The 72,089-nt window shown below is 38.0% G+C and overlaps 1 protein-coding gene across 2 annotated transcripts; it reads right to left on the bottom strand.

Moving 5' to 3' along the window:
• Positions 1-31,419: 31,419 nt before the first annotated feature.
• On the bottom strand, positions 31,420-59,606 carry LOC308691467 (patched domain-containing protein 3-like). Of its 2 annotated transcripts, XM_081366733.1 has the most exons (6): positions 59,547-59,606; positions 59,148-59,176; positions 58,274-59,058; positions 43,704-43,831; positions 33,460-33,605; positions 31,420-33,387 (listed from the first exon to the last, which is right to left on the bottom strand). In XM_081366733.1, exons 3-6 carry the CDS (start codon positions 58,967-58,969, stop codon positions 31,778-31,780), a joined length of 2,580 nt encoding a protein of 859 aa, XP_081222859.1. In that variant the 5' UTR covers positions 58,970-59,058; positions 59,148-59,176; positions 59,547-59,606; the 3' UTR covers positions 31,420-31,777. The 2 variants fall into 2 exon arrangements, with proteins under 2 accessions (XP_081222859.1, XP_081222858.1); XM_081366732.1 differs by lacking the exon at positions 59,148-59,176 and having other exon boundaries at positions 31,427-33,387.
• Positions 59,607-72,089: the final 12,483 nt, after the last annotated feature.

The following is a 72,089-nucleotide window of genomic DNA, read 5'->3' as shown; positions in this document are numbered from 1 at the left end:
AAAGAAAGAAAGAAAGAAAGAAAGAAAGAAAGAAAGAAAAAGATTAGGTAGAAAGAAAGAATGAAAGAAAAAAAAGAAAGATTAGCTAGAAAGAAAGAAAGAAAGAAAGAATAGGTATAAAGAAAGAAAGAAAAAGATTAGGTATAAAGAAAGAAAGAAAGAAAGAAAGAAAGATTAGGTAGAAAGAAAGAAAGAAAGAAAGAAAGAAAGAAAGAAAGAAAGAAAGAAAGAAAGAAAAAGATTAGGTAGAAAGAAAGAATGAAAGAAAAAAGAAAGAAACATTAGCTAGAAAGAAAGAAAGATTAGGTAGAAAGAAAGAAAGAAAGAAAGAAAGAAAGAAAGAAAGAAAGAAAGATTAGGTAGAAAGAAAGAAAGACAGATTAGTTAGAAAGAAAGAAAAGTTAGAAAGAAAGAAAGAAAGAAAGATTAGGTAGAAAGAAAGAAAGAAAGAGAAAAAGATTAGGTAGAAAGAAAGAAAGAAAAAAGAAAGAAAGATTAGCTAGAAAGAAAGAGAAAGAAAGAAAGAAAGAAAGAAAGATTAGGTATAAAGAAAGAAAGAAAAAGATTAGGTAGAAAGAAAGATTAGGTAGAAAAAAAGAAAGAAAGAAAGATTAGGTAGAAAGAAAGAATGAAAGAAAAAAGAAAGAAACATTAGCTAGAAATAAAGAAAGATTAGGTAGAAAGAAAGAATGAAAGAAAAATAAAGAAAGATTAGGTATAAAGAAAGAAAAAAGATTAGGTAGAAAGAAAGAAAGAAAGAAAGAAAGAAAGAAAGAAAGAAAGAAAGAAAGAAAGAAAGATTAGGTAGAAAGAAAGAAAGAAAGAAAGAGGGAAAGAAAGAAAGAAAGAAAGAAAGAAAGAAAGAAAGAAAGAAAGAAAAAGATTAGGTAGAAAGAAAGAATGAAAGAAAAAAGAAAGAAAGATTAGTTAGAAAGAAAGAAAGAAAGATTAGGTAGAAAGAAAGAAAGAAAGAAAGAAAGAAAGAAAGAAAGAAAGAAAAAGATTAGGTAGAAAGAAAGAATGAAAGAAAAAAGAAAGAAAGATTAGCTAGAAAGAAAGAAAGAAAGAAAGATTAGGTAGAAAGAAAGAAAGAAAGATTAGGTATAAAGAAAGAAAGAAAGAAAGAAAGAAAGAAAGAAAGAAAGAAAGAAAGAAAGAAAGATTAGATAGAAAGAAAGAAAGAAAGAAAGAAAGAAAGAAAGAAAGAAAGAAAGGAAAAGATTAGGTAGAAAGAAAGAATGAAAGAAAAAAGAAAGAAACATTAGCTAGAAAGAAAGAAAGATTAGGTAGAAAGAAAGAAAGAAAGAAAGAAAGAAAGAAAGAAAGAAAGAAAGAAAGAAAGAAAGAAAGAAAGAAAGAAAGAAAGAAAAAGATTAGGTAGAAAGAAAGAATGAAAGAAAAAAGAAAGAAAGATTAGCTAGAAAGAAAGAAAGAAAGAAAGAATAGGTATAAAGAAAGAAAGAAAAAGATTAGGTAGAAAGAAAGAAAGAAAGAAAGAAAGAAAGAAAGAAAGAAAGAAAGAACGAAAGAAAGAAAGAAAGAAAGAAAGAAAGAAAGAAAGAAAGAAAGAAAGAAAGAAAAAGGTTAGGTAGAAAGAAAGAATGAAAGAAAAAAGAAAGAAACATTAGCTAGAAAGAAAGAAAGATTAGGTAGAAAGAAAGAAAGATTAGGTAGAAAGAAAGAAAGAAAGAAAGAAAGAAAGAAAGAAAGAAAGAAAGAAAGAAAGATTAGGTAGAAAGAAAGAAAGACAGACAGATTAGTTAGAAAGAAAGAAAAGTTAGAAAGAAAGAAAGAAAGAAAGATTAGGTAGAAAGAAAGAAAGAAAGAGAAAAAGATTAGATAGAAAGAAAGAAAGAAAGAAAAAAGAAAGAAAGATTAGCTAGAAAGAAAGAGAAAGAAAGAAAGAAAGATTAGGTATAAAGAAAGAAAGAAAAAGATTAGGTAGAAAGAAAGATTAGGTAGAAAGAAAGAAAGAAAGAAAGAAAGAAAGAAAGAAAGAAAGAAAGAAAGAAAGAAAGAAAGAAAGAGAAAAAGATTAGGTAGAAAGAAAGAATGAAAGAAAAAAGAAAGAAAGATTAGCTAGAAAGAAAGAAAGAAAGAAAGATTAGGTAGAAAGAAAGAAAGAAAGAAAGAAAGAAAGAAAGAAAGAAAGAAAGAAAGAAAAAGATTAGGTAGAAAGAAAGAATGAAAGAAAAAAAAGAAAGATTAGCTAGAAAGAAAGAAAGAAAGAAAGAATAGGTATAAAGAAAGAAAGAAAAAGATTAGGTATAAAGAAAGAAAGAAAGAAAGAAAGAAAGAAAGAAAGAAAGATTAGGTAGAAAGAAAGAAAGAAAGAAAGAAAGAAAGAAAGAAAGAAAGAAAGAAAGAAAGAAAGAAAAAGATTAGGTAGAAAGAAAGAATGAAAGAAAAAAGAAAGAAACATTAGCTAGAAAGAAAGAAAGATTAGGTAGAAAGAAAGAAAGAAAGAAAGAAAGAAAGAAAGAAAGAAAGAAAGAAAGATTAGGTAGAAAGAAAGAAAGACAGATTAGTTAGAAAGAAAGAAAAGTTAGAAAGAAAGAAAGAAAGAAAGATTAGGTAGAAAGAAAGAAAGAAAGAGAAAAAGATTAGGTAGAAAGAAAGAAAGAAAAAAGAAAGAAAGATTAGCTAGAAAGAAAGAGAAAGAAAGAAAGAAAGAAAGAAAGATTAGGTATAAAGAAAGAAAGAAAAAGATTAGGTAGAAAGAAAGATTAGGTAGAAAAAAAGAAAGAAAGAAAGATTAGGTAGAAAGAAAGAATGAAAGAAAAAAGAAAGAAACATTAGCTAGAAATAAAGAAAGATTAGGTAGAAAGAAAGAATGAAAGAAAAATAAAGAAAGATTAGGTATAAAGAAAGAAAAAAGATTAGGTAGAAAGAAAGAAAGAAAGAAAGAAAGAAAGAAAGAAAGAAAGAAAGAAAGAAAGAAAGAAAGAAAGAAAGAAAGAAAGAAAGATTAGGTAGAAAGAAAGAAAGAAAGAAAGAGGGAAAGAAAGAAAGAAAGAAAGAAAGAAAGAAAGAAAGAAAGAAAAAGATTAGGTAGAAAGAAAGAATGAAAGAAAAAAGAAAGAAAGATTAGTTAGAAAGAAAGAAAGAAAGATTAGGTAGAAAGAAAGAAAGAAAGAAAGAAAGAAAGAAAGAAAGAAAGAAAGAAAGAAAGAAAAAGATTAGGTAGAAAGAAAGAATGAAAGAAAAAAGAAAGAAAGATTAGCTAGAAAGAAAGAAAGAAAGAAAGATTAGGTAGAAAGAAAGAAAGAAAGATTAGGTATAAAGAAAGAAAGAAAGAAAGAAAGAAAGAAAGAAAGAAAGAAAGAAAGAAAGAAAGAAAGAAAGAAAGATTAGATAGAAAGAAAGAAAGAAAGAAAGAAAGAAAGAAAGAAAGATTAGATAGAAAGAAAGAAAGAAAGAAAGAAAGAAAGAAAGAAAGAAAAAGATTAGGTAGAAAGAAAGAATGAAAGAAAAAAGAAAGAAACATTAGCTAGAAAGAAAGAAAGATTAGGTAGAAAGAAAGAAAGAAAGAAAGAAAGAAAGATTAGGTAGAAAGAAAGAAAGAAAGAAAGAAAGAAAGAAAGAAAGAAAGAAAGAAAGAAAGAAAGAAAGAAAAAGATTAGGTAGAAAGAAAGAATGAAAGAAAAAAGAAAGATTAGCTAGAAAGAAAGAAAGAAAGAAAGAATAGGTATAAAGAAAGAAAGAAAAAGATTAGGTAGAAAGAAAGAAAGAAAGAAAGAAAGAAAGAAAGAAAGAAAGAAAGAACGAAAGAAAGAAAGAAAGAAAGAAAGAAAGAAAAAGATTAGGTAGAAAGAAAGAATGAAAGAAAAAAGAAAGAAACATTAGCTAGAAAGAAAGAAAGATTAGGTAGAAAGAAAGAAAGATTAGGTAGAAAGAAAGAAAGAAAGAAAGAAAGAAAGAAAGAAAGAAAGAAAGAAAGAAAGAAAGAAAGAAAGAAAGAAAGAAAGAAAGAAAGATTAGGTAGAAAGAAAGAAAGACAGACAGATTAGTTAGAAAGAAAGAAAAGTTAGAAAGAAAGAAAGAAAGAAAGATTAGGTAGAAAGAAAGAAAGAAAGAGAAAAAGATTAGATAGAAAGAAAGAAAGAAAGAAAGAAAAAAGAAAGAAAGATTAGCTAGAAAGAAAGAGAAAGAAAGAAAGAAAGATTAGGTATAAAGAAAGAAAGAAAAAGATTAGGTAGAAAGAAAGATTAGGTAGAAAGAAAGAAAGAAAGAAAGATTAGGTAGAAAGAAAGAATGAAAGAAAAAAGAAAGAAACATTAGCTAGAAATAAAGAAAGATTAGGTAGAAAGAAAGAATGAAAGAAAAATAAAGAAAGATTAGGTATAAAGAAAGAAAAAAGATTAGGTAGAAAGAAAGAAAGAAAGAAAGAAAGAAAGAAAGAAAGAAAGAAAGAAAGAAAGAAAGATTAGGTAGAAAGAAAGAAAGAAAGAAAGAAAGAAAGAAAGAAAGAAAGAAAGAAATAAAGAAAGAAAGAAAGATTAGGTAGAAAGAAAGAAAGACAGATTAGTTAGAAAGAAAGAAAAGTTAGAAAGAAAGAAAGAAAGAAAGATTAGGTAGAAAGAAAGAAAGAAAGAGAAAAAGATTAGGTAGAAAGAAAGAAAGAAAAAAGAAAGAAAGATTAGCTAGAAAGAAAGAAAGAAAGATTAGGTAGAAAGAAAGAAAGAAAGAAAGAAAGAAAGAAAGAAAGAAAGAAAGAAAGAAAGAAAGAAAGAAAGAAAAAGATTAGGTAGAAAGAAAGAATGAAAGAAAAAAGAAAGAAAGATTAGCTAGAAAGAAAGAAAGAAAGAAAGATTAGGTAGAAAGAAAGAAAGTAAGATTAGGTAGAAAGAAAGAAAGAAAGAAAGAAAGAAAGAAAGAAAGATTAGGTAGAAAGAAAGAAAGACAGATTAGTTAGAAAGAAAGAAAAGTTAGAAAGAAAGAAAGAAAGAAAGATTAGGTAGAAAGAAAGAAAGAAAGAGAAAAAGATTAGATAGAAAGAAAGAAAGAAAGAAAAAAGAAAGAAAGATTAGCTAGAAAGAAAGAGAAAGAAAGAAAGAAAGATTAGGTATAAAGAAAGAAAGAAAAAGATTAGGTAGAAAGAAAGATTAGGTAGAAAAAAAGAAAGAAAGAAAGATTAGGTAGAAAGAAAGAATGAAAGAAAAAAGAAAGAAACATTAGCTAGAAATAAAGAAAGATTAGGTAGAAAGAAAGAAAGAAAGAAAGACTAGGTAGAAAGAAAGAAAGAAAGAAAGAAAGAAAGAAAGAAAGAAAGAAAGAAAGATAAAGAAAGAAAGATTAGGTAGAAAGAAAGAAAGACAGATTAGTTAGAAAGAAAGAAAAGTTAGAAAGAAAGAAAGAAAGATTAGGTAGAAAGAAAGAAAGAAAGAAAGAAAGAGAAAAAGATTAGGTAGAAAGAAAGAATGAAAGAAAAAAGAAAGAAAGATTAGCTAGAAAGAAAGAAAGAAAGAAAGATTAGGTAGAAAGAAAGAAAGAAAGAAAGAAAGAAAGAAAGAAAGAAAGAAAGAAAGAAAGAAAGAAAGAAAAAGATTAGGTAGAAAGAAAGAATGAAAGAAAAAAGAAAGAAAGATTAGCTAGAAAGAAAGAAAGAAAGAAAGAAAGAAAGAAAGAAAGAATAGGTATAAAGAAAGAAAGAAAAAGATTAGGTATAAAGAAAGAAAGAAAGAAAGAAAGAAAGATTAGGTAGAAAGAAAGAAAGAAAGAAAGAAAGAAAGAAAGAAAGAAAGAAAGAAAAAGATTAGGTAGAAAGAAAGAATGAAAGAAAAAAGAAAGAAAGATTAGGTAGAAAGAAAGAAAGATTAGGTAGAAAGAAAGAAAGAAAGAAAGAAAGAAAGAAAGAAAGAAAGAAAGAAAGATTAGGTAGAAAGAAAGAAAGATAGATTAGTTAGAAAGAAAGAAAAATTAGAAAGAAAGAAAGAGAAAAAGATTAGGTAGAAAGAAAGAAAGAAAAAAGAAAGAAAGATTAGCTAGAAAGAAAGAGAAAGAAACAAAGAAAGATTAGGTATAAAGAAAGAAAGAAAAAGATTAGGTAGAAAGAAAGATTAGGTAGAAAAAAAGAAAGAAAGAAAGAAAGATTAGGTAGAAAGAAAGAATGAAAGAAAAAAGAAAGAAACATTAGCTAGAAATAAAGAAAGATTAGGTAGAAAGAAAGAATGAAAGAAAAAGATTAGGTAGAAAGAAAGAATGAAAGAAAAAAGAAAGAAACATTAGCTAGAAAGAAAGAAAGATTAGGTAGAAAGAAAGAAAGAAAGAAAGAAAGAAAGAAAGATTAGGTAGAAAGAAAGAAAGAAAGAAAGAAAGAAAGAAAGAAAGAAAGAAAGAAAGAAAGAAAGAAAGAAAAAGAAAGAAAGAAAGATTAGGTAGGAAGAAAGAAAGACAGATTAGTTAGAAAGAAAGAAAAGTTAGAAAGAAAGAAAGAAAGATTAGGTAGAAAGAAAGAAAGAAAGAAAGAAAGAAAGAAAGAAAGAAAGAAAGAAAGAAAGAAAGAAAGAAAGAAAGAGAAAAAGATTAGGTAGAAAGAAAGAATGAAAGAAAAAAGAAAGAAAGATTAGCTAGAAAGAAAGAAAGAAAGAAAGATTAGGTAGAAAGAAAGAAAGAAAGAAAGAAAGAAAGAAAGAAAGAAAGAAAGAAAGAAAGAAAGAAAGAAAGAAAGAAAAAGATTAGGTAGAAAGAAAGAATGAAAGAAAAAAAAGAAAGATTAGCTAGAAAGAAAGAAGGAAAGAAAGAAAGAAAGAATAGGTATAAAGAAAGAAAGAAAAAGATTAGGTATAAAGAAAGAAAGAAAGAAAGAAAGAAAGATTAGGTAGAAAGAAAGAAAGAAAGAAAGAAAGAAAGAAAGAAAGAAAGAAAGAAAGAAAAAGATTAGGTAGAAAGAAAGAATGAAAGAAAAAAGAAAGAAACATTAGCTAGAAAGAAAGAAAGATTAGGTAGAAAGAAAGAAAGAAAGAAAGAAAGAAAGAAAGAAAGATTAGGTAGAAAGAAAGAAAGACAGATTAGTTAGAAAGAAAGAAAGACAGATTAGTTAGAAAGAAAGAAAAGTTAGAAAGAAAGAAAGAAAGAAAGAAAGATTAGGTAGAAAGAAAGAAAGAAAGAGAAAAAGATTAGGTAGAAAGAAAGAAAGTAAAAAGAAAGAAAGATTAGCTAGAAAGAAAGAAAGAAAGATTAGGTAGAAAGAAAGAAAGAAAGAAAGAAAGAAAGAAAGAAAGAAAGAAAGAAAGAAAGAAAGAAAGAAAGAAAGAAAGAAAGAAAAAGATTAGGTAGAAAGAAAGAATGAAAGAAAAAAGAAAGAAAGATTAGCTAGAAAGAAAGAAAGAAAGAAAGATTAGGTAGAAAGAAAGAAAGAAAGATTAGGTATAAAGAAAGAAAGAAAAAGATTAGGTAGAAAGAAAGAAAGAAAGAAAGAAAGAAAGAAAGAAAGATTAGATAGAAAGAAAGAAAGAAAGAAAGAAAGAAAGAAAAAGATTAGGTAGAAAGAAAGAATGAAAGAAAAAAGAAAGAAACATTAGCTAGAAAGAAAGAAAGAAAGATTAGGTAGAAAGAAAGAAAGAAAGAAAGAAAGAAAGAAAGAAAGAAAGAAAGAAAGAAAGAAAGAAAGAAAGAAAGAAAGAAAAAGATTAGGTAGAAAGAAAGAATGAAAGAAAAAAGAAAGAAAGATTAGCTAGAAAGAAAGAAAGAAAGAAAGAATAGGTATAAAGAAAGAAAGAAAAAGATTAGGTATAAAGAAAGAAAGAAAGAAAGAAAGAAAGAAAGAAAGAAAGAAAGATTAGGTAGAAAGAAAGAAAGAAAGAAAGAAAGAAAGAAAGAAAGAAAGAAAGAAAGAAAAAGATTAGGTAGAAAGAAAGAAAGAAAGAAAGAAAGAAAGAAAGAAAGAAAGATTAGGTATAAAGAAAGAAAGAAAGAAAGAAAGAAAGAAAGAAAGAAAGAAAGAAAGAAAGAAAGAAAGAAAGAAAGAAAGATTAGGTAGAAAGAAAGAATGAAAGAAAGATTAGGTAGAAAGAAAGAAAGAAAAAGATTAGGTAGAAAGAAAGAAAGAAAGAAAGAAAGAAAGAAAGATTAGTTAGAAAGAAAGAAAGAAAGATTAGGTATAAAGAAAGAAAGAAAGAAAGAAAGAAAGAAAGAAAGAAAGAAAGAAAGAAAGAAAGAAAGAAAGATTAGTTAGAAAGAAAGAAAAAAGCAAGATTAGTAAGAAAGAAATTAAAGTAAGAAAGAAAAAAGAAAGAAAGATTAGTTAGAACGAAAGAAGAAAGAAAAAAAGAAAGATTAGTTAGAAAGAAAGAAAAGTAAGAAAGGAAGAAAAAAGAAAGATTAGTTAGAAAGAAAGAAAGAAAAGTAAGCAAGAAAGAAAAGAAAGATTAGTTAGAAAGAAAGAAAAAGAAAAAAGAAAGATTAGCTAGAAAGAAAGAAAGAAAGAAAGAAAGATTAGCTAGAAAGAAAGAAAGTAAGATTAGGTAGAAAGAAAGAAAGAAAAAGATTAGGTAGAAAGAAAGAAAGACAGATTAGTTAGAAAGAAAGATAGAAAGAAAGATTAGTTAGAAAGAAAGAAAAGTTAGAAAGAAAGAAAGAAAGAAAGAAAGAAAGAAAGAAAGAAAGAAAGAAAGAAAGAAAGAAAGAAAGAAAAAAGAAAGAAAGATTAGTTAGAAAGAAAAAGATTAGGTATAAAGAAAGAAAGAAAGAAAGAAAGAAAGAAAGAAAAGTAAGAAAGAAAGAAAAGTTAAAAAGAAAAAAGAAAGAAAGATTAGTTAGAACAAAAGAAGAAAAAAATAAATATTAGTTAGAAAGAAAGAAAAGTAAGAAAGAAAAAAGAAAGATTAGTTAGAAAGAAAGAAAGAAAAGTAAGCAAGAAAGAAAAGAAAGATTAGTTAGAAAGAAAGAAAAAGAAAAAAGAAAGATTAGCTAGAAAGAAAGAAGAAAGATTGGCTAGAGAGAAAGAAAAAAGAAAGAAAGATTAGTTAGAAAGAAAGAAAAAAGAAAGATTTGTTAGAAAGGAAGGAAAGATTAGTTAGAAAGATTAGATAGAAAGATCAGTTAGAAGGAAGAAAGATTAGTTAGAAAAAGAAAGAAAGAAAGACAAAGATTAGTTAGAAAGAAAGATAGATTGATTAGTTAGAAAGAAATAAGAAATATTAGTTAGAAAGAAAGAATGATGAATGGTGGATTAGAAAGAATGGTGGATTAGAAAGAAAGAAAGAAAGAAAGAAAGAAAGAAAGAAAGAAAGAAAGAAAGAAAGAAAGAAAGAAAGAAAGAAAGAAAGACTAATTAGTTAGAAAGATAGATTAGTGAGAAAGAAAAAAGATTGATTAGTTAGAAAGAAAGAAAGATGGATTAGTTAGAAAGAAAGATTAGATAGAAAGATAGATTTGTTAGAAAGAAAGATAGATAGATTAGTTAGAATGAAAGAAAGAAAGATATATTAGTTAGAAAGAAAGATGGATTAGTTCGTTAAAAAGAAAGAAAGATGGATTATTTAGTTAAAAAGAAAGATAGATTAGTTAGTTAAAAAGATAGATAGATAGATAGATAGATAGATAGATAGATAGATAGATAGATAGATAGATAGATAGATAGATAGATAGATAGATAGATAGATAGATAGATAGAGAGAGAGAGATAGACAGATAGATAGAGAGCTAGATAGATAGATAGATAGATAGATAGATAGATAGATAGATAGATAGATAGATAGATAGATAGATAGATAGATAGATAGATAGATAGATAGATTAGTTAAAAAGATAGATAGATAGATAGATAGATAGATAGATAGATAGATAGATAGATAGATAGATAAGTTAAAAAGATAGATAGATAGATAGATAGATAGATAGATAGATAGATAGATAAAGGTTTGAAGATAGATTGATGATAGATAAGGTTTGAAGATAGATAGATAGATAGATAGATAGATAGATAGATAGATAGATAGATAGATAGATAGATAGATAGATAGATAGATAGATTAGTTAAAAAGATAGTTAGATAGATAGATAGATAGATAGATAGATAGATAGATTAGTTAAAAGATAGATAGATAGATAGATAGATAGATAGATAGATAGATAGATAGATAGATAGATAGATAGATAGATAGATAGATAGATAAATAGATAAAGGTTTGAAGATAGATTGATGGATAGATAAGGTTTGAAGATAGATAGATAGATAGATAGATAGATAGATAGATAGATAGATAGATAGATAGATAGATAGATAGATAGATAGATAGATTTAGAATGGTAGTTTAATTGAGTCTAGGGCTTTAGAGAATTTAGATTTGAGTTTTTGGGTTGTGCATTATTGGGCCACCGTAGTCTTGGCTCAATTTGAGCAGTCTGCAATGAAAGTCAATGGGGTTTTTATGATTTTTAATATTAATTTTTAAGAAAACCATAACTCAAATCAGTCTGAAAAGATATAGCAACTCAAGTCAGAACAGTATGAAGGTCTGACCCGAGTTTGAAGTATGTAGCTTGAACGGTCTAGGAGGAGTTAGTGTCTAAAATTTTTCGGTCAGAAAAATAAGAAGAATAATAATAACTAGAATGTACATTTCCTGAAGAAAATGTGAAGTGGTGCTTGCAGTGGCAAAATTCGCCACTGGGCAGATGCTAACACAATTGACATGTTGTGATACCATGATATACCACGTTTTAGCATCATTTACCACGATTTACCATGATTCTAAGATGATTTACTACGATTTACCACATTCCAGCATGATTTACTAAGATTAACATGTTGTTAGAATGATGCTAGCATGATTAGCATGTTGTTAACATGATTAGCATATTGGTAGCATGATGCTAGCATGTTTAGCATGTTGCTAGCATGTTTTTAGCTAGATGCTAACATGATTAGCATGTTGCTAGCATTATGCTAGCTTGATTAGCATGATGTTAGCCTGATTAGCATGTTGGTAGCATGATGCTAGCATGATTAGCATGTTGCTAGCATACTTTTAACAAGATGCTAGCATGATTAACATTTTGCTAGCATGTTTTTAGTTAGATGCTAACATGATTAGCATGTTGTTTGCAATATGCTAGCTTAATTAACATTTTGCTAGCATGATGCTAGCTTGATAAGCATGTTGGTAGCATAATGATAGCATGATTAGCATGTTGCTAGCATGATGCTAGCTTGATTAGCATGATGTTAACATGATGCTAGCTTGATTAGCATGTTGGTAGCATGATGCTAGCTTGATTAGCATGTTGGTAGCATAATGCTAGCATGATTAGCATGTTGCTAGCATGATGCTAGCTTGATTAGCATGATGTTAGCATGATGCTAGCTTGATTAGCATGATGCTAGCATGATGTTAGCTTGATTAGCATGTTGGTAGCATAATGCTAGCATGATTAGCATGTTGGTAGCATAATGCTAGCATGATTAGCATGCTGCTAGCATGATGCTAGCTTGATTAGCATGATGTTAGCATGATGCTAGCTTGATTAGCATGTTGCTAGCATGATGCTAGCTTGATTAGCATGTTGGTAGCATAATGCTAGCATGATTAGCATGTTGCTAGCATGATGCTAGCTTGATTAGCATGATGTTAGCATGATGCTAGCTTGATTAGCATGTTGCTAGCATGATGTTAGCTTGATTAGCATGTTGGTAGCATAATGCTAGCATGATTAGCATGTTGCTAGCATGATGCTAGCTTGATTAGCATGATGTTAGCATGATGCAAGCTTGATTAGCATGTTGATAGCATGATGTTAGCTTGATTAACATGTTGGTAGCATAATGCTAGCATGATTATAATGTTGCTGCATGATGCTAGCTTGATTAGCATGATGTTAGCATGATGCTAGCTTGATTAGCATGTTGCTAGGATGTTTTTAGCAAGATGCTGTTGCCAGGTGGTTGCTAGGGTGTTCTGGGTGGTTGCTAAGGTGTTCTGGGTGGTTGCTAGGCAGTTGCTAGGGTATTCTTGGTGGTTGCTAGGCAGTTGCTAGGTTATTCTTGGTGGTTGCTATGGTATTCTGGGTGGATGCTAGGGCGTTGCTAGGCAGTTGCTAGAGTGTTCTGGGTGGTTGCTAGGCAGTTGCTAGGTGTTCTGGGTGGTTGCTAGGCAGTTGCTAGGGTGTTCAGGGTGGTTGCGAGTGCCTTATGTACGGCACTCGGCCTGCGGCCTCGTGCCTATGGCCGAATAGGCACAAGCATGGAGCAATATCGCAAGGCCACGAGTGTAATATTGCGTTAAAAAATACAAAAAAAATAAAAAATATTTTTTTTTTGGTTTAGGGTGGTTGCTAGGGAGCTCTTAGTGGTTGCTAGGGTGCTGAAACTGGTTGCAAGGGTGTGGCTATGAAGATTTTAGGCCATTACTTATTGGTTGCTTGATAATATAAATCCTCTGAGGGAGAGAGAGAAGGAGAGACGCAGGGGTGTCAGGCCCTTTGGAGTCTGTGTGTGTGAAAACGTCGGTTTGGATTTGAATTTTTTGGAATGCCCAATGTTAAGTCAATGGGACTTTTTTGGCCACTTTTTCGTCCGCTGTGTGAACATCGTACACCCGATCGCTTAGAAAAGATATAGCACACCTCTCCTAAATGAGCCGGTCGATTTGACACCTCACTCAGGGGTCTGAGACAAACGGTGTGGGGCGAGTTACGCGCCAAACTTTTGTCCAGAATAAGTATGAGCAATAACAATAGTGATGCCTTGCTTTCAGCAAGCACCACTAACTAGAATGTACATTTCCTGAAGAAAATGTGAAATGGTGCTTGCAGTGGCAAAACTCTCCACTCGGTTGCTAGGGTGTTGTACATGATTGCATACGAGCCAACAACCATGTCTGTACGATGTTGTGGAGCTGAAATATAGCTTCTATATGTTGCAATATGGTTTATATGTGGCTCTAAACGGTTGCTAGGGCGTTCTGGGTGGTTGCTATGGTGTTGCTAGGTGGTTGCTAGGGTATACTGGGTGGTTGCTAGGCGGTTGCTAGGGTATTCTTGGTGGTTGCTATGGTGTTGCTAGGCGGTTGCTAGGGTATTCTGGGTGGTTGCTAGGCGGTTGCTAGGGTATTCTTGGTGGTTGCTAGGGTGTTGCTAGGTGTTTGCTAGGCTGTTCTGGGTGGTTGCTATGGTGTTGCTAGGGTATTCTGGGTGGTTGCTATAGTGTTGCTAGGCGGTTGCTATGGTGTTCTGGGTGGTTGCTATGGTGTTGTTAGCTGGTTGCTAGGGTATTCTGGGTGGTTGCTAGGGCGTTGCTAGGCGGTTGCTAGGGTATTCTGGGTGGTTGCTAGGGCGTTGCTAGGCAGTTGCTAGGGTATTCTGGGTGGTTGCTATGGTGTTGCTAGGTGGTTGCTAGGGTATTCTGGGTGGTTGCTAGGGCGTTGCTAGGGTATTCTTGGTGGTTGCTAGGGTGTTCTGGGTGGTTGCTATGGTGTTGCTAGGCAGTTGCTATGGTATTTTGGGTGGATGCTAGGGCGTTGCTAGGCAGTTGCTAGGGTGTTCTGGGTGGTTGCTAGGCAGTTGCTAGGTGTTCTGGGGGGTTGCTAGACAGTTGCTAGGGTGTTCTGGGTGGTTGCTACGGTATTTTTGGTGGTTACTAGAGCGTTTCTAGACGTTGCTAGGGTGTTCAGGATGGTTGCTAAGGTATTTTTTTAGTTGCTATGGTGTTACTAGGTGGTTGGTAGTTGTCAAAGATGGTTGCTATGGAGTTTTTATAGAGTTATTAAAATCTTTAATAACGAGTGCCTTCAGTACGGCACTCGGCCTGCGGCCTCGTGCCTATGGCCGAATAGGCACAAGCATGGACCAATATCGCAAGGCCACGAGTGTAATATTGCGTTAAAAAATACAAAAAAATTTAAAAAACATTTTTTTTTGGTTTAGGGTGGTTGCTAGGGAGGTCTTAGTGGTTGCTAGGGTGCTGAAACTGTTTGCTAGGGTGTGGCTATGAAGATTTTAGGCCATTACTTATTGGCTGCTTGATAATATAAATCCTCTGAGGGAGAGAGAGAGGGAGAGACGCAGGGGTGTCAGGCCCTTTGGAGTCTGTGTGTGTGAAAACGTCGGTTGGGATTCAAATATTTTTAGAACTCCCAATGTAAAGTCAATGGGACTTTTTTGGCCGCTTTTTTGCCCGCTGTGCGAACATCGTACACCCGATCGCTTAGAAAAGTCATAGCACACCTCTCCTTAATGAGCCGGTCGATTTGATGCCTCACTCAGTGGTCTGAGACAAACGGTGCGGGGCGAGTTTCGCGCCAAACTTTGTCCAGAATAAAAATAAGAATAATAATAATAAGTATGCAAGAGAACACTAATGATGCCTTGCTTTCAGCAAGCACCATTAACTAGAATGTACATTTCCTGAAGAAAATGTGAAGTGGTGCTTGCAGTGGCAAAACTCGCCACTCGGTTGCTAGAGTGTGGTACATGATTGCATACAAGTCAACAAACATGTCTGTATGATGTACTGGTGCTGAGATATGGCTTATTCATGTTGTTCAGGTGGTTGCTAGGGTGTTCTGGGTGGTTGCTAGGCCGTTGCTAGGCAGTTGCTAGGGTGTTCTGGGTGGTTGCTAGGGCGTTGCTAGGCAGTTGCTAGGGTGTTCTGGGTGGTTGCTATGGAGTTGCTAGGTGGTTGCTAGGGTATTCTGGGTGGTTGCTATGATGTTGCTAGGCGGTTGCTAGGGTATTCTGGGTGGTTGCTAGGATGTTGCTAGGCAGTTGCTAGGGTTTTCTGGGTGGTTGCTATGGTGTTGCTAGGTGGTTGCTAGGGTATTCTGGGTGGTTGCTATGGTGTTGCTAGGTGGTTGCTAGTCATTCTGGGTAGTTGCTAGGCGGTTGCTAAGGTATTCTTGGTGGTTGCTAGGGCGTTGCTAGGCAGTTGCTAGGGTATTCTGGGTGGTTGCTAGGGCGTTGCTAGGCAGTTGCTAGGGTATTCTGGGTGGTTGCTAGGGCGTTGCTAGGGCATTGCTAGGTGGTTGCTAGGCTGTTCTGGGTGGTTGCTATGGTGTTGCTAGGCGGTTGCTAGGGTATTATGGGTGGTTGCTAGGGCGTTGCTAGGCAGTTGCTAGGGTATTCTGTGTGGTTGCTATGGTGTTGCTAGGTGGTTGCTAGGGTATTCTGGGTGGTTGCTATGGTGTTGCTAGGCGGTTGCTAGAGAATTCTGGGTGGTTGCTAGGGCGTTGCTAGGTGGTTGCTAGGGTGTTCTGGGTGGTTGCTATGGTGTTGCTAGGCAGTTGCTATGGTATTTTGGGTGGATGCTAGGGCGTTTCTAGACGTTGCTAGGGTGTTCAGGATGGTTGCTAAGGTATTTTTTTAGTTGCTATGGTGTTACTAGGTGGTTGGTAGTTGTCAAAGACGGTTACTATGGAGTTTTTATAGAGTTATTAAAATCTTTAATAACGAGTGCCTTCAGTACGGCCTATGGCCGAATAGGCACAAGCATGGAGCAATATCGCAAGGCCACGAGTGTAATATTGCGTTAAAAAATACAAAAAAATGTAAAAAAAAAATTTTTTTGGTTTAGGGTGGTTGCTAGGGAGCTCTTAGTGGTTGCTAGGGTGCTGAAACTGGTTGCAAGGGTGTGGCTATGAAGATTTTAGGCCATTACTTATTGGCTGCTTGATAATATAAATCCTCTGAGGGAGAGAGAGAGAGGGAGAGACGCAGGGGTGTCAGGCCCTTTGGAGTCTGTGTGTGTGAAAACGTCGGTTTGGATTTGAATTTTTTGGAATGCCCAATGTTAAGTCAATGGGACTTTTTTGGCCGCTTTTTCGTCCGCTGTGCGAACATCGTACACCCGATCGCTTAGAAAAGATATAGCACACCTCTCCTAAATGAGCCGGTCGATTTGACACCTCACTCAGGGGTCTGAGACAAACGGTGTGGGGCGAGTTACGCGCCAAACATTTGTTCAGAATAAGTATGAGCAATAACAATAGTGTTGCTTTGAAAAGCACCACTAATAAGTATGAGCAATAACAATAGTGTTGCTTTGAAAAGCACCACTAATAAGTTTAAATAGGATTTCAGTAAGTTGGCTTTCTCAAGCCAACTTAATAAGTTTAAATAGGATTTCAGTAAGTTGGCTTTCTCAAGCCAACTTAATAATAATAAGTTTAAATAGGATTTCAGTAAGTTGGCTTTCTCAAGCCAACTTAACTATGGTGGTGTGACCTCGGTCCTTCTAGGGGGGTTGGGGGGCATGCCCCCCCGTGAGAAATTTTTGTGCATTTTAATGTTAAATCCATCAATCTGGTGCACTTTGAGAGTTCAAAATTAAAAGCTCCAACCCATATTCAGTGTGCAAATTAAACAAAGACAAATTCAAACCTCTTTTAGTTACAGTGTCTACATTACACCTACTACATAATAATAGTTATAATACTAATCTAATGACAGTAAAAGCCATATTTTGTAAAACAAATGCACTAAAAAATAAAGGAAACTTTCATAATTAGTGTTGTACCGATTTCTATACTTGAAAGAGATAAGCACATGATCTTTTATTTTGACGCAAACTGCATCAAGCTTTTATTTTGGCGGAAAACATGGTTTACAAACGCCTCTCATTAAATTTCTAGTGAATTGCGGTAATCGTCAACTATGCAGATGTATGCAGAAATAATCTACACTCATGACATAGCCTAAGTGTTTTGAAAGTAGTTCTGCTTACCGCGGACTCTACACTCACTCATCTCTCTCCTGATCCTCCGTCCTCACTATCATCATCTGCCACAGGAGCTGATGAAGGTCAGAAAACATATATTTTGACACAGTTTACAGTGTCTGCTTTAAGGGCCTGTTTCTATTTTTTCACGCTATTTATCTGCACATTCCTTGCGTTTCTTCTCCATCTATTTTGATAGATACACACTGACACTGCTGCACGCTCGCTCACTCGTTTAAAGTTGTGATTGGGCCAGCCCAGTGTCAATCAAGAAAAGAGCCAATGGGCCGCTGATCTACGTGTTTCATGGGCTGGTCTGTCAGAAAACAAAAAACTAACATTGACTTTGACGAATGCATTACACCGGCACAAACCCAGCGCCGCCAATTAAGCAAAACAAAACAAAACGAATGGGCCGCCGATGTACAAATTTTATGGGCCGTAAAAAAAAAAAAAAGTATGAGTAGCCTATGAGATATATCGGCCCAAAAAGCACGTCGGCCCACCGGGCAAATGCCCGGTATGCCCAATGGCCAGTCCAGCCATGGCCTACATATGGACTTTTGGAGATTTTGAGATTAATCTTTAAAATAATTTTGCCTTTGCCTGCTCATCAGGCTGGCTATCCGACACTCTCCATATTTTTTATTTATTTATTTAAAGTTTATTTAACAGGGACCATACAAGCAAACATAGTTACAATACAAAGCCTGTAACTGATGCGCAGCATATAGAGTTTATAGCTAGTGCTAATTTTCAACTCCTGTCCCTGGTTGGGCATTTCTAGGAACATTATAAAATAGATACATACATAAAAAAACAACAAATAATACAAAACTATACATGTACATACACACATACACACATCGCGTCATATACATATATACATATACACACATACATACATACATAATCATACACAATTATATCAACAAATAAAAATGTATACAGTTTTGGTTTGTCTTTAGCCACAGCTTAATCCTGGAAGTGAACTTTTTGAAGTCAGATATGGCCTTAATATCAGATGGTAATGCATTCCATAGCCTACAGCTCTTAACAGAAAAGGCAGTCTGTGCAAAGCTTGTCCTACAGTATGGTATTGTACAGTTATGATTTGTACTACTTCTAGTAACTCTTTGGCTGTTCTGTATTTCAATAAATTTACTAAGAGGCTCAGGTGCTAAATTATTTATACACTTGAAGATTAATTTAAGGAAACATAAATTACTAAAACTTTCAAAGCTTAATATTTTATATTTCTCCAGTATGTAACAGTGATGATAGCGGATTGGCTTTTTATCCATAATTTTTATTGCTCGATTGTAAAGTGAACCAATGTGTTTTGTTGCAGACGGAGCTGCTTGCCCCCAAACTGTCATGCAGTATGAAATATGTGAAAACACCATAGCATGCATGTACAGTAGGGCTGCCTGGTTTGGTATATAGTGTCTGATTAATTTAAAACAGTTAAGATTTCTTTGTATTGTTTTAGAGATTTTCTTGATATGTTTAGTAAAATTAAGTTGAGGATCTATAACCAATCCAAGGTATGTGAATTCTGTTACAGATTGAATTTTTTCATTTTGCAAGTTAATTTTAAATCTTTTATTTAGATCAAGTTTCTTAATAGAAAAACACATGGAAACTGTCTTTGTAAAATTTAGCACCAACTGATTTTGATTGAGCCACTGTCCGACATCAGCCATACATGCAGAGAGAACATCAGCCGCCAACTCTGGTGACTTAGCGGGTGCATAAAGAACTGCATCATCTGCATAGAGCTGGAAGCTGGCACCTGAACAGTTTAATGGTAGGTCATTAATAAAAAGACTGAACAGCAAAGGACCAAGTACAGAGCCCTGTGGTATGCCCATTTTGATGTTCAAGAGTGAGGATTTTTCCTGGTTAACTTTAACACACTGAACTCTAGCCTGAAGATAAGACGCGAACCACTGTACTGCCTTAGTAGAAAAATTAAAAGATGACATTTTAGTTAAAAGTAAACTATGGTTGATTGTATCAAATGCCTTTTTAAGGTCAAGGAAAACAGCTCCCACCACATTACCCCTATCCAGTGATTTCTTCACATTTTCAATAAAACAGCAGTTTGCAATTTCAGTGGAATAACCTGATCTAAAACCAAACTGCTGTGGGTGGAGGAACTGATTGGCTTCTAAGTGATCAACCATTTGTGCTGCTACAACTTTCTCAATAACTTTAGATAAAATAGGTAAACTAGATATGGGACGATAGTTACACATAGAGTCCTGACTTCCTGATTTAAATACTGGCACAATTACTGCTTTTTTCCATCCTAAAGGAAATGTACAGGTTCTTAGAGAAAGATTGACAAGATGTGTAAGAGGTTTAACTAACACTGTTACGTATTTTTTTAAAAACCAATTATTCATCATATATAAATCATTTGTTTTGGAATTAGACAATTTATTAATAATTTCTAAGATGTTTGTCTCCGGAACCTCTGTAATATGAAACGAATCTGCAGAAGTCACTCCAGTTGTATGATTGAAGTCTTTAGACTCATAATCTTTTATTAGTTCTTCTACTGATTGCACAAAATATGAATTTAATTCATTAGCCATAATGGCATTATTATTTATGTTCTTTCCATTTATGTTAAGTTCCTTGATCCCCTGTTTATTTGGTTTATTAGTCAGATTGTTAAGTGTCTCCAAATTGAATTATTATTGCCTTTAGCATTACCTATAAGTTGAGTATAATATGAAACTTTTGCTTTACGTAGTTCTAACACCACTTTATTTCTTAGACTTTTGTAGGTTAACAAATCAGTGTTCATTTTTGAGCATAATGATTTTTTCAGAGCCAAATCTCTCTTCTTTATAAGCTTTCTGATTTCATTACTTATCCATGGTACAGTGTCTTTCTTACTACATCTTTTTTTTATTAGAAATTTGTCTATTAATCCTGAAATAGCTGTAGTCATAGAATTACAGCACTCGTCTACATCATCCACAGCCATGATCTGCTCCTAATTTAAGTTATTAAGTTCTCTTTCGAACTGCACAGTTTTAGCTTCAGGAATGATAAATGATAATTTATCACAATCAGATTTGCCAAAATACTGTAGCCGCTTTCTGGTCAGTTTTCTAACTGTCAGAATCATGTTGTGGTCTGAGAGACCTGTTATCAGATTGTACATCCTTGTTATACGTTCTGGTTTATTGGTAAACGCCATATCAATCAGGGTCTTGGTCTGCCTTGTTATCCTAGTGGGCCCTTTAATCATTTGTAGATAATTAAATTTTGTCATAATTGTTTTTAATTTTTGTTTCCCACTTTTTTCCGACCAATTAATGTTAAAATCACCATACCATACAGTTTCTTTATAAGAATCAAGTTGTTTAGCTACAAGACTTAATTCATCATAAAAAGCAGTGTTATGTGAAGGTGGGTTATAAATAACAACAATATTAAAATTCATTGTAGATGATAAGATAACATTCAAAGCTAGACATTCCAGAGGGGTTTTCAATTCAACTGTGTGACATTTAAATTTATCTTTTATGTATATCAAAACTCCTGCCCCCTTGCCTGTATTTCTGTCCTTTCTGAAACATTGATATCCAGCAATGTTGATCATATTATTTGGTATATTACTGTGAAGCCAGGATTCTGTTAAACAAAGATAATCCAAATTTGAGTCCAAGAGGAGTACAGAGATCTGATCCCTTTTGGAAATTAGGCTGCGAATGTTTAAGTGTCCGCCTAATATTCCTTTCGGTTTACACTTAACATCCCAGAGTACTCTAGCGTGATTCACAGTTTGGAAAAATAGATATTGCTTTTGTTTTTGTACAGCACTACGGCCAGAGCCATTCAAGTGCATTATTGGCATCTCATCTGGACCTCCACATGAAGTAGCGCGGAATGAAAGATGAATATGAAAGACGGAACATTAACACCTCTTGTCCTGCACCCCCACGATAAAGCAACTATAGCCTACTGCCTTCTCCAAACCCCCCACAGGCTATCTGAGTTTGCAAAACAAAACAAAGAGTTTGCAATTCACACTTAAATCGCTATTCTAGATATTAGCAATTAGCAAATACCTCTGTCCTGCACCCCCACGATAAAGCAACTGCTTCTCCAAACCCCCCACAGGCTATCTGAGACTGACTTAAAACAAAGAGTTTGCAATTCACACTAGCCTAATATGAATAAAAGTTTACAATTTTGAACGATGTAGGCTACTCTACTCTTATCTGTATGACCGAAAAACTACAGAGTAGCCTATTAAGTTATTTTAGCTGTTAAGAGAAAAATAAATCCAAATGAACGCGCCGCCGCATTTGCCGAACACTAATTCAACATGCCAGAATAAAACCAGACTTTAGAACAATGCATAGCGCCACTCGTCGTGGTATGCCAAAACACTTAATTATAAACTTCAACATTTCATGCAAAACAATCTCAAAACGCTTTGTGACATTTTGAAAAGCCGTGCATGCATTACGGCCACTGGAACCATGAACGCAACAGAATACTGGCTCTGATTTTATTGTTTGTCGTTTAAACGTGCCTGTTGCATATCTTTATTTTATATATTTTATGTGGTCTATTGAATTAGCATTTTATATATGGTAACACTTTAGAATACTGTTCCTTCATTAATGAATAATTACACAGGAACAAATGAGTAACGTATTATTAACATTCTAGTAACTACTATTAACTAACAAGAAACTCTGATTAACAAATTAATAAGTAATAGCGCTCAGATGAATGTAGTAGTTCATTATTAGCTAATCAATAACTACTATTTTTTTCATACCTCCCAGAGAACTACTATCTACAGGTTCATAATTAACATGAATAATGCATAATTTATAATAAAAAGTAATGGTAACCCACTAGTAATGACTCAAGTGTTACTGCATCACTTTAAAGGAACTACTAATTATTTGGATCAGTATCTAAAGTGAAAAACATGATAAAAACCTAATATTGACTAAAGTCATTGTAAGCTTTTGAGATTTTTTGTAAGATTTTGAATAGCAATTCGGTAACACTTTAGAATACTGTTCCTTCATTAATGAATAACTACACAGGAACAAATGAGTAATGCATTAGTAACACTCTAGTAACTACTATTAACTAACAAGAAACTCTGATTAACGAATTAGTAAGTAATAGCACTCAGTCGGATGTGGTAGTTCACTATTAGCTAATCAATAACTACTATTTTTCATACCTCACTGAAGACTATAAGAACTACTATATACAGGTTCATAAATATTTATAATGCACAATGTTTAATATAAGGTAATGGTAGCCCATTAGTAATGAATCAAGTGTTACATCCTTCTAAAAGACCTACTAATTATTTGGATCAGTATTCTAAAGTGAAAAACATGATAACAACCTAATATTGACTGAAGTCATTGTAAGCTTTTAAGGCTTTTGTAAGGTTTTGGATAGTAATGAATCAAGTGTTACTACATATTTCTAAAAGAACTACTAATTATTTGGATCAGTATTCTAAAGTGAAGATCATGGGAACACACTAGTAATGACTAAAGTGTTACCAAATCCATTGGAAGGAATTGCTGGTAACACCTTATTATATATATATATATATATATATGTAGAAGCACGAGGATGGGATAGAATGATTTTAAGCATAAATGATCTCTGCTAACGACTACGCCACCCTGGAATCTTGCCAGGGACAATAAAATATAGTTTGTTATTTAAGGAAGCACAGGTTCGTCCACAGTAAGGCGGCAGGAGACGTGGGTACAAAAATATAAATTTGTTTTATTAAAGATAAATAATCAATATAAAATGCACAAACATCAACAGGACTCAATGTAGACAATTTTGTGGTTCCACGAGCACACATGGAGCGACCTGAGTCAGCAGGACAGGAGCCGAGGCAGAGCAGCGGATAAGGGCACATAAGGCCTCCACAACAAGTCACCTTTTCCGTACACCTGTGCATATACACTCACACCAGTACACACACTCACACCACTCAGCACACCACACTCGTGAGGGAGACCACCACCAACAATCCGCCCCTGCTTTGTGCACTCAGCTCCTGGAACAGAAATGTCACTGTTGAAACACACTCAGAATTGTCACTGTTGAAACACACTCAGAATTGTCACTGTTGAAACACACTCAGAATTGTCACTCCAAGAGACAGAAATTGGAGTAGAGATGTTCAGTTTCACGTTAAACATATTACAAAATTCTGCGTCAAAATACAAAATAAAAACTAATACAAATGAAAAGAAAACTTTCCTGGTGTCACAAGACACAGAGACAACCCCGAAATAAAGGGCTCACATGGAGGCACACACTCTAAAATAAACACAAAGGACAGTGTTTTCAGTCCTTTGTCCACCGCGGATCAAAGCAAAAGCAGCAAAAGCAGCAAAGCAGCAGAGCAGCAGAGCAGCAAAGCAGCAAAGCAGCAGAGCAGCAAAGCAGCAGAGCAGCAAAGCAACAGCGCCTCCAGAAGTAGTCCCACGCAGTCAACCGCACAGAAACTAATCGGTGGTGCAGATGCGACCCATTGGTCCGTACTACATCTATAAATTTTCAAATAAACAATCAGACAAACTCTGTGATTTAACTGCTAACAATTAATAAAAGCAGTTTCTCAACAGATTGCCATTTAACGTAGGCGCAAATTTAAAACTACATACCTTTTAGGTGCGATCTCTGGGGACTAACTCAGTCAGGCAGACAACATGCATGTGGGCTCATCCCATCTATCAGGTGAACAGCGTGCGCGTCGGCAATAACTAAGCATTCCGGACATGAAGTATAAACAACCATACTCTGACCATCAAGAGTACAACCTCAGCCGAATGCCAGCCGCGAAAGCTTGCATGTCGCCCTGGAAATAAGCTAATGTTAGCTACAGTATGCCATTGATCGGCCAGCTCACAACACCCAACATACCTGAATGACGACACGAGAAGGGGCAGTGCCTCATGGCACCATACACTCTAACCAGCTTTTTTATATGCGCTACTACAGCTCACTGATAGGACGAGCTCAAATGAATTAATCAGCCACCTGCAGGCAGGATATATCTCATTAGACCTGCCACATATATATATATATATATATATATATATATATATATATATATATATATATATATATATATATATATATATATATATATATATATTGTTACATCCAAGGACGTTCATTCATTGTGTCTATTCATTGTGTGTTTGTAACATATCAAGAGTGTTATGTGCATATGTGTTTTTCTCTCTCTTTTTCTCTCTCCGTGTCTTTCCTTAATAGGATTAAGGGCTACCACCTGTGCTCATTTACTCGTGAGCGCTGTCTGCGCACTGATTGGTGCATGTCCGCAGAAATCCAAAATAAAGCAGCAGAGTGAGAGCAGAGGAAGGGGAGAGACATCGCGGCGTTTGGGGTTGTTCTGCTCTCCAAGTCCAGACGAGCGGGTTGCGCTCTGTGGTGTATGTTCACAATGTGTGTGAGAACGTGCCTCTGTAGCTTATGTTATTTATGATCAGTTAAGATTTTATGGGTAACGTAGGGTGGAGGATACCCATTACTTTTCTCCTGTTTATGGATTAGTTAGGGAGTGAGGGAAGTTATAGGTTGTTTTGTTTTGTTTTGTTTTGTTTTGTTTGGTATAGGTAAGTTAATGTTATCTTTTTTTTAGGTAGAGGTATTTTTGTTTTCTTTTGAATTGGGCCCTCCTCCCGAGGTAATAATTTAGTTTGGATTTATTTGGAATATGTTTCTTTATATTATTATTTGATAACTCCTACTGAGGTCAAACAAATAAAAGGCAGACACGCCATTTGAAATTGAAACTTTGTTTGGTTTATTCTGTGAGTCTGGGACTGGAGAGCTGGAGAACTTCAAAGTCTCTCCACTGTATTGTTCGTCGTTTCCCTATTTACCCCTAGATTGAGGGGAAGACGTAACAATATATATATATATATAATTTTTGTAACAGAACTGCTTTTGAAATTACGATTGGAATTATTATAGGCTACAGAAGTAAAGTCATTGTATAATATTTGTTCCTTAGTGTAAAATTGAAATGCATGGTAATTTTATTTTATAAATATAAGCAAAAAACTATGGCGTAACAGAGTTTTAGAACTAGACAAATCGCTCTGCATCAATAATAGGCTATAAATGCATTAATAGGCTAATATAAAAATTACAGTAGTCCAAGTTGGTTCGGGATTTGAACCCGTGTTATTTAAATGATCGAAACGTAAGTTCTACCACTTGGCCATACACCATACTGAACTTGTGATCGATAAGACATCTCTTCATTTACTGCTACAAACTGATAACGGTCAGATAAGTATGATTTAAACCATGCTAGTAGAATTCCACTAATGCCAACATAATTTTCGAGTCTATTTAAAAGAATGTTGTGGTCAATAGTATCAAATGCAGCACTAAGATCGAGTAACACTAATAGAGAGAAACAAACACGATCGGATGATAAGAGCAAATCAGGTCTTAGCCTGGATGCCAGCCGAACTTAGCCCCGCCCACAAAATGTTTAGGTCGGGAAGTTCGGTCTGGACTTGATCCGTTGAGGAGCTATTATGCCCGAACAAAAGCTGTACGGACCAATCAAATTGTCAGGACGGGCTTTATATGATGATGGACAGATGATCAACAGTAACGTAATCATCCATGTCACCAAAGAGCGCTTGGGTTGAATTCGTTTACAACAAAGGTGACTGCCGCTGGAGAATTGAGATTTCACGAGTTCACACTTACAAATAAGTATTATAAGTTGGTACAATGTAATTTGCATTTGCATATTTAACAGCTATAATGTATTTATGTGTGAGTAAATTAACCCCCTGGGGTCGGCAATCACGCCGGCATGATCTGCTCGTTTTTTTCCTTATCAGTGCAAAAGAGATTCAAAATACTCTATTGTTGATTTTGATCTTACATGCTTGTGTTATACATCAATCGATCCTGTTAAGTGTGTATTTTTTTGTGTATACTCACAATAAAAACAAAGTGTTGTGCTTTCTGCCAAATAAAGAAAAATAAACATGATGCAAGTTCTGCTTTCTCTCTGTCAGTGAAGTCCATTCTGAAACGCGTCCGAAAATGAACTTTAACTCAGCGAATACTCAGTCAAACAGTCACACAGGCACACAGGCATGAAGCTTGAATTCTCTTCTTTTAACCCTCTGGGGTCTGAGCGGTTTTTTGTTCTGACATGCTCTGACATTTGTGCTTTTTTCAGTTATTTATAAACATGATAATGGCAAAGGTGTAAATTTATGCGTGGTTATTGAAAAAAATTCAAATGAAAGTTGCTGAAATAAGACCACAAAACGCATACTAAATATGTGTCCACAAGACTTTTGACCAAAATGATGTGAAAATCATCCTGCCTAATTGTTCACACACAATTTAAATCAATGTATTGTTTTATAAGACAGGTTTTGCTTGGAAAGCCAATATGCGAGGGGGGCGTGAACGAGGAGTGGTTTACACCTGAGAATACAATGTCCCACCCACTCTGCATAATGAGCCATTCATTCAGGTGTGACACTGACTGAGCCCCACAAGAATGAATGCAAGGACAAAAGATATATTTAGAAGAAGACTTATATTGACCATTTAAGATTTTGCTTACATCTATATCTTGTAGTGTTTTGCTATTTTATTAAAAAGGTTACAATTACAATCAACAATATTTCAAGTGTACTCTTTCTTTGTAGAAAAATGATTATAGGCCTAAATTTTATCATATGTAGGTATTTATTAGTTTGAATATAGCCAACATTGGAACATCTAACATTAACCTGGCTCGTTGGTCTGATTAGTTGAAGAACTATCCAATTGTGTACAGAGTCATTTGAACTATGCCCGTTGATCACGCCTCTTGTGCAGTAGAAAATACAGAGCAGACTCCCCAGACCAATGTTCAATCTTAAAAGACTGAGCTTGGTCTGATGATAGCCAGACTAGGGAAAGATGAGAGGCATACAGTGATGTAAGACCTGGCTCTGTGCTGGCTCTAGCCTGTGGAAAGGCAAACCGGTTCTTAGAAGGCTTGTCAGTCGAACCAACTCCGAACCGGCAATAGCTCTAGCACTGAACTAGCACCCGGTTCTTGCTGGTGGAAACAGATTGTGAGACTGGGCACGCACATTTCCTCATCCCTGACCATTAGCACTGAAGCACCACAAGCATGTGTGCTGAGCCCCCTCCTTTACTCCCTCTACAAAACTGTGTCGTGAAGCTGTGTGTCGTGTTCTGAAGTCGTGTTCACGAAATAGTCTGGTCTGAGAATTTCAAGTCATCTAAAACTAATAAAAAACACAAAGTCTTACATACGTTTTCGACTTAATACAGCTCTGCACAATCCAATCGGCTGCTGACTTGAAGCAGTGCATGCCAGTTAGAAATTTTGTCCGACTTGACTGTGACGTATGCCATCAAAGTACCGCGAGAGCGATTCGAGAGCAGCCGCAGGACTCAGGGCTCACAAGCTGTGATGACGACACAACTGTTCCACGATTGGCCGGATTCACCGCATGGATGTTTCGTGTTTATTCTCACACCTTTAGTTCCACTAAGCTCACAAATCAGTTTTTTATAACAGTAAAAAATCTTTTCATGTAGTCGCGATGTTATATTGTGTCATGTTTATCAAAATAAAACTGATTAAAAACGTAGAATCCACTTCATTGATAGTAGCTTCAATGCTGTTCAAACAGACGCTGTAGGAAGCAGAACATAAAGTATTGAATGAAAATGTCTCTGAAAATTCGGTGTATTTGGAAAATATTGCATTTATTTCACTTCAGTTGTGGTAAAGTATGCAAACACAGCGCGAGAGTCACTATGGGAAGCAGATTAGTACTTATGATTTATTGAAGTTTTACTCTTTTTAATAAATGAAATCATCAACACTGTCACCATTTAAAAAAAGGCATTTTGAAAGCATTTCACTGTTATTGTTTCACAACTTATTGGTACTCTTAGATGTTCCTAAATGTCTTGGTTAATTAATTGTATTTGTTAGAGAATATACATTGAGTATCTAATTGGTTGAAATGTCTTGCAGTTTCTGATGGCATTGTATTATTGGACCCTCCTGCAGCACCACACTCTGTCACAGTCTTAAGTGATTATTGTCTTTAGGAACCTTTATATCTTTAGGTTTCGTTTGCTAAACCAAGCATCCTTACTTGTTTGGCTTGTAGGATGAAGATGGAGAAACCTCTTCTGCTGTGACAGAAATTGAAAATGCTGGGAGGCCCATAGAAGTATATGATGCATATAATGCATTATATCTTCCTACAGTAGTTGCCTGCACAGGAGCTGAGTAAGGTTAAAAAAAATAAAAATAGTGAACTTACAGTTTCAAATGGAGGAGAAAAGGCTTAACAAAAAAGGGCCAGACTTGAAATTGTATTGCTGGAGCACCGGCTTAAATCTACGGCATTTGAATCTACGTTTCTTGTCTACATCACGTGACAGAACGAATCGGCCATCATGTGGATTCAGCGGAGCGAACTTTGTCCCGCGGAGAGGGAGAATGGGATCTCCTTATTTAAGTATTTTTCCGTGTGTGCTCAGAGGAATGAGGAGATCAGGGCAGTCGGCCCTTGGTCGGGAGGCGGTGAGATCTGTACTATGACTGTTAATAGTTTTAAGACCCCTGCTGATTTTCAGCGGTTTGAGGGAACCCGATTGGCCAGATTTTCTGGGACCCGCGGAGGCTGTAGGAGAGGAGGTGATAGAGGAGAGTTCCAGCATCACTCTTCACATCGGTCTCTCCTCGACCCAGAGGGTTATCTACCGTCGGGTTCGCCCATTAGAAGGACATCACCACGGGGACCGTCCAGCATAGATCCCTCACCACTGATCTCGTCCAGTATAAGGTCTTCGCCACTGGTTCCATTCAGCGTAGGGACTTCATCGATGGTTTCGGAGTCTGCATGCAACCGTCCAAAGGGACGGAGGAGGAGAAGGTCGGCGCCGGTTCATTCAGAGACTGTTCACGTCACGTCGGCCCAGCCAGAGACGGTTCACGTCACGTCGGCCCAGCCAGAGACGGTTCACGTCACATCTGCCCAGCCAGAGACGGTTCACGTCATGTCGGCCCAGCCAGAGACGGTTCACGTCACGTCGGCCCAGCCAGAGACGGCTCACGTCACGTCTGCCCAGACAGAGATGGTGCCAGTTTCTGAGCCGGTGGTGTCGGTGCCAGTTCCTGAGCCGGTGGTGTCGGTGCCAGTTCCTGAGCCGGTGGTGTCGGTGCCAGTTCCTGAGCCGGTGTCGGTTCCTGTTCCTGAGTCGGTGTCGGTTCCTGTGCCATGGCCGCTTGAAGGGTCGTCTCCTCCCTGGCCTCCCGAGGGTTCGTCTCCGCCGTGGCCGCCCGATGGACTGTCTGTTCCACCCTGGTCACCCGAGGGAGAGTCTCCGCCCTGGCCGCCCGATGGAATGTCGTCTCCGCCGTGGCCGCCCGAGGGGTCGTCTCCGCCGTGGCCTCCCGAGAGTTCGTCTCCGCCGTGGCCGCCAGATGGACTGTCGTCTCCGCCCTGGCCGCCAGATGAACTGTCTCTCTCATCCTGGTCCCCTGCAAGATCTGTGTTATCCTGGCCCGTAGTCTGGAATCTAGACCCTCCCGTCCCTCCCTGGTTCCTTTACCTCTATCCCCTTTGTGTATTGGTGTCCTGAATTGTTTGTTTTGTTTTTTGTGGTCTTGCTCGTGGTGTGTTTTGTCTGGGTTTTGGTGTGCCTCCTTGGGAACGCCAGGTGGCGTCCCTTTGAGGGGGGGTAGAGTCACAGTTCTGTCACCTCGGTCTGGATTTTCCTATGGGTTTGTGACAGGGCTGTGACACGCTCGGTTTGTCATGTGTTTATGTTCAGTCTGGTCCTGTGTGAGCACATGAGTGTCTTGTTGTTTCTTGTGCCATGTGCTCTCGTCGTAATTGTCAACCCCGCCCTTCTTGTTATCTGATTATTGGTTAATTTGTCCCACCTGTGTATCTCGTTACCCTCCTTTGTTTGTTCCCCTATTTAGTCTCCTTGTGTTTGTAGTCTTGTGCCGATTCATTGTATTGTTACGTGTTCCAGTTTGTAGCCTCTCATTTATGCCTAGGGTTGGAGTTTGTACCTTTCCAGTTTGGCATCCAAATAAATCACTCTGCATTTGAATCTACGTCTCTTGTCTACATCACGTGACAGTTATATTATAATTTTTTCAAAAAATCAAGCTCAGATGAAGTGATGAGGTGTTTCACCAGTTAATGTCGATGCTAATGTAGATTTGAGTTTTGTCCATTAATAGAACTGTCACATCTGAGACAGCAAGAGCATCGCATTAAGTCATCAACGTACAGGTTACAAAGGTTATTGTAGCTATGTGAGTGCTCAGTTTTAACTGTTGTTTAATATGGTAAAAGCTTTTGTTATAAAATATGAAGTGTTACGCACAGGTTGTATTGGCTATGACTAGAAAGCAAATACCAGACTTAGAAACTCTTCCCCACTCCTCAAATTCATAAAACATTAGCCTTTACACTAGGGATGGGCAATGTGAACTTAAAACTATATCACAATAATTTCATAATGATATCAATGTCTTGATAGACTGTCTATCTTATCTTTTCTAGATAAAGAAAATCTAGAAATGAAGATGCAAGTTTCTTATGTAAAAGTGCAGATAATGTTTAGATAATGCAAATGTATTCCTACTAAACAGCAAAAGTAACACACCCTACCATGTCTTCAGATAGGTTACAAAACTAAAATATTGCAAATAATCCAGCATTATTTAATGATAGATTAGTAATTAGAACTAAAACTTGGTAACCATGTAGGAATTATAACATACGAATGCATATTATAATCCACGTGATCACATCACACAAAACTGAAATTGCACGGCAAAAGACCCCCCAAAATTTCACAAATCATATTTGAGCTCCCCCGTAGGTCGCACCCTGATTTTAACTGAACTTAGGACTGATGGTGCTTAAGACGTTATTGGTCATTTAGTGTTTCTGTAAAATAATAATCATAATAATAATAATAATAATAATACTGATACTATTACAAATTCTCCTACTAATAACAATGTAAACCGCACTAAGGATTGATGAGCTGCTGGTTCATGAATATTAATCACGTCTTCGTTTGCGCATCAGTTTCTGCTTTCTCATAAAGGCTGAATAATTCCAAATGAACCATTATTTTTACAGGAAAATGCAAAAAATAATATCGTTTACATGTAGCAGGTCAATTCTGTGTGGTATGTAAGACTCTCTCTCTGTCTGTCTTTGAGTGCGTGAGAAACACTGAGTGCTCTCAGGCGCCTCACACTAGTGTTTACTGTGCGTCAAATACACTGTGCATTCTTTGAGATGAACTGAAATAGTGCGCTTTACGGATTGCTTTACGGAGAGTGAAACTCACATGTGCTCAGTCAGTTTTTGGTGAATGAACATATATCTGTGTGTCCCAGTTTCAGATTGTAGAGCGATAAACTCGTTTAGTGATAAACTCCGCCTCAGCTTCGCGTCTACCTTCTGCCAAAGTTGTTTTCACACTGTATGTTTTCACCCAAACAGACATACATCATCAACTAGGCTTTATCGTTATTATCGCAGGAAGACTAATTGTTATCGTGAGGAGAATTTGTACCAGTAAATCACAAATGATAATATATTGCCCACCCTACTTTACACACATCATGTTATGAATAAAGAAAACGCTGTACTTGTTCAAAGAACCAGTTTTTTTATTGACCCTTGCACTGCAAACAAGCAAAAATATATGGCAGATGTGTTCAAGCATTTGTGTAAATACTGTCATAAATGACTCAATCTCACTATAATTGTCACTGAAGAGAATAAGTTCTAATGTTCAGTAATGCAGTTTAATCAATGTACTTGAATGTAATTGGATTACAAAAGCAAAGTTGTGTTTGTATTGAGGTGTTTAGATGAACAGATGTCCATATGAAATAATACTGATGACAAGGATAAAAATATATATGTTTAAAAAATATTCTTGATTATGATATAAATACTTTATTAGCAACTTCAACACGCAAAATCTTTCAGTAAAGTAGGCTCAGCAACAGTCAGGATCAGCAGACTCTGTGAAAGCAATCATTCCACTTTGCTCTGGAAGATTTTCTTTTTTTCTTTCATGACGGCTACTAAAATTGCCGAGGAAGGTCAGGAACACCGGTATGAATATGATGCCATGGACGGCCCCAAACAGAATGACTAAGAACATGATTTTGAAGAAGGTCCTGAAGAGGTAGCTGTGAGCAGTCGAGAGCACCACCACACCGGCGATAGTGGACACCGCACCCTGAATGATGGGATAGCCCAGTTTAGTGACGGCATCTGTGGCTCTCTCATTCGCTGAGGACTTTTCACTTGACACAAAAGCATAGCATATGTGAGCAGAGAAGTCGACAGAAAACCCGATACAGATAACAAGATTAATCATAGACACAGAGTCTAAACTAACATCCCATAATGCCATGAAACCGGCCACTCCCACAATGACAGATGCGATGGCAAATGTCACCCAGAGAGAGCAAAGAGGGTTTGGGATCAACAGGAGTGAAATGACTAGCATTGCACATGTAGCAACTACTACATTTTGGATTGTATTAGTGATGATGACGGCATATTGGTCGAAATAGATGAATGCGGGGTGATACACTATCAGATCAACGGATGGCTGCAACTTCCCACATTTTTCTGCGGTTTCTCTAAATGCATTCAGCATGTTCTTCTCATCAATCGCTGTGTTGATGTTCACAGACAGAACGAACATTCGTGACGCATGGATTTGATTGTTAGTGAAATTAACATCTTGACTAAAACCAAACTGATCAAGAAATGCAGTTAAATGGCTTTTGAATTGAATTTCATCGTCTAAATTGAGACTTGCCTTCTGTCCAAACTGCATGTACGCACTCAGCCAAGAAATGGGTGAAATGCCTGAATCTGCCACTGGCAGATTTTGAAATTTTTTCAAACACACGTCAAGACTTTCACGAGCAGTTGGGTTCCAGTACTGAAAGTCTTCATCCTTTATAACTAACATGACATTGGGACCAAAGGCAGAGAAGAAATCATCTTCTTTGTCATAGTAACTACCAACATATGAGCTGTCTGCTGCTATATGCTTCAGATCTAGACCTTCCTGCATTTGGAAGCATCCATAGATACTGACTGCCAAATACCCAGCATAGATCAGACACACGAGCGCCTTAACCCACACTCTTGTTAAGAAAGGGCCGTAATAGTTTTTAAAGAATGAATCTATTGGCATTTCAAATTCCTTATCTGTGTTTTTATCATACGCCCCACCAACACAACAGCCTCCATCATCACCAGTGGCTTCTGGGAGTTTCATGAAGGTCAGCCAGTGTCTGTTGTCTTTCTCTCTCCGTCCGTTCAATGCGAGACACGCACCAAAGAAGGTGATGTTGAAGATGTAGCAGAACAGAAGAGCTGTGCTGGTGTACATGCAGAAGGACTGAACTGAGCGGAAGGGCGTCATGAGGCCGATGTAGAAAGCCAGCACATCTGTCAGTGTGGTGATAGTGATGGACACGCCGGCCTCTTTGTACGTTTCTGCTAAACGAAGCTCAACAGCTTTATGAACTTCAGTCTTCTGCCAGCAGGAGATCATAATGAACATGTCATCAACGCCAACACCTGGAGGAAAGCAGAGACGGTGAGCCGTCAGCTGTGAGACACCTACTAGATGATGAAATGCATAACATTTACCCAGAATCAGAAAGGGGGCTGTGCCCACGGTCATGGCAAACGGCATCCCACACAACAGCAGCAGACCAAAGCTGGCCAACACGGCCATCCCAGCGGAGACCACACCGAACGTAGCCACCCACACCTTCGTCCTGACAGGGTCTAACCTGAGGAAGAGGACATGCTATAGAGATCAATCACACAGGAAGGAAGAGGAAGAGGACATGCTATAGAGATCAATCACACAGGAAGGAAGAGGAAGAGGACATGCTATAGAGATCAATCACACAGGAAGGAAGAGGAAGAGGACATGCTATAGAGATCTATCACACAGTCTAACCTGAGGAAGAGGACATGCTATAGAGATCAATCACACAGTCTATCCTGAGGAAGAGGACATGTTATAGACATCAGTAAGACAGTCTAACCTGAGGAAGAGGACATGCTATAGACATCAATCACACAGTCTAACCTGAGGAAGAGGACATGCTATAGAGATCAATCACACAGTCTATCCTGAGGAAGAGGACATGCTATAGACATCAGTAACACAGTCTAACCTGAGGAAGAGGACATGTTATAGACATCACTCACATAGTCTATCCTTAGGAAGAGGACATGCTATAGACATCAGTAAGACAGTCTAACCTGAGGAAGAGAACATACTATAGATATCAATCACACAGTCTATCCTGAGGAAGAGGACATGCTATAGAGATCAATCACACAGTCTATCCTGAGGAAGAGGACATGCTATAGAGATCAATCACACAGTCTAACCTGAGGAAGAGGACATGCTATAGAGATCAATCACACAGTCTATCCTGAGGAAGAGGACATGCTATAGAGATCAATCACACAGTCTATCCTGAGGAAGAGGACATGCTATAGACATCAGTAACACAGTCTAACCTGAGGAAGAGGACATGTTATAGACATCACTCACATAGTCTATCCTTAGGAAGAGGACATGCTATAGACATCAGTAAGACAGTCTAACCTGAGGAAGAGAACATACTATAGATATCAATCACACAGTCTATCCTGAGGAAGAGGACATGCTATAGACATCAGTAAGACAGTCTAACCTGAGGAAGAGGACATGCTATAGAGATCAATCACACAGTCTATCCTGAGGAAGAGGACATGCTATAGACGTCAATCACACAGTCTATCCTGAGGAAGAGGACATGCTATAGAGATCAATCACACAGTCTATCCTGAGGAAGAGGACATGCTATAGAGATCAATCACACAGTCTATCCTGAGGAAGAGGACATGCTATAGACATCAATCACACAGTCTATCCTGAGGAAGAGGACATGCTATAGAGATCAATCACACAGTCTATCCTGAGGAAGAGGACATGCTATAGACATCAATCACACAGTCTATCCTGAGGAAGAGGACATGCTATAGAGATCAATCACACAGTCTATCCTGAGGAAGAGGACATGCTATAGAGATCAATCACACAGTCTATCCTGAGGAAGAGGACATGCTATAGAGATCAATCATACAGTCTAACCTGAGGAAGAGGACATGCTATAGACGTCAATCACACAGTCTATCCTGAGGAAGAGGACATGCTATAGACATCAATCACACAGTCTATCCTGAGGAAGAGGACATGCTATAGACATCAATCACACAGTCTATCCTGAGGAAGAGGACATGCTATAGAGATCAAACACACAGTCTATCCTGAGGAAGAGGACATGCTATAGACATCAATCACACAGTCTAACCTGAGGAAGAGGACATGCTATAGACGTCAATCACACAGTCTATCCTGAGGAAAAGGACATGCTATAGACATCAATCACACAGTCTATCCTGAGGAAGAGGACATGCTATAGAGATCAATCACACAGTCTATCCTGAGGAAGAGGACATGCTATAGAGATCAATCACACAGTCTATCCTGAGGAAGAGGACATGCTATAGAGATCAATCACACAGTCTATCCTGAGGAAGAGGACATGCTATAGAGATCAATCACACAGTCTAACCTGAGGAAGAGGACATGCTATAGACATCAATCACACAGTCTATCCTGAGGAAGAGGACATGCTATAGAGATCAATCACACAGTCTATCCTGAGGAAGAGGACATGCTATAGAGATCAATCACACAGTCTATCCTGAGGAAGAGGACATGCTATAGACATCAGTAACACAGTCTAACCTGAGGAAGAGGACATGCTATAGAGATCAATCACACAGTCTATCCTGAGGAAGAGGACATGCTATAGAGATCAATCACACAGTCTATCCTGAGGAAGAGGACATGCTATAGACATCAGTAACACAGTCTAACCTTAGGAAGAGGACATGCTATAGACATCAGTAAGACAGTCTAACCTGAGGAAGAGAACATACTATAGATATCAATCACACAGTCTATCCTGAGGAAGAGGACATGCTATAGAGATCAATCACACAGTCTATCCTGAGGAAGAGGACATGCTATAGAGATCAATCACACAGTCTAACCTGAGGAAGAGGACATGCTATAGAGATCAATCACACAGTCTATCCTGAGGAAGAGGACATGCTATAGAGATCAATCACACAGTCTATCCTGAGGAAGAGGACATGCTATAGACATCAGTAACACAGTCTAACCTGAGGAAGAGGACATGTTATAGACATCACTCACATAGTCTATCCTTAGGAAGAGGACATGCTATAGACATCAGTAAGACAGTCTAACCTGAGGAAGAGAACATACTATAGATATCAATCACACAGTCTATCCTGAGGAAGAGGACATGCTATAGACATCAGTAAGACAGTCTAACCTGAGGAAGAGGACATGCTATAGAGATCAATCACACAGTCTATCCTGAGGAAGAGGACATGCTATAGACGTCAATCACACAGTCTATCCTGAGGAAGAGGACATGCTATAGAGATCAATCACACAGTCTATCCTGAGGAAGAGGACATGCTATAGAGATCAATCACACAGTCTATCCTGAGGAAGAGGACATGCTATAGAGATCAATCACACAGTCTATCCTGAGGAAGAGGACATGCTATAGACATCAGTAACACAGTCTAACCTGAGGAAGAGGACATGTTATAGACATCACTCACATAGTCTATCCTTAGGAAGAGGACATGCTATAGACATCAGTAAGACAGTCTAACCTGAGGAAGAGAACATACTATAGATATCAATCACACAGTCTATCCTGAGGAAGAGGACATGCTATAGAGATCAATCATACAGTCTAACCTGAGGAAGAGGACATGCTATAGACGTCAATCACACAGTCTATCCTGAGGAAGAGGACATGCTATAGACATCAATCACACAGTCTATCCTGAGGAAGAGGACATGCTATAGAGATCAATCACACAGTCTATCCTGAGGAAGAGGACATGCTATAGACATCAATCACACAGTCTATCCTGAGGAAGAGGATATGCTATAGACATCAATCACACAGTCTATCCTGAGGAAGAGGACATGCTATAGAGATCAAACACACAGTCTATCCTGAGGAAGAGGACATGCTATAGACATCAATCACACAGTCTAACCTGAGGAAGAGGACATGCTATAGACGTCAATCACACAGTCTATCCTGAGGAAGAGGACATGCTATAGACATCAATCACACAGTCTATCCTGAGGAAGAGGACATGCTATAGAGATCAATCACACAGTCTATCCTGAGGAAGAGGACATGCTATAGAGATCAATCACACAGTCTATCCTGAGGAAGAGGACATGCTATAGAGATCAATCACACAGTCTATCTTGAGGAAGAGGACATGCTATAGAGATCAATCACACAGTCTATCCTGAGGAAGAGGACATGCTATAGAGATCAATCACACAGTCTATCCTGAGGAAGAGGACATGCTATAGAGATCAATCACACAGTCTATCCTGAGGAAGAGGACATGCTATAGACATCAATCACACAGTCTATCCTGAGGAAGAGGACATGCTATAGAGATCAATCACACAGTCTATCCTGAGGAAGAGGACAAGCTATAGACATCAATCACACAGTCTATCCTGAGGAAGAGGACATGCTATAGAGATCAATCACACAGTCTATCCTGAGGAAGAGGACATGCTATAGAGATCAATCACACAGTCTATCCTGAGGAAGAGGACATGCTATAGAGATCAATCACACAGTCTAACCTGAGGAAGAGGACATGCTATAGACGTCAATCACACAGTCTATCCTGAGGAAGAGGACATGCTATAGACATCAATCACACAGTCTATCCTGAGGAAGAGGACATGCTATAGAGATCAAACACACAGTCTATCCTGAGGAAGAGGACATGCTATAGACGTCAATCACACAGTCTAACCTGAGGAAGAGGACATGCTATAGACGTCAATCACACAGTCTATCCTGAGGAAGAGGACATGCTATAGAGATCAATCATACAGTCTAACCTGAGGAAGAGGACATGCTATAGACATCAATCACACAGTCTATCCTGAGGAAGAGGACATGCTATAGACATCAATCACACAGTCTATCCTGAGGAAGAGGACATGCTATAGACATCAATCACACAGTCTATCCTGAGGAAGAGGACATGCTATAGAGATCAAACACACAGTCTATCCTGAGGAAGAGGACATGCTATAGACATCAATCACACAGTCTAACCTGAGGAAGAGGACATGCTATAGACGTCAATCACACAGTCTAACCTGAGGAAGAGGACATGCTATAGACGTCAATCACACAGTCTAACCTGAGGAAGAGGACATGCTATAGAGATCAATCACACAGTCTATCCTGAGGAAGAGGACATGTTATAGACATCAGTAAGACAGTCTAACCTGAGGAAGAGGACATGCTATAGACATCAATCACACAGTCTAACCTGAGGAAGAGGACATGCTATAGAGATCAATCACACAGTCTATCCTGAGGAAGAGGACATGCTATAGACATCAGTAACACAGTCTAACCTGAGGAAGAGGACATGTTATAGACATCACTCACATAGTCTATCCTTAGGAAGAGGACATGCTATAGACATCAGTAAGACAGTCTAACCTGAGGAAGAGAACATACTATAGATATCAATCACACAGTCTATCCTGAGGAAGAGGACATGCTATAGAGATCAATCACACAGTCTATCCTGAGGAAGAGGACATGCTATAGAGATCAATCACACAGTCTAACCTGAGGAAGAGGACATGCTATAGAGATCAATCACACAGTCTATCCTGAGGAAGAGGACATGCTATAGAGATCAATCACACAGTCTATCCTGAGGAAGAGGACATGCTATAGACATCAGTAACACAGTCTAACCTGAGGAAGAGGACATGTTATAGACATCACTCACATAGTCTATCCTTAGGAAGAGGACATGCTATAGACATCAGTAAGACAGTCTAACCTGAGGAAGAGAACATACTATAGATATCAATCACACAGTCTATCCTGAGGAAGAGGACATGCTATAGACATCAGTAAGACAGTCTAACCTGAGGAAGAGGACATGCTATAGAGATCAATCACACAGTCTATCCTGAGGAAGAGGACATGCTATAGACGTCAATCACACAGTCTATCCTGAGGAAGAGGACATGCTATAGAGATCAATCACACAGTCTATCCTGAGGAAGAGGACATGCTATAGAGATCAATCACACAGTCTATCCTGAGGAAGAGGACATGCTATAGACATCAATCACACAGTCTATCCTGAGGAAGAGGACATGCTATAGAGATCAATCACACAGTCTATCCTGAGGAAGAGGACATGCTATAGACATCAATCACACAGTCTATCCTGAGGAAGAGGACATGCTATAGAGATCAATCACACAGTCTATCCTGAGGAAGAGGACATGCTATAGAGATCAATCACACAGTCTATCCTGAGGAAGAGGACATGCTATAGAGATCAATCATACAGTCTAACCTGAGGAAGAGGACATGCTATAGACGTCAATCACACAGTCTATCCTGAGGAAGAGGACATGCTATAGAGATCAATCACACAGTCTATCCTGAGGAAGAGGACATGCTATAGACATCAGTAACACAGTCTAACCTTAGGAAGAGGACATGCTATAGAGATCAATCACACAGTCTATCCTGAGGAAGAGGACATGCTATAGAGATCAATCACACAGTCTAACCTGAGGAAGAGGACATGCTATAGAGATCAATCACACAGTCTATCCTGAGGAAGAGGACATGCTATAGAGATCAATCACACAGTCTATCCTGAGGAAGAGGACATGCTATAGACATCAGTAACACAGTCTAACCTGAGGAAGAGGACATGTTATAGACATCACTCACATAGTCTATCCTTAGGAAGAGGACATGCTATAGACATCAGTAAGACAGTCTAACCTGAGGAAGAGAACATACTATAGATATCAATCACACAGTCTATCCTGAGGAAGAGGACATGCTATAGACATCAGTAAGACAGTCTAACCTGAGGAAGAGGACATGCTATAGAGATCAATCACACAGTCTATCCTGAGGAAGAGGACATGCTATAGACGTCAATCACACAGTCTATCCTGAGGAAGAGGACATGCTATAGAGATCAATCACACAGTCTATCCTGAGGAAGAGGACATGCTATAGAGATCAATCACACAGTCTATCCTGAGGAAGAGGACATGCTATAGAGATCAATCACACAGTCTATCCTGAGGAAGAGGACATGCTATAGAGATCAATCACACAGTCTATCCTGAGGAAGAGGACATGCTATAGACATCAGTAACACAGTCTAACCTGAGGAAGAGGACATGTTATAGACATCACTCACATAGTCTATCCTTAGGAAGAGGACATGCTATAGACATCAGTAAGACAGTCTAACCTGAGGAAGAGAACATACTATAGATATCAATCACACAGTCTATCCTGAGGAAGAGGACATGCTATAGAGATCAATCATACAGTCTAACCTGAGGAAGAGGACATGCTATAGACGTCAATCACACAGTCTATCCTGAGGAAGAGGACATGCTATAGACATCAATCACACAGTCTATCCTGAGGAAGAGGACATGCTATAGAGATCAATCACACAGTCTATCCTGAGGAAGAGGACATGCTATAGACATCAATCACACAGTCTATCCTGAGGAAGAGGATATGCTATAGACATCAATCACACAGTCTATCCTGAGGAAGAGGACATGCTATAGAGATCAAACACACAGTCTATCCTGAGGAAGAGGACATGCTATAGACATCAATCACACAGTCTAACCTGAGGAAGAGGACATGCTATAGACGTCAATCACACAGTCTATCCTGAGGAAGAGGACATGCTATAGACATCAATCACACAGTCTATCCTGAGGAAGAGGACATGCTATAGAGATCAATCACACAGTCTATCCTGAGGAAGAGGACATGCTATAGAGATCAATCACACAGTCTATCCTGAGGAAGAGGACATGCTATAGAGATCAATCACACAGTCTATCTTGAGGAAGAGGACATGCTATAGAGATCAATCACACAGTCTATCCTGAGGAAGAGGACATGCTATAGAGATCAATCACACAGTCTATCCTGAGGAAGAGGACATGCTATAGAGATCAATCACACAGTCTATCCTGAGGAAGAGGACATGCTATAGACATCAATCACACAGTCTATCCTGAGGAAGAGGACATGCTATAGAGATCAATCACACAGTCTATCCTGAGGAAGAGGACATGCTATAGACATCAATCACACAGTCTATCCTGAGGAAGAGGACATGCTATAGAGATCAATCACACAGTCTATCCTGAGGAAGAGGACATGCTATAGAGATCAATCACACAGTCTATCCTGAGGAAGAGGACATGCTATAGAGATCAATCACACAGTCTAACCTGAGGAAGAGGACATGCTATAGACGTCAATCACACAGTCTATCCTGAGGAAGAGGACATGCTATAGACATCAATCACACAGTCTATCCTGAGGAAGAGGACATGCTATAGAGATCAAACACACAGTCTATCCTGAGGAAGAGGACATGCTATAGACATCAATCACACAGTCTAACCTGAGGAAGAGGACATGCTATAGACGTCAATCACACAGTCTATCCTGAGGAAGAGGACATGCTATAGAGATCAATCATACAGTCTAACCTGAGGAAGAGGACATGCTATAGACATCAATCACACAGTCTATCCTGAGGAAGAGGACATGCTATAGACATCAATCACACAGTCTATCCTGAGGAAGAGGACATGCTATAGACATCAATCACACAGTCTATCCTGAGGAAGAGGACATGCTATAGAGATCAAACACACAGTCTATCCTGAGGAAGAGGACATGCTATAGACATCAATCACACAGTCTAACCTGAGGAAGAGGACATGCTATAGACGTCAATCACACAGTCTAACCTGAGGAAGAGGACATGCTATAGACGTCAATCACACAGTCTATCCTGAGGAAGAGGACATGCTATAGACATCAATCATACAGTCTAACCTGAGGAAGAGGACATGCTATAGACATCAATCACACAGTCTAACCTGAGGAAGAGGACATGCTATAGACATCAATCCCACAGTCTATCCTGAGGAAGAGGACATGCTATAGAGATCAATCACACAGTCTATCCTGAGGAAGAGGACATGCTATAGACATCAATCACACAGTCCATCCTGAGGAAGAGGACATGCTATAGAGATCAATCACACAGTCTATCCTGAGGAAGAGGACATGCTATAGAGATCAATCACACAGTCTATCCTGAGGAAGAGGACATGCTATAGACATCAATCACACAGTCTAACCTGAGGAAGAGGACATGTTATAGACATCAATCACACAGTCTATCCTGAGGAAGAGGACATGCTATAGAGATCAATCACACAGTCTATCCTGAGGAAGAGGACATGCTATAGACATCAATCACACAGTCTATCCTGAGGAAGAGGACATGCTATAGACATCAATCACACAGTCTATCCTGAGGAAGAGGACATGCTATAGAGATCAATCACACAGTCTATCCTGAGGAAGAGGACATGCTATAGAGATCAATCACACAGTCTATCCTGAGGAAGAGGACATGCTATAGACATCAATCGTCTATCCTGAGGAAGAGGACATGCTATAGAGATCAAACACACAGTCTATCCTGAGGAAGAGGACATGCTATAGAGATCAAACACACAGTCTATCCTGAGGAAGAGGACATGCTATAGAGATCAATAACACAGTCTATCCTGAGGAAGAGGACATGCTATAGAGATCAGCACACAGTCTATCCTGAGGAAGAGGACATGCTATAGAGGTCAATCACACAGTCTATCCTGAGGAAGAGGACATGCTATAGACATCAATCACACAGTCTATCCTGAGGAAGAGGACATGCTATAGACATCAATCACACAGTCTATCCTGAGGAAGAGGACATGCTATAGAGATCAAACACACAGTCTATCCTGAGGAAGAGGACATGCTATAGAGATCAATCACACAGTCTATCCTGAGGAAGAGGACATGCTATAGAGATCAATCACACAGTCTAACCTGAGGAAGAGGACATGCCATAGAGATCAATCACACAGTCTAACCCGAGGAAGAGGACATGCTATAGACATCAATCACACAGTCTATCCTGAGGAAGAGGACATGCTATAGAGATCAAACACACAGTCTATCCTGAGGAAGAGGACATGCTATAGAGATCAATAACACAGTCTATCCTGAGGAAGAGGACATGCTATAGAGATCAGCACACAGTCTATCCTGAGGAAGAGGACATGCTATAGAGGTCAATCACACAGTCTATCCTGAGGAAGAGGACATGCTATAGACATCAATCACACAGTCTATCCTGAGGAAGAGGACATGCTATAGACATCAATCACACAGTCTATCCTGAGGAAGAGGACATGCTATAGAGATCAAACACACAGTCTATCCTGAGGAAGAGGACATGCTATAGACGCCAATCACACAGTCTATCCTGAGGAAGAGGACATGCTATAGACATCAGTAACACAGTCTAACCTGAGGAAGAGGACATGTTATAGACATCAGTAAGACAGTCTAACCTGAGGAAGAGGACATGCTATAGAGATCAATCACACAGTCTATCCTGAGGAAGAGGACATGCTATAGAGATCAATCACACAGTCTATCCTGAGGAAGAGGACATGCTATAGACATCAATCACACAGTCTAACCTGAGGAAGAGGACGAGGAATCACAGATCTAGGGATAGAAACATGTGCTTATGTGAATATTTTTAATTCTTTATACCTTGAACAAGACATAATCGAAATGGTAATGGCCAGGGAATACGTAAGAGAGAAGAGTGGGATAACCGAGTCTGAATTGGTCTCAAGCTCATTCTGTCTTGATATTGATGTATAGTAAGACACATGGACCTGTAGAAATGAAAAAAACAACAACAACAACAACAACAACAACAACACTGGGTTACACTTTATTTTAAGGTGTCATTGTTACAGTGTAATTATATATTTAAGTACCGAGTAATATTAAGTACCTACAGTTGGTACTCAACCAGAACAATACTTTTACCGCCACTGTTCCCGCGGGTGTGCATTTGCTGCCTTTCACCGCTAAGAGGCGCTACAATCACATACCTTGAAAAGTGTCAGTTTATTCTCTCTATTGCGTAATCTGCCGCCGCGCCGCGGCTCATTGAGAGCGATTGAGAGCTGGTAGCAGATCAATTCAAGTAAAACATCGTAGTTAAATGAAATCATAATCACAATACTGAAATTACAGTACAAATTTAGAACTGAAACAAATGTAGGCTTTATTATTGCATCAAATTCAAGCAAAGTAGGCTAAACGTTAACATTGTATGTCCAATTTTTCTATAATTTAGAAAGGTTATGTTTGTCAATAGGTTATGTGTCTTATAGTTCGTGTTATTTTAATTAGTCAGTAGATTTATTAACTGAAACATAACAGTGAAATAAATTAAACTAAATGATCAGGACTTGATAACCGATGTTAGTCGGCAGCATTTGTGTTTTAGCATTCTTTATTAAGAATTATATAGGCTTACGGTATTAAGATTAGTATAAATTCCTCTAATAAATAATGAAAACATTTCAACATAAAACATTGCAATAGAAAACTTTAGGCTACATCAGGGGTCTCCAATCTTTTTTCTTTTAAGAGCTACTTTTTAAAAATGAAAGTGGACGAGAGCTACTCATGTAATACAATACTTAAATCTCTTAAATAATGTCTCATAACTCTCATATAAACAACTATCCAAACTGTTTTAGACCTAAAATAGTTTTTGTAGGCCTATATATGTCACCCTGGAGCCGGTTGCACCAACAGGGCTTTACTAAGCCTGGTCCTAACTGCTAAGTAGGTCTTAGTTAAGACCAGTCTTTAGAGTTGACCTAACGTCGGTTGCACCAACCAAACTTAAGCCTAGGCTTAACTACGCCTGGTCTTAGCGTTGCGCGTTCATGTGCGGTTGACCAGCAGCGTGCGTTGCTAGGTTATGCTGTAAACTATCTTCCGCTGTTTTGTTAAGTGCCAGTGACACTCTGCGGATGGCCCGACATGCGGTGGATTTATGGACATTAATCATGTCTCCAACAGTGTTTTGAAACGCACCATTTGCATAAAAACGTAGCGCTATTAAAAGCTGTAATGCTGGTGTCAATGCTGCGTTGTGGTTCGACACATACTGTAAGTCGGGTGACAGCTCTTCAACAAGTTCATATATATCTCTCCGACAGAATCGCAACCTCTCTATCAGCTCTTCATCATTTTAAATGTCCAATGGATTGCTTCTGTCCCTAATAACTCTCTCCCGTCTAAAAAGCCCGCTCTGTATAGTATATTGTATAGTCTGTATAAGGCGCGCCATGTCTTTGCTGCTGAGTTATCAAGTGGTTACTATAGAAACATTATCTAACGGCTATTAACGCTATTATATGCCTAGATTTTGAATTTACGCCTGCTACTGACTTAGGCGTAAGATTTACGCCCGGTCTTAGCGAGAAGAGGACTTAAGCCTGGATGGTGCAACTGTCGTAACTTTTAGGTCGGACTTAGAATGCTGAGTTAAGACCTAGTTACCTTAAGACCAGGCGTAAGCCCTGTTGGTGCAACCGGCTCCAGGTGCTCATAGTGCTAGTTAATTCCTCTAGTTCATCTGTTTGTTTGGGTTCACTGAGCAGCTGAGACAGATCAGATAAGCAATTTGAAAAATTATCTACGGTGGATGGAAGGATTGTTCTGCCTAATCGATAACGCGGCGCAGCATGATATATTACAGGAGTACGTAACATGCAAGTTACCATGTAATGGTCAGTGACATCATCACTTTGTGGAATGATATCTATATCGGTTGGATCGGTTCCATGTGATATAATTAAATCAAGTGTATGATTAAAACGATGAGTTGGTCCGGTAATGTTTCGCTTGACCCCAAAGGAGTTTAATAAATCTGTAAATGCAGCCCCTAACGCATCATTTAGATTATCTACGTGTATGTTAAAATCTCCAACAATTAATGCTTTATCGACATTGACTAATAGGTCTGAGAGAAAATCTGCAAACTCTTTTAGGAAATCAGCGTAAGGCCCAGGCGGTCTATATACGGTAGCCAAGGCTAGAGATAATAGGGATGTTTTTCTATCATCTAAGAGCGTAACATTTAGTACAAGTACTTCAAATGAAATAAACTTATAACCGTTTTCTGAGTAACATTGAGAAAATCTCTATAGAATGTTGCAACACTGCCGCCACGACCAATCAGACGGAGCTCGTGCTTATAGGAGTATCCTGATGGAGTAGACTCATTTAGACCGAAATAATAATTTGGTTTAAGCCAGGTTTCAGTAAGGCAAAGTACATCGAAGCTATTATCTGTGACTATTTCATTTACAATAACTGCCTTAGGTGTGAGTGATCTAATGTTTAGAAGACCTAGCTTTAGAAATTGTTTTTGTTTACTAATAGCAACATTTTCTGTTTTAATAACAATTAGATTTTTCCTAGATCCTGCAGTAGAATTATTATTTGATCGCACTAAACGTGGAATAGACACAGTTTCTATGCAATGTTCTACACTAGTATTTATATCAGTTAAATTGGTGCAGCAGAGACTATGATTTGGACTTTTGGTTACTAGTCAAAAGGTATTTAACATTTTGGAGATGTTATCCGACAGAAGATCCGGTTGGGGAAAATTGACACAGACACTATCTTTCTATCTATCTATCTGTCACATTAATTGGTTGTCTGGGAGGGTAATGCTTTGTAAAAGTTACCTTAAAACACAAATGTTTAAAAAAAAATGTTAACATAAGATATCTCTTTAAAAAAATAAAATAAACACATTTAAATCTTTTTTAAATTGACTTTTGCAAATAACCTTTGTTAAATTTATATTAGTATTTGTTAATATTAATGGACCAGAGCTTAAATAGTTTTATTTTTTAACTAACAACTAAAAAAAGAAAAAAAGAAAGAAATACTAACAAATATATTGCTCATTCATTGTTCGTTAATGTTAGTTAATACATTTATATGACAAACAAATTTTAAATGGGCTTTTTTTGTGAGAAGTTTTTATTTCTATGATGCATTTATTGGAGAGACTGTGTTGGTCAGACGCAGCACTGCTGTGAACGCGCGTTCACATTTAAACACAATTTAAACAATGTATTATTCAATGCATTACTTCTATATAATTATATATTAAGTTGCTCAAGCAAGTGGTAAAATATTTAACCATGTATTTATATTAAAATCTTTTGCATTTCAATTTTAATACAATAAATCTTGCATGTCACAAAGAACTTGTTTTTCCACCTCCACGTATGTCATTATGTCGCCTTGTTGAGGTAAATTGTAGTTTTCCTTGCTTTACCCCGGTCTTAAAATGAAATAAGTAGTATTTAATTAAATAAATTTATGGTATAAATACATACATTTTATTTAATTAATCGCACTTATGGTGAAATGACTACATTTTCAGGTCAATTCAGCGTTTGCAGCACAGCAAAAATCATAGACAGTATATCAACGGCAAAAATAGACTCGGTGCGGAAACGATCGCTGCACTGCTGTATACGCACCGCAACTGGAACGGATCGATCATCGACGGACTGCATCCGCGTGCAGCGTGAAAGCTCTGTAAACATGGGTACGGAAAACAATACTCACCGCATACACACTGCAAACGAAATATGTGTGAAACGGGCGTTAGACTTGGAGCAGGAGAGCTACTCCGGCTGCTACTCGCAGTAGAGCGAGTGTTGCCATCTTCAGTTCAGCGACATATTTCCAGCCGCGCGCTCTCTGTCCGCTAGTGCTCTGTATTTGACGCAAGTGTTTGTTTGTGTGTGAGTGTGCGCGCTTGCGCACTCATTGGGATAATCGTAAACGCGCAAACACAGACAGAAAAGACATGCCATCATGGAAATAAGATAAATACCATATTACTTAAGGGCTATTTAGTTTTTCTAATAAAAAAAAAAAAAATTAATCTGGCGCTATAAAGAAAATCAATTCAAATTTACTTGACCTTCAAGGGGGGCGGGGGGAGCCGTTAGGAGGGCGGGGCGCCCCCCTTATATAATGGTAGGGGAAACACTGAGATTCCTGAAGTCTTTCTTCAGAACCTCCATCTGGCGCAGCCTGATGTCGTTCACTCCCGCTTGCAAGACCACAGTTCCGACGCGCTCGTCACCGTTCAGAATCTCGGGAATGTGAGCAGCGATTTCAGAAACACGAGCACCAGGAAAGCAGTGACTGTGCACCTTACTTTTACCTAACGTAGCGTGTACGTGCCGAACGATGGAATCGCCGATGATCACAGCATCGCGTTCAGTTTCGCGAAGAGGGGAGAAGCGGTTTTGTGTGGATAACTGAAAACCGGGAGGGTCGGAGAGAGTCTTCTTGGTCTAGACCTGACTCGCGTCTTACGCTGCGGAACCATCCAGGCTTCGTGGTGGCGTGTTGGAGCCGGATTGAACGAGACCATGGCTGATCGCGACCTCGACGCTCGGGACCGATGTTGAGAAACGCACGGAGTAGACGAGGTCGGAGTCAGCGGGTTAGTAACGTTAATCACTGATTTGTGTGCATCGGCGCGTGATGTTTCAAGAGCTAACCGCCGGTCTCTTAGCTCGGCTTGTCTCACTAAAAGGTCGTGGATCTGTTTCTCAACAGCTTCCAGCTCAGACTGTAGTGCATGAAGCTCAAATGTGTCCTCACCTGCACCAAAAGGTAGACTACTTACATCTGATATATTCGCCATTTTAACAGATGGACAGTAAGTTAGCAACGACGCTACCAGTGATGCTATCAATATTAATACTAATTTATGACTGAAGTCTTGGATATAATCCGTCTTTTTAGTGGTACGGGTGTAGAGTAGACGCACGATAGGCGAAAAAAAATGTTTGTTTGTAAGTGAGTGTGGAGAAGACGCGTTCAGCCGTGATCCCCAGGAGTAACCTATAAGAGTATCCGACGTTGGATCACTAATAGGCTTGAGATGCGTCTGCTCAACAGTCCGCGTTGTAACTATGAGGTTTGAGCAGTAGTGCTTCTCAGTGAGGAAAAGTAGAAAATGTTCGTTGTAAGTGAGTTTAAAGAGAAAAATCAAGAATTATAAATCAAATCGATGGAGCTCCAAAGACAACGCGTTCAGACGCGACGCATGCACATTCGTCAACCGGAAGTGTGTTAAAAGTTGTATGGATCCACAATGATGTTATCTACTGACATGTACAAGTTCAAATAAAGTTTTGACAAAAAAGTTTTTATAAAAAGATATTTCAGCCTTTAAATCATTTTTTATTAAAAAGAATGATTCAAAAAAGATAAATTACTGACATATACAATGCACATTAGCTTATCTTTTATTATTAATAGTAAAATTCGGTCAGATTTTCCCGTGGCGTCTGTCGTTGCTATGCAACCATGCCCTGCGCTCTCCACAACGACAATGAAGTTTTAATAGCTAATGGATTTCCACCACCGAAAAACTCTTTGCTGTAGCTCTGCTAGAAGATTTATTTACGGAGAAGAAAAAAAACACCCGTAGTGTTTGGGTGCACCCCCATCCTTCATGCTGACTCGCTGCGCCTGGAAAAAATGAGCGCGTCTCTTCAATTATTTGAAATAACGAACTTGAGCGCGCAAAAGACGCGATATGTGAACGGCCCTCTGCGAGCTACCTCCAATCAGGCCACGAGCTACTGGTAGCTCGCGAGCGACGTGTTGGAGACCCCTGGGCTACATCAATGAGGCTTTGCATGACAAGACGTTAAGCTCATTCTCTGGCCAGAGTTCAGGCGATAGCTGTGTGGTCAACGCAACAACATGCGCCTCGCGGAGCTTCAAACGTTCCTAGTGCGAAGCTCAGCTCTACCGTCTTATAATTTTGTCCCTAGTTTAACATTTGTCAAAAATAAAAACTTTTGAAATGTTAATTTATTGATTCAAAACACTTTTCAGAGCTTTGTTGTGTTTGATTTGATTTGGCCATAGCAAAAAAAAAAAAAAATGTTTTCAAAAAAATTAATTAAGTTTGAAGGGTTTCATATACCAAATGGAAATACCATTTCAAGGTTTAGATAAAGTTTCGGGACAGTTTATTTATTTAAAACAGGGTTGCATCGAGTTTAGAGTTTATTCGCTTTGCAGTGCAAAATAAGAAACACAGACTGTTATTCTTGCGACACTTTAAATTTGTATTGCCAAAGAAATTGCAGCAAAATTAAACAATTAAAACAGTACAAAATGAAAATAGTTCAAAGCAACATAAATTAACATGGGTTTTTCTTTGCCTCTCTCTCATGCTTGATCTCTTTTTAGCAAGTTTAACTTTAAGTTTTTGGGGTCTCTCTCGAAATTAAACATTTCAGAGTAAAAACACATCATAAAGGCTAATAATAATAATACTGTCATCCACACAAATCACAGAAAAAAAAAAACACTGTAACAAATTATTTAGCCTTTGTTGCTTCAAAGACACAGAATGCCTAGCAGAATTCTCCTTAAAATAAAACGATCACGAATTAAAGAGCTCTGTGTCTGCTGCTCACTCGCATTCGTTTAGTTGGCATGAACGCGCTTCGTCAACAATTCATGTTTGGATAATGCCAGATTGACAATCATACACACACACTGCTCAAACATTCTAAAACTCTACAAAACCAGTTGCAACGACTGGATTGAAGACTTCAATTGAAATTTTGTGTGAAAAACCTTTAAATTCAATAAATAAAACTACAGTAGGCTATAGGGCCTACACTGTTAGGCTTTTCTGTAATTTCTACAGTTATTTACTTTAAATCCCCCAGTATTATACTGCTATTTCTCTTTACAGTAAATAACTGTGATTCCCATTGCATCATGGGAATTTTCTGCGACGTCTAACACCACATTCAGAGACTTACTGTATTTTTTAAATTTGCTGTATACTACTGTATTTGACGTAACGGCCTCTCTGGCTGGCACCATTCCATCGTGCTTTTTATTTCCTAATTTGTGCCTTACACCGCATGTCTACAACACTATAATAGCCAGAGGCTGTCTATATTGGACACATTGAAGTGACCGGACCTTTAATACAAAATGCAAACCTGTTTGTCCCTTGTCAGAAATAGCGTGAGCGCTTGAACTCGGAGTACCGTAGCCTACGTCAGAAATATAACGGCGAATCACTATATACACTGTCTGGGATTTGTTGTGTCGCGCCGGGGCATCCAGTGTAATATCAGTGGGGTCTGTCTTTTGTTGGATCGCGCCGTTCGTGTCTGGCCCTTGGAAGAGACAGAATTCACTTCACTGAAAAAGAAAGACCAGCAAGCAAGGTAAAAAAAAACAACATTCTCTGTGTGTGTTGACAGGATTGTGCCCAGTTTAACCTATGTTATAACGTTAGCCTACTCGTCAACATGGCAGTAACGAACTTTACCACGGTAAACTGCGCTAACGTTTCATTTTACAGACTTTGTTAGATTATTGAATTGTTGAGTTAAAATATGCCAACGAGCAACGCGTTTACATTAACAATAAATGTGAATTAACTAATGTGAAATTCTGTTTTGGTTGTAGATAATGTTGGCCTACTGATGAGAACCTTTATAGTTTTAGCATTAGTTTGCAAACTATAACATATTATAGTTTTTTTTAAAGGAATTTAATATTTACTTCCATTTTTATATGTGTTTAAATGCAACTGCAACAAAGCGCCAATCGGTGACTTCTAGCAAGATTCCGGTGGTAGGCCATTTGCCTATATGTTGAGATAAGTTTGCTGAAATGATTAGCAATATGTGAAAAGTGCTTTGGAGCCACTGGTGCAGACTAGGTAGCTTACAATATATTATAACATCTCTATAAAATTGGCTAACTTTATATCAAATAAGTGACCTTTGCATCATGTCTAACTTTATATTTATTACACAGCAAATGAACCAATCAGAAGATGGACCATTGTCTTTGTTCAGTCTCACCAGATTAAATGTATCCAGGTAAGCACTGCAGTAAAACTCTCACTAATTCATTCATACCAAATCTAGCATTCTAAACAACTTAAGTTTATATTTTTTGCATTATTTTGATATTTTATTAGGCAGAAGACTCTCTACCATTGCAGTCCCACCTGACCAGGAAGGTCCTAATATCAGCGCACAGGTGGGTTAACTACTGTAGGAAGGAGAACGTTTCTTGCATGTGTCTTACTGTGTATTTGTCTCAAACAGGACAGGAGCCCCTTCACTGCAGACAAGCTGAAATGGGCTAAAATCATTTCAGTCTCTCTCTCTATGGGCTAAAATCATTTCAGTCTCTCTCTCTATGGATCTCAGCATTTTTGGACAGAATTTAGGATTTGTAAGTATTAAAATTTAATCTGGCATAATTTGATTTAGTTCTTTTGTATGCAATTTATTGACAAAAGCTGTTTACAAATATATATTCTTAAGTTTTTGTGAAAATAATAATAGAAATTTACAAAAAAGGAGGTTAAAAATAATGTGACACTAATATTCTCTCTCTCTCTCTCTCTCTCTCTCTCTCTCTCTCTCTCTCTCTCTCTCTCTCTCTCTCTCATATAGTGTTGGAACCAGGCTCTCCTCTGAAGGACTGAGTACATTTGTGTTTGTGGACACGCATACAGACCAGGGAACATTCTGGTGTTGTCAGTCAAGTTCTGAACAGGAACCAATCTTTGGAGAAGTTAATTTATTCGCAAAGGTGGACAAAAACATTGTGTTGGCTTTTTAAAGATTATTTTGATGATGACTTTTACTCCTATGCTGTAGAAAAGATGGAGGACTAGACAGTCAGACATTGATAATAATAAGAAATGTTTCTTGAGCATCTTATTTCAAAAACATTGACACTTAAATACTTCTTTTGTCCACCAGTGTACATGAATCCAACAAATCTTTGTAAATAAGTGAAATTATTTTGATGGTGGGGTTATGTGTCATGTATTGTGAAAAGAACTGTGTTTTGTCCTGTGTTGGACATTTCCTTTTTGACTGCTTAAAAATGTATTTATATTCTGCAGTTTTATGAATATAATGGTTGATATTTCATTATAATACTTGTATAAGCTAAACAACCAATGACTCTACATTCATTTAGTCAAATGCTAATGTTTTGTTTATGATTTTATGTATGTTTTTAACAATGTGTGCAGTGAAAGACAGCACATAATGTGTTAATTTAACACGTTTACACATCTTTGTGCTAACCTTTCTGACATATTTACTTTGTTAAAATCATTAACACAATGAATGAGTTAAAATTAACACAAAAAATAAACTCACCCATTAATGTGTAAAAATTTCACACATCATTTCCAGCATTGGTAGACTGTTTATTTTGTGATATATATCAGGGGTGCAAACACATGTATGGTCAAAAAAGAGAGAGGTAATCGAAGCCCTCGTCCCGCGGCAAATATCCAGATACTACATTGCCACCATCCCCAACCCACCCCTATAGGCACATAGAGTCAAATGAAATTTAGAAAAACTATCTTGAACTTCTTCTTCTTGCTTTACTGCTACTTCCTGAAAACAATTTCACCTGATGATTTGAATAGCTCTTTTTGTAAAGAATTAATAATTCTAGGATGATTGGGGTAATTGTGTAGGGTAGGCCTAGTGCATTTGCATAGAAACTAATAAACATAATACAAATATAAATACAATAAAACACAAATACACGAGAAATAAAGCAGTGCTTTATGTTTTTCAGGTAAATTAACTGTATTAAGTATTAATACAGTTTATCTTTTGACAAAACGTGATTTTTCTCTTTCTCTTTTGTTGTTTGATTAACTTTGGTGACACAAACAGCTGCAGGTATATTGGGTGCTGTCCCTTTAAGACGAATGCACGTATCTAATACCGGTAATGACACGCATCCGTTTTATTTTGACTGCGTTTACGGGGAAACTCGTTGAGACGGACACTGGCTTATTTTTTCGTGCACATGTCTGTTCAAACACAAATAGATAAGAAAGAAAAGGGAATTCGGTGTTCACGAACTTAACGTGCTGCGACTGCGTGGCTCTGTGCGCCGACAGACCATCTACACTTGGATGTTAAACATAATATATATAGCCTGATACAGCAAAGACAACGTCGGCTATATTGACGGCAAAATAGGCTACAGAATATTTCGTTCTGTAGGCCTATTGACAGGGGCAATATTTGAAAATCGATAATTAGGCCTATTTTTTAAATTACAATTATATATGCATTTTTCAAAAACCGAGAGACTTTCAAGCATCAAAATGTAATTTATTAATATGTATTTGCGCCTTCTATTTTGTCTGAAAACTTCCAACACTCTTGCGTGTCGCGTGAAAAATTGGCATCGGTTGCGGTTCTATTTCTAGCACGCGGTTTCGGCGCGGCTCGAGAAGTGTGTGTGTCATAATCAGACCCTCTCAAACCACCCCCCCCCCCCCTTAAAAAAAAACTCTTCGGATCTGCACGATTCACACAAGTCACCCAAACTGACGTGAAAAAAGCGGGAGGGGCCGAAAAGCGCGCTGTTTGCACCCCTGATATATTAAATGTTTTAAATAAAAAAAAGATATTTTGTGATAACTTTGTCTAATTGGTTTGTATGTCAGTAGTACTTATGTATGATAAAAATAAAATTAATCATATATCAAAATTATGAAATCTAATTTATATTTAGTACAAATAAAAAAACTAATTACAGTAGTGCACTGATTAGCTTTGTTTTACAGTAATGCACTGTATTACACAATTACAGTATCATTTACTGTAAAACTGAAATATGGTTTGGTACTGTAAATATTAATTAAGTTCCTGTAAAAAACCCTTGAAAAGTCTAACAGTGTACATTTGGACACATCAAGAGATTTATCCTTAAAAGAATTTTGCCTTTGCCTGTTCTGCATCATCAGGCTGGCTATCCGACACTCTCCATATGAAAGAGGGGCGATTAACACTCCTGCACCCCCTTGATAAAAGTTTATTAACTAAATATTTCATTATTTAATAATTGAAGAATTAAGACACTAGTCCGGTTTGGGCCAGCTTTTTCCAAGCAAAACTAATTAAAATCTTCAAACGCATGTTCATTTGTTGTCATGAACAAAATGTTCAACTCAATATTAAATTCCACAGGGATCTTTGGGTCCTTACAACCAGGGTGCGATTTGTGAATTTCATTTTTATTCAAATAAATCTCGAACCACAGTGCTTCGTGCTGCTGTTAAACTAAATAACATTTATAGAATAATTACGAGCTTAAATGGAACAATATCGCAACTTTTCAACAAATAAATTATTTGATCTGTTTTTACATTTTAATTCAGGGCGATTTACTTTTAATTAGAGCGAGATTTTCACGCATGCCTTGTCTTTTCCTCATTGGGAAGCGCTCACATGATAGCTAAACATGTTTGAGTAGATCCTCTGTACCTCTCAGTTTCATATGGATTACATAATCAGATAACAATTATTAAAGGGATAGTTTGCCTAAAAATGAAAATTGTGTCACCATTTACTCACCCGCAAGTTGTTTCAAACCTGTATGAATTTCTGCTGAACACAAAAGAAGATATTTTGAAAAATGTCGGTAAACAGACAGCTGCTGGACCCCATTGACTTCCATAGTATTTTTTTTTCCTACTATGGAAGTCAATGGGGTCCATCAACTGTTTGGTTACCGACATTTTTCAAAATATCTTCTTTTGTGTTCAGCAGAAAAAAGAAATTCATACAGGTTTGAAACAACTTGCGGGTGAGTAAATGGTGACACAATTTTCATTTTTGGGCGAACTATCCCTTTAAATATTTAGACATTTAAAGGCTTTAGACATAGCCTATTTCTCATCATGACTGAGCTGAGGCAACTGGCTTTTGGTTCATTTTTGTGACGCGCAGTCCCCGGAGACAGAGACGACAGTCAAACTTTTGTCGTTAGACTAATATGAATAAAAGTTCATAAAAGTAAAAGTAGAGTTTTGAATGATGTAGGCTACTCTACTCTTATCTGTATGACCAAAACATTACAGAGTATATTAGCCTAAGTTATTTTAGCTGTTAAGAGTAAAATAAATCCAAATGAACGCGTCGCCGCGTTTGTCAAACACTAATTCAACATTTCTGTATAGAAAACCCCAATATTTTTATAGGAATAGGCTTCTGTTTTCTACAATATGAAATATAGGCTATATTGTTGTCGTCTCTATTTTTAACTTTTGATTCTATTTTTTTGTTCTAAAAATAGTTTCTATTCTGCTAACCATAGTTGTAGTATTTCATCCTTACTGTTAATTGACACCAGCCACAATTACGTTTCAAAATGCGGCAATTGCTGCGGTTTTGCACAATATCCATTTGCACCTGGCGGTCATTACGCGAATGACTTTGAAATGCGACTGGTTTAAAGGATTAGTTCACTTTCATTTACTCACCAACGATGTCATCCAAGATATCCATGTCTTTCTTTCTTCAGTTGAAAGAAATTAAGGTTTTTGAGGAAAACATTCCAGGATTTTTCTTCATATAATGGACTTCAGTGGCAACCAACGGTTTGAAGGTTCAAATGTCCGTCTCAGTGCAGCTCCAAAGTCTCGACATGATCCCAGTCGAGAAATAAGAGTCTTATCTAGCGAAACGATCGGTCATTTTAAATATATATATATATATATATATATATATATATATATATATATATATATATATATATATATATATTCTTTTTAACCACAAATGCCCGTCTTGTACCATCTCTGAGATGCATTACGTCATCACGCTGGAAAGGTCATGGAGAAAAATAAAATAATAATAATAATAAATTAAAACAAAGATGAGAAAATGAGATGGAATTTTTCGCCATTCATTTCAGACAAATAACTCGGATAGATGACGTGACGCGTGACCTTTCCAACGTGATGAGGCAATGCATGGCGCATCTCAGAGATGGTACACGACAAGCATCTGTGGTTAAAAAGTATATATTTATTTTTAGAAAATGTCAGATTGTTTCGCTAGATAAGACCCTTCTTTCTCGACTGGGATCGTGTCGAGACTTTGAAGCTGCATTGAGACGGACATTTGAACCTTCAAACCGTTGGTTGCCATTGAAAATCCTGGAATGTTTTCCTCAAAAACCTTAATTTCTTTTCGACTGAAGAAAGTAAGACATGGATATCTTGGATGACATCAGGGTGAGTAAATTATCAGCAAAAACATTTTTTGAAAGTGAACTAATCCTTTAATTGTGCCACGGCGGTAATAGGCATTCTGGTCGACTACCTACAGTACATGCACTTACTATAGGGTTAGAGTAGGATTAGAGTTCGGTTGAGGGTTAGTTGCATGTAATTATGCATAATTTACTGGTATTACTATGGTAAGTACATGTACCATATGTAACAAAAGCACTGTAAAATAAAGTGTTACCAAACACTGCTCCATAAAATTATTTACTCACACAATGGTCATTACCAGGGCTTGACACTAACTGTTTTTTGCTCATCATCCACTGTGGCTAGAGCTTTTCCAAAGATACTTGCCACTCTGCATTTTCACTGGTCACAATTTTGACACTGATGCATTTTCACGGGGAAAACTGCCATATAAATATTTTTAATATTATCTCATTATTTGGCAGCAGTCACTTTAAGACCTGATGCACAGATCCGTTATGCTGTTACACATGTGATAAAACATAACTGACTGTGTTTCAATGAATACTCGCCAAGACTGGCATTTTGACATTCATTTCTGTGTATTTGACTGTTTAAGCACAACTATAATTTAGTAATGAGAGGCAGCTTTAAACGTATACAATTATGCTCAATACATGCAATCCCACAGTAGAATTCAAGTCCTATAACAACAACAATATTCATCCAGATCAAATGAAGCGAGTGAGGAAAGGCGGGTTTGTGCGTAACTCACTGTTGGAGAGATAAGACAGAAAGAGCAGCTGGTATCCTGAATCTATTCTGCGGAAAATTAGTATTGGAAGCGTTTCAGATATTTCACTACATTGCATCCGTTTATTATTTCAGATGCCTTTTTAAAGATGTTTTAGAGACGTTTATTATTTCAGATGCCTTTTTAAAGATGTTTTAGAGACGTTTATTATTTCAGATGCCTTTTTTCTTTTCTTTTTTCAATTTAAAGATTGAAAAAATGTATGTATTATATATAAAATTCGACTCGTCACCATGGCTAGTAGGAGTGACTGCGTTACATGCCACCGCTGAAATACACACGCATGTGGCTGGTTTGGAGGGTGTTAATAATCTCAAGCCCTGGTCATTATCTAATTAATAACTCAGTATTTTTACTTACCGTTTTCTGTTCTGTAGAGTTTGAGAGGAGTTTTAGAAAGCCATCAAGCCAGTGAAGGTTGTCCTCCGTCTTCTTCTCGTCTAAGAAATAAAAAAGCCTGATTGCTTTGGCACTGGTGAGCTCTGAGCTCTCTGGCTTTAGCTTTACACCGCCGACGGTTGCTCCCAGAAACACGGTATTATTCAACGGATATTTTACTTTTAAAGAAACTATTTCAATAGGATTGTAATTTATAATGTCTAAAATTGCGTTTGACATGCACTTCCCCTTTGTTTTGGCACAGAGGTTTTCAAAAGTCTTGTTTCCTGTCGTCATACTTTTCACTTTTCTATCTAACTCTATAATGTCGTTAAAAGCTGCTTCAGTTAATATATTTTCTCCGTGCAAGCCTGTGATGATCAAAGAGGCATAAGTGCCTTCAGACGCAAGCCGTAGCGGAGAAAACTCTTCAGATTGTGGGAAATTTTCCACCACAATCGCCCTCTCCAACTTGGCAGGTCCATTGACAGGCGTAAACTGGTCTTCAATATCATTTGCCTTCATCTCATGAAAAAAGATGAAACCAGATCCAAGGGCAGCAGCCACACATACAGCTGATAAAAGAAACACATATGGATATCTTCCAACAGCATGACCGAGCTTTTCAAAGGCCAGAGACAGAGGCCTTTCAATGCAGTCTGTTTTACACTTCATCATCCCGGAGGTTCAGTCTTGTCCTTCTTCAAAGCCCCAACAACAGCCTTTCAGAGGAGGTAGCTCTGGATAGGTCAGATGGTCCTTGAAAACTGGTAACGGAGAGTTACATTCAAAACAACTTTAATCAGTTACAGGTCACGTGAACATTTGGTTTTGCATAAATATATAGCCTACCTACCGGAAAAAGGGTGTTGGTGTGTGTGTGGTCTGAAATAGAGGAACATTTTGGAAATTACAAATAAAAGAGTATTACAATCCTTCTGTGAAATTGCTACAGATATTATACATTTCTATACTGAACATAAACAAATATGTTCATCAACTGAAAACAGGATGACTCATTGATTCTTGGGATTTAAGAATCGATATTGTTTCGTAAAAATGAGAATCGATTAAAATCGAGAAATCAATATTTTGTACCCAGCCCTATCACTTTCACTTTCTTAGCTTTCCGACAAAGATTAACGGAAAATGTCATATTGTGCAAATTAACTTACAAGATTAATGTGACACCATCATAATAACATCATCATCACGAACGTACATGTTTCTACTTGAAAATGATAAACACACTTACTTTTCTTCAGGAACGGACAGAGCTTCGGAGACGCGCAGTGATCCAGCTCCTGTGGTGAGTGAAGCGCAAGCGGGTGCTCTTAAAGACACAGGCGTGTAGGACTCGCTCAAAGACATGTGCAAGCCCTCTAGTGGTCGAGTATGGAAATCCAATGGAAGAAATGTTCTGTCTTTAAAAAAAAAAGAAAAAAAAGGGTGCAGCAATGTCTAAGTTGCCGTTAAATATCAGAGTATCTTGAAATTAATGATTTAACAGGGTTGATAGTGTATTTCTATATTTTTATTACTAAAACATACTGCACACATACTACGTTTAAAAAAAGAAAGAAAAAAAAATCCTCTAAATTGTGTAGGATTTGAGAATGAACCAGACGCAAATGAATAATCAAGAATCAAATTTTAATTCGACCTCTGGATCGTTTCTTGAAGGAAAATAACATTTACTTTTTTTTTTTTTGCTCTATTGTTTCAGAAACCAGAGCATGCTTACATTTAATGTTAATAGAGCCAACCCTCAATCCTTCTATAAAAAAAAAAAACAAAAAAAAAAACCTGGAAGAAAGAGCAGATAAACAGAAAACTATTTTCAATACTTTCTAACTGTAAGTAAGTGCTTCTTTTCACTCTTTTCACTTTCACAGAGTTGTTGCTTTAGCATCACTCTTGCACCCTCAGTTACTGTTAAAGCAATACTGAGATTTTAACCAGAAATCAGTGGTAATAATATTGATTCAACAGAACAAAGTTATATTATTTTTTTTCAACATCACTTTTGCACCCTCAGTTACTGTTGAAATAATGTTTATATTTCAACCACAAATAAATTATTAAATCAACATTACTAAGCTATATTTTTTCACCATCATTTTTGCACATTCAATGTTGAAACAATGTTGAGATTTCTTTCAGAATTCAATGGTACTATTATTGATTACACATTATAAAGTGATGTTTTTTCAGCATCATTTTACCTGAAACAATATTAATATTGAAGACAAAAAACATGCTCCTATCGTTGAATCAATGTTCAATCTACTATATTAATAAAAAATGTTTAAAAATAAACACTTTTCCACTAGTTCAATTACAGTCTTTTTTCCTTTAATTCAGTCAACTGAAACCACTTGATTTCATGTCATGAAAGAAAAAAAAATTCATACAAAAGTGAAGCAAAAATAATAAAAAAAGACAACAAAAAAAAGACAAAAATGAATTTGTTTTGGAGGCACTGAAGAAACAGTTGTTTGATGTGCAGTTCTGTGGAAGTAAAATAATGCCAAATGTTTTTGAAACAAAAAAAGCCTGTTGAATTGCACTACTTGAAAGAAATATGCATTGCATTAACTATGCTTGCATTTGAATGCATTGTGTTTTTAGGGCTTGCATTTTTATGGGCTGAAATTCAGCATGGTTGAATATTTAAGCTGTGAATATTTTCAATATTACAAATGCAATAATCCATATCACCTTTCATATTACACTTCCAAAATATTCAAACTGTTTAAAAATACAACCTATAATATTCAACAGGCAATTTTCGGTCCATTTTAATTTTGCTTTGCAAATTTGCTTCCCCAAATTAAACAGTAAATTGACATGCAGGAAAAGCAGTAGATTTTCGTCAACGACATTTTTTCACAGACGAAAACGAGACGATAACTAAATAAAAACTAGTTTTGAATGACAAAAACTATGATGAAAATCTATTGGCATTTTCGTCAGCAAGTAAAACTAGCGAAAATGTTTGGTAGGGACGATTTGGGAAGCGATCCAGTCAGAACTGATGTCCTGCGTTTGTGGTAGATGCGCACATGTGTACTGTGACGTGCTGATCTACCCGGCGGGACACGAGTTGGCATGCGCTGCATGTCTCATGAAACGTTAAAAAATGTAAACGTCTGGGAGAATGAGTAGAGCAGACATGTAGATCTAAAAAACAGAGTGACGACACAAAAAAAGAGCTCTATTCGGTACCGTTTTCTGTGCGCACACACCCGACCCCGAACGTTAGGGAACGTTAGTTTATGGTTCTCTAACGGTTAGTTCAAACCAAAACCTAACATTTAGGGAACGTTCCCTCAGGGTTATAACGTTCCCTAAGCCTTAAGGGAACCAACCAACTAAAACGTGCTCCTGTGGTTGCACTGTACCTCCACACAACGTTCCCGTTTGGTCGTTTTTGGTAGTTCTGAGTGCGGTTTTGAAATGTTTATTTAAACCAGCTCCATTTAAGTTTTTGACGTAGCATATAAAAGGTTTGCAGTCACTTTCATCGCTGCTTGCATCTTTAATTTCCTTTGTTTTCTCAGAGAGTTGCCCTCTCTTCCAGTTCATCCAGATTTTTTTCAGTCTTATATCAGCACTGCAATCAAGATCCCATAAAAGCACTCACCACTCTTCAGTCTTTGGCCTACGATTTGGAAACAGACCTCTTACCTGCTATAGTCACATGGTGTGGATAGCTAGTTAGCTCCTGTAAGGATCGATTGCTCCTGTCTGCCTTGCTGCTGAGTGGTTTGCGTCTGTAAGCTCTGTATAGCTTTCTGTTTTGAATCTCTATTTACTATCTTTCCTTGTTATTTATATTGATAAATATAACTTACTCATCACCACATATTAGATATTGTCTAATTTTGCCTATCACATTAATCTGACATCGCTAGCTTTTATCTAAATCGTTAACGCTAGCACAACACGTTAATATTTTGCTAACCTGTTAACCTGCCATCCGTGCTTGCCGTCTTTTTTTCTCGCGCTCGCTCACACCTTTTACTAGTCTAATAAACAACTGTGATAGAGAATCAGTCAACAAACACAGTGAAACACCCACTGAGAGTTCTGTTGATTGTGCCCTAGTTATTGGTGTTTCGATCACACGGAACGTGAAAATAGAGACACCAGCCACCATAGTCACATGTTTGCCGGGAGCCAGAGCGCCTGACATCAAAGCAAATTTAAAAGTGCTGGCTAATGCTAATCGTAAATTCTCTGAGATTATTATTCAGGTGTGTGAACTCGCAAGTACGATGTCAGGCACTGTAATTTGCTCTGACCCCCTTCCCGTTTGCAGGAGTGATGAGATAGTCAGTAGATTGTCCTCACTCAATGGCTGGCTGTCTAAGTGGTGTCCGCAAAATAATATAGAATTCATAGACAATTGTTAAAGTTTTTGGGGCAGACCTGACCTGTTGAAAAGAGATGGTATTCATCCCTCCTGGGATGGTGCTGCTCTTCTCTCTAGTAATATGGCACATAGTCTTAGAGCTCTGTAGATTTGAAAATTAAGCTTGTTATAATGTTTCGCTGGAGTTAGTACAGTAAGGATTGAGCTAAGGATATAAGGTATAAGGTAGCAAAACATGTTGCTTCTGTTTAAAATGGAACATATACCTCATGGTTACACATGGTGCAGTCCACCTTCCATATTAAGAAACCTGTCCTTCATTGTATACATTTGTGGTACATTTGTATCAGTGAAAACATTCCTTTCCTTATAAAGAATATGCCAACTGCTAATGTACACATCATCATTGGAAAACATATCAGCATCAGTAAACATTTTGCATTGCATACTTCTATGCAAAATACAGCTCATTCCACAATTCTCCTCAGCACACATGTACAACATACTCTGACAGCACCAAATACAATATAAAAATTATAATGAAAATTAATAAAGAAAAATGGCACTAAAAAATAACATTAAACAATAAAATGTAGTCTTCAGTCCCTCCACTGGAACTATGACAGTCAATTCCACACCCTCACACCACCAGGGGCCATCTAATGAAGAGAAAGTGAGGAAAAGGAAAAGCAGACCAAAGAAAAAAACATGATATAAAAACAAAATAAACAGACAATGGAAACATAAGGAAACAGAAAAGGAAAAACACAAAGAAAAACAAAACAAACAATCACTATCATCACCACCACAATTAGGGGTGGGACGATACAGGTACCTCACGATTCAATTCTGTGGCGATATGTGGTCCACGATATGATAATATCACGATTCGCGATATCTACGATATTCAATATATTGGAAGAAATTTCATCAACGATATATCACAATATATGTGACTGAAAAGAAAAAGAAGGAATAAGGAAATAAGGAAATTTTATGCATTTATTAATGCCAACATTTCCAACATTGTGCAAAGAAATATGCACTTGCATAATAACTGCCTCCTGGTCTTAAATGTAAACACTGTACATCTAGACAGATAAAAGTGCATGAACATTACAAAACAACATGAACATTAACATGTGTAAACCATAATACTGAAACGTCAGTAGCGAACGAGGTGCATTTGCAGATTCGTAGTGTTGCTGTTATATTTTATCTTTGCAAAGCAGTTCTTGCAGATTGCATAGTCTTTATCCAGTGCCTTTCCGTCGACTGTCTCGTAAAACCCTTTAGAGTGGAAACTAGCGGGTGGGTCTTTGATTAGTTTTTAGCGCAATTTTCCACCGGACAAAATTGCGATTGTTAACTCATGATTTCTGTTCTGTCTGTGCGCACCAATCTTGTACTTCTATCTACTCCTCAACCAGACCACCTAGAGACTTCGGGTTTTCGGCAGTATGTTAAGGAAGGTCTAATCTCGGGAACGCACAAAAAAAATCAAGGAAAAGATTTACTATCTCTTAGTGTTGTGATCCCATGACGTGAGAAAATTGCGCTAAAACACTCACTGAGTTTTTATTACTTGTTTATTGTTTTCCGCCATTCTTCTCGCTTCTCTTTTTTTCTGAAATTCTCTGTTGTTGTTAGTTAACTTGTTCTTCACCGGCCGCTGTTTGCGCCACTTTACCCCTATTTACTCTAACAGCGCCCCCGCAAACAGAATGGTAGATATTGGGTAGTGACAGTGACACTGACAACGGGTAAATTAATCATTTTGTGTTGTAATAAAATATCGATATTGGGCGTTAGTGTATCGATTATTTATTGCGACAGAGTGCACAACAATATATTGCAATATCGATTTTTTTTCCCACCCCTAACCACAATAAACACACACTTTTCACCTCTGTTCATGGTCCGGTCTCGTTCATACGAAGAGGACTACTAACCCAGCTTCATATCCATCTCTTGATTCTGCTTCCGTAACACCCATGTTATGTCCCCGCATACTATGTGTCTTTTAATATAACTCTATAATGCTACACCCTTAAAAACATTCAATGGGGTTATATATAACTGTAGGGTTCTTGAATGAACTCTTTTTTTTCCTAAAAGTTTTTATATATGGGGAAATGTCTTAAATGATTGCATAATATGTTTAATGGGTTGTTATTATTATAATTTTTTTCCTGATAAAGTATGTTTACAAACTTCTAAACTTTATTTAGAATTAAAAATTAATTAAAAAATGTAATGAAACTAAATCCATAAATTGATTCCATGATGGGAATATGAAGCGCCTGACAGAACAAACTAAAACCAAATTTGTGAAACAAAAAACAAAAACAAAAAACAAAAAAAAAGAACACCTGAACATATGTCTCCTAAAATGACAGAAACCATCTTTCAAAACTATGCATCAAATATCCTTTGGCTTTACTTTTCAGGAAGATTCACACTTTTCACACTTGATTCTGACATACTATTATGTTTTTTTCGCCTATTGAAATGAAATACTATTACAATTTAAAATAATGGTTTTCTATTTGAATATACTTTAAAATATAATTTATTCCAGTGATCAAAGCTGAATTTTTAGCATCTTTACTCCAGTCATGATCCTCACATGATCCTTCACAAATCATTATAATATGCTGATTTATTATCAATGTTAGAAACAATTGTGCTGCTTAATATTTTTTTGTTTTAACCTGTGATTCTGTTTTTCAGGATTATTTTATTTTTTATTTTTTTTAAAGGGCATTTATTTAAAAAATAAATATTTTTTAACAATATATACTACCGTTCAAAAGTTTGGGGTCAGTGATTTTTTTTCTTTTATGAAAGAAATTAATAATTTTATTCAGCAAGGATTTGTGAAAAAAAAAAAAAAAAAAATTTCAAACAAAGTTTGTTTCTAGAAGAAAAGGGTGTCATCGTCCACCTTAACCCTCAGAGGTCGGAGATCACGCCGGCGTGATCTGCTCGCTTTTTTCCTTATGAGTTGAATTGAGACCCGAAATACTCTTTTGACTTTGATTTTACAAAACAAGTTTCATACATCAATCGATTCTGTTAAATGTGTATTATTTTTGTGTATACTCACAATAAAAACAAAGTGCTGTGCTTTTTGCCAAATAAAGAAAAATAAACACGAGGCGAGTTCTGCCTTCTCTCTGCCGGTGTAGTCCATTCTGAAACGCGTCCGAAAATGAACAATAACTCAGCGAATACTCAGTCAAACAGGCATACAGTCACACAGGCATGAAGCTTGAATTATCTTCTTTTTAATGAAGTAATTTATATAAAAAACAAATATTCTCATCTTGTGAAATCTGTATTAAAAGAGAGCGATTCCAGTCGAGCTAATTACATCTGATTCAGATGTAATGTGACTCCGCCCACGGAGAGCACACGCTATTCAAACGCAAATGTCTGAGGCAATCCGCGCAATCCTGTGAACGCCCCCATATCAGCTCGAGAAAAAACACAAGTTTATTCAGATCATTACTTGTTTACACCGTCTTGCAGCTGTGAGGAATAATAATGGAAAACGTCCCCCAGAAGTGCGGGTATATCGAGGAGCGAGCTGAGGAATACTAGTAAGTTTTTTCCTTCTCACGTGAATTTCTTCACGGTTTCTGTTTATGAATGAATGAACGGCAGAGATGCGCGCTGTTTACCACAGCTGGCAAAGACAGTTTAAATTTAAATCGCGTGTGTGAATGAATGATGATGTTTCAGCAAGCTGTATTGCTATACTGAGATGAGTAAAAATCGACTGAAATATGTTGAAATAAAATGTAGGCTATTTGTATAAGCAACGTATTAAACTGCAAATTAACAATATGCCCTAATATTTCATGAAAACAACGTAACAGTCAGGCGAAATATGAAAGTAATGAATACATAGATAAAATGTAGGCCTATAATCATTTTTTTTTTACAAAGAAAGAGTACACTTGAAATATTGTTGAAATTGTAATATTGTTGTAATTGTAACCTTTTTAATAAAATGGCAAAACATATTTACAAGATAGATGTAAGCAAAATCTTAAATGGTCAATATAAGTCTTCTTCTAAATATATCTTTTGTTCTTGCATTGTGGCTCAGTCAGTGTCACACCTGAATGAATGGCTAATTATGCAGAGTCATTATGCAGAGTGGGTGGGACATTGTTGTAAACCACTCCTCGTTCACGCCTCCTCGCATATTGGCTTTCCAAGCAAAACCTGTTTTACATCAATTTAAATCAATGTATGGTTTTATGTGAACGATAAAGCAAGACTATTTTCACATAATTTTGAAGAAAAAACACCAGGCGAGGACATCCATTATTCAAAAGTCTTATTGACACATATTTACTATGTGTTTTGTGGCCTTATTTCAGAAATTTTAGTTTTTATTTTTTTCAATAACCATGCATAAACATTATTCTCTCAAAAATGAAAACATGTACATACACGTGGCTCACATATTATGGTAGCCCTGTTTGTGCTTTATAGAGTGAATTTACACCTTTGCCATTAATATGTTTATAAGCAACTGAAAAAAGCACAAATGTCAGGGCATGTCAGAACATCTCAAGGGCCCCAAAAACAGCTCAGACCCCAGAGGGTTAAGTAAGGCAGATCAATAATATTGTTGAATAACAAATGTCCCCAACTAAGCAAGCCAGAAGCCAAGGCGACAGTGGCAAGGAACCAAAACTCCATCAGTGACAAAATGGAGAATAAACCTTGGGAGAACCCAGACTCAGACGCTCAGTTCTCCTCTGGCCAACGAGCGAACAGTGTATGATTATGATCCAGGAGCATTACAGGTCAGAGGTCAGATTGGATCTGGACATTCAGAATATGAGTTTGTTGAGGATCAGTGCCGATGGCTGTCGTGTCGATGAGGCCTTCACAGGGCTGTGAAGTGTTCCCGGTGCCGGCTGACCTAATCTATGCAGCCTAATAATCATTTAACTGATTTGAATAATAGAAATGTAATGTTCTTGTCACAGTTCTGTCACCCTTGTTCTGGGTTTTCTCTTGGTTTGTGACAGAGCTGTGACACTCCCGGTTTGTCATGTTTTTGTGTTGTTTGGTCTGTTGTGAGCACATGGCTGTCATGTTATTTCCTTGTGCTATGTGCTCTCCTGTATATTTGTCTAGCCCCTCCCATCTTGTTTTCCGATTATTGGTTAATTTGTTCCACCTGCCCTTCTCGTTACCCTCCTTTGTTTGTTCCCCTATTTAGCCTCCCTGTGTTTGTAGTCCTGTGCTGGTTTGTTTGTCCTAGTTGCTTGTTCCTGGTGTTTCCTTTCTGTTTTGAAATCTGAGTTTTTGAGTTTGTACCTTGTCTGCCGGTTAATAAATTTCCTCTGCATTTGAATCCTCGTCTCACATTCATCCATTCCGTGACAGAACGAACCAGCCTGATAATGTGGATTCAGCGGAGTGAATTTTTTTCTGGAGAGGATAAGGAATCTTCAATTTCCTTGTTCGAATATTTCGCCAGGTGCGCTCAAAGGACTCTGGAGGAGGAGGGGACCATGGTAGACGGCGGTCAGCAGAAAGGCAAGCCTTCACTGCTGGTCCCGAAATGGAGGAGAGGAAAGAAGAACCCCTCCGTGACTGTTCCGGTGGTCCCGGTTCTGGTGGTCCCAGTTCCGGTGGTCCCGAGACCAGTGGTCCCCGTCCCGGTGGTCCCGAAATGGAGGAGGAGAAGGAAGACTTCCTCCATGACAGTTCCGGTGGTCCCTGTTCCGGTGGTCCCTGTTCCGGTGGTCCCTGTTCCGGTGGTCCCGAGTCCGGTGGTCCCGAGTCCGGTGGTCCCAGTTCCGGTGGTCCCAGTTCTGGTGGTCCCAGTCTCGGAGGTCCCCGTGCAGTCTGAGGTAGACAGAGCAGCTGAGACTCTGTTGAATTACTTTGAAAGACTATACAAGATCCTAGAGTTTCCCAGAATTGTTCACGTCAGGTCTGCCGAGCCTGTGTCTCCGGACAGGATGGCCGCCGCTGAGCCTGTGTCTTCGGACAAGATGGCCGCTGCCGAGCCGGATCCAGTGTCTGCGGACAAGATGGTTGCCGCCGAGCCTGTTCACGTCTGCCGAGCCGGTGGTGCCAGTTCCAGTGCCTGAGCCGTTGGTGCCAGTTCCAGTGCCTGAGCAGTTGGTGCCAGTTCCAGTGCCTGAGCCGTTGGTGCCAGTTCCAGTGCCTGAGCCTGAGCCGGTGGTGCCAGTTCCAGTGCCCGAGCCGGTGGTGCCAGTTCCAGTGCCCGAGCCGGTGGTGCCAGTTCCAGTGCCTGAGCCGTTGGTGCCAGTTCCAGTGCCTGAGTCCGAGCCGGTGGTGCCAGTTCCAGTGCCTGAGCCCGAGCCGGTGGTGCCAGTTCCAGTTCCAGTGCCCGAGCTGGTGGTGCCAGTTCCAGTGCCCGAGCCGGTGGTGCCAGTTCCAGTGCCCGAGCCGATGGTGCCAGTTCCAGTGCCTGAGCCGGTGGTGCCTGTTCCTGAGACTGAGCCGGTGGTATCTGTTCCTGAACCGGTGGTGTCTGAGCCGGTGGTGTCTGTTCCTGGGCCGCTGATATCTGTTCCTGAATCGGTGGTGTCTGAGCCGGTGGTGTCTCTTCCTGAGCCGGTGGTATCTGTTCCTGAACCGGTGGTGTCTGAGCCAGTGGTGTCTCTTCCTGAGCCGGTGGTGTCTGTTCCTTGGCCGCTGGTATCTGTTCCTGAGCCGGTAGTGTCTGTTCCTGAGCCGGTGGTGTCTGTTCCAGTTCCTGAGCCGGTAGTGTCTGTTCCTGTTTCTGAGCCGGTGGTGTCTGTTCCTGAACCTGAGCCGATGGTGTCTGTTCCTGTTTCTGAGCCTGTCTGTTCCTGAGCCTGAGCCGGTGGGGTCTGTTCCAGTTCCTGCGCCGGTGGGGTCTGTTCCAGTTCCTGCGCCGGTGGTGTCTGTTCCAGTTCCTGAGCCGGCATCTGTCCCTGTGCCGTGGCCGCCCGAGGGGTCGTCTCCGCCCTGGCCGCCCGAGGGGTCATCTCCGCCCTGGCCGCCCGAGGGGTCATCTCCGCCGCCCTGGCCGCCCGATGGACTGTCTGCTGCGCCCAGGCCACCCGATGGACTGTCTGAGCCGCCCTGGTTTTCTGCCAGGAGTCCGTACCCACCCTCCCTCCCCTTTCTGTGTATTTGTTTTGATCTGTTTATTTTGTCTGATCTTTGGTCTTGTACGTTTGTTCTTGTCTTGTTTGGTGTCCCTCCTTGGGAACGCCAGGTGGCGTTCCTTTGAGGGGGGGGGTAGTGTCACAGTTCTGTCACCCTTGTTCTGGGTTTTCTCTTGGTTTGTGACAGAGCTGTGACACTCTCGGTTTGTCATGTGTTTGTGTTGTTTGGTCTGTTGTGAGCACATGGCTGTCATGTTATTTCCTTGTGCTATGTGCTCTCCTGTCTATTTGTCTAGCCCCTCCCATCTTGTTATCTGATTATTGGTTAATTTGTTCCACCTGCCCTTCTCGTTACCCTCCTTTGTTTGTTCCCCTATTTAGCCTCCCTGTGTTTGTAGTCCTGTGCTGGTTCGTTTGTCCTAGTTGCTTGTTCCTGGTGTTTCCTTCCCGTTTTGCAATCTGAGTTTGAGTTTGTACCTTGTCTGCCGTTTAATAAATTTCCTCTGCATTTGAATCCTCGTCTCACATTCATCCATTCCGTGACAGTTCTATGTGAATGCTAGGTCAAAGAGATGTGTTTTTAGTCTAGATTTGAACTGACAGAGTGTGTCTGCTTCCCGGACAATGTTAGGAAGACTGTTCCAGAGTTTTGGTGCTAAAAAGGAGAAGGATCTACCGCCAGCAGTTGACTTTGATATTCTAGGTATTATCAACTGGCCGGAATTTTGAGATCGCAATAGACGTGAAGGACTATAATGCGTTAAGAGCTCGCTCAAGTACTGCAGAGCTAAACCATTTAGTGCTTTGTTATTAATCAGCAATATTTGTATAATGTATACAATGTTTAATACGGAGACAATGCAGTGTTGACAGAATAGAGCTAATATGGTCATACTTCCTGATTCTGGTAAGGACCAACTGGTCTTTGTTTATAAAGCGTGCAGAGCAACCTCCCATAATAGCATTACAATAGTAGTCTTGATGTCATGAACACATGAACTACCTGTTCCGCATTTTTCATTTACACACACTAAAGAAGCTATTTTGGAGGATGCCAGCAAGAAAATCAGTTTCAGTTCCTGTTGACTTCTGTTTGTTTGTTGGTCCAATGGGAACTGAAACGGTTGTTACTGTTAACTTCCTAAAAATTAACTTCCTATCAGTGCAGATGCCAACCACAAGCAATTTTAGCTAAAACCCCGTTCTTTCCTGTGAGAATTCTCTTCCAGTGATTTTTATCAATGCGTACAAGTGCTGTCGGTCCAGGAACTGAGTATTACGCTGCACAACACACCCTAGCATGTTCAAACGGGAGAGGATCCCCATGGTGTCGACACAATGCATTGAGGCCTTAACCCTCTCCCACTGAACCCGATGTCCTCTGGCTTGTAAACTCCCCTTAACAAGCCGATAACCAGCATGTGGCATGTTTTCTTTTATTTATATATACAACGGGCATGCATTTGGGGCGATCTGGACGGGCCCCCAACTGCATTGGCACATCAACTGCCTCAAGTTGTTAGCAGTTAGTCTTGCGCTGGGCCACCACAAATCCCAGTTATGAGGCAAGCACGAACTGGTCCGTACGGACAACACCGCGACCGTTGCGTACATAAACCATCAGGGTGGTCTAAGCTCCCGTCGCATGTCGCAACTCGCCCGCCATCTCCTCCTTTGGGGTCAGAAGCATCTGAGGTTGCTTCTTGCCATGCACATTCCAGGTCCAATGACTCATGCAAAATTTTTAAAAACATGAATTTCACGTGTTTGTGTATTCACTTGTCAACCAACCTCTCATGTCACTCTCTGACGGCTCGCTATTGTGTCCTGACTCCTGTCTGGTCCTCCTGTATACTCTGCAGTCCTGTTTTCCTTGAGAAAAAAAAAGGAAAGACAAGAGCGCAGAGTACTTCCACCTCTTCCCCTGGCTTGCTCCTGACCCACTCTTTCTCTCTGTCTCCTTTTTCTCCTTGACATAAGTGTCCCTGAGGCCCTTCCGCTTCCTACGGATTGTCTCCTCTGACAAGAAATACACGTAAACACAAATTGCTACTAATAAACCAGAGAAATATCCCGGTGTCGAAACCTGGAATGCCAGGTTCTGCTAACTTTGGCTAATGCCAGTGTGTTAACAAGTTCATAGTAATGTAAAAATCATCGCTAAAATCAAGTAATGAGTGTATATATTCATCACTTACCAGTTAGTCCAACTCTATCTCCACACTATCTCCTTTAATGTCCGTTCTCTGTGCAAGTAGGATGTTGTATCGAATATTTCAGG

This window comes from Scardinius erythrophthalmus (assembly GCF_964197995.2).
Source record: "Scardinius erythrophthalmus genome assembly, chromosome: 1".
NCBI lineage: Eukaryota > Metazoa > Chordata > Actinopteri > Cypriniformes > Leuciscidae > Scardinius > Scardinius erythrophthalmus.
This window is presented reverse-complemented; position numbering and strand designations above follow the sequence as displayed.

Bases quoted from the DNA above. Each gene is read 5' to 3' on its own strand.
- LOC308691467 (XM_081366733.1), bottom strand. From the start codon at position 58,969: ATGATGAAGTGTAAAACAGACTGCATTGAAAGGCCTCTGTCTCTGGCC. The intron at 43,832-58,273 runs GTAAGTAAAAAT...TCATTTCTACAG, and splicing joins ACTCTACAGAACAGAAAACG to GTCCATGTGTCTTACTATAC. The intron at 33,388-33,459 runs GTAAATGTTATG...GCTTTCCTCCAG, and splicing joins AGCCCCCTTTCTGATTCTGG to GTGTTGGCGTTGATGACATG.